The 72,089-nt window shown below is 36.6% G+C and overlaps 5 protein-coding genes across 37 annotated transcripts; 1 reads left to right on the top strand and 4 right to left on the bottom strand.

The window, feature by feature from the left end:
* Positions 1–28,701: 28,701 nt before the first annotated feature.
* Positions 28,702–35,097, bottom strand: LOC114165869 (serine carboxypeptidase-like 12). Its single transcript, XM_028050481.1, has 14 exons — positions 34,860–35,097; positions 34,621–34,769; positions 34,413–34,489; positions 34,063–34,182; positions 33,660–33,762; positions 31,821–31,858; positions 31,558–31,656; positions 30,770–30,856; positions 30,522–30,674; positions 30,365–30,436; positions 30,115–30,230; positions 29,917–30,030; positions 29,033–29,078; positions 28,702–28,890 (listed from the first exon to the last, which is right to left on the bottom strand). The coding sequence occupies exons 1-14, from the start codon at positions 35,006–35,008 to the stop codon at positions 28,807–28,809; spliced, it is 1,407 nt and encodes a 468-aa protein (XP_027906282.1). The 5' UTR covers positions 35,009–35,097; the 3' UTR covers positions 28,702–28,806.
* A 751-nt stretch (positions 35,098–35,848) lies between these two features.
* Positions 35,849–37,516, bottom strand: LOC114165250 (serine/threonine-protein phosphatase 7 long form homolog). The gene is made up of 4 exons (XM_028049908.1): positions 36,681–37,516; positions 36,524–36,611; positions 36,054–36,455; positions 35,849–35,974 (listed from the first exon to the last, which is right to left on the bottom strand). Exons 1-4 carry the CDS (start codon positions 37,514–37,516, stop codon positions 35,849–35,851), a joined length of 1,452 nt encoding a protein of 483 aa, XP_027905709.1.
* Positions 37,517–38,528: 1,012 nt separating this feature from the next.
* LOC114165249 lies at positions 38,529–40,115 on the top strand. Its single transcript, XM_028049907.1, has 2 exons — positions 38,529–39,648; positions 39,718–40,115. The coding sequence occupies exons 1-2, from the start codon at positions 38,529–38,531 to the stop codon at positions 40,113–40,115; spliced, it is 1,518 nt and encodes a 505-aa protein (XP_027905708.1).
* Positions 40,116–41,749: 1,634 nt separating this feature from the next.
* On the bottom strand, positions 41,750–47,546 carry LOC114166702. Of its 33 annotated transcripts, none has more exons than XR_003599988.1 (21): positions 47,384–47,546; positions 46,994–47,199; positions 46,392–46,502; positions 46,252–46,310; positions 46,055–46,129; positions 45,843–45,905; positions 45,685–45,749; positions 45,310–45,534; positions 44,983–45,218; positions 44,700–44,903; positions 44,519–44,611; positions 44,349–44,441; positions 43,783–44,257; positions 43,583–43,709; positions 43,394–43,483; positions 43,257–43,314; positions 43,136–43,180; positions 42,991–43,061; positions 42,631–42,731; positions 42,465–42,525; positions 41,838–42,034 (listed from the first exon to the last, which is right to left on the bottom strand). XR_003599988.1 is itself a non-coding variant. In XM_028051478.1 (19 exons), exons 7-19 carry the CDS (start codon positions 45,452–45,454, stop codon positions 42,515–42,517), a joined length of 1,749 nt encoding a protein of 582 aa, XP_027907279.1. In that variant the 5' UTR covers positions 45,455–45,534; positions 45,685–45,749; positions 45,843–45,905; positions 46,055–46,129; positions 46,252–46,310; positions 46,994–47,199; positions 47,384–47,546; the 3' UTR covers positions 42,464–42,514. The 33 variants fall into 33 exon arrangements, 1 of the variants encoding a protein (XP_027907279.1); XR_003600000.1 differs by having other exon boundaries at positions 46,994–47,109; positions 47,384–47,536; XR_003600001.1 differs by having other exon boundaries at positions 46,994–47,106; positions 47,384–47,536.
* Positions 47,547–54,903: 7,357 nt separating this feature from the next.
* LOC114167612 (hsp70 nucleotide exchange factor FES1-like) lies at positions 54,904–58,383 on the bottom strand. Its single transcript, XM_028052719.1, is given in 7 exon segments — positions 54,904–55,317; positions 55,320–55,675; positions 56,074–56,176; positions 56,270–56,491; positions 57,142–57,192; positions 57,313–57,455; positions 58,104–58,383. Coding segments are annotated over 7 exon segments (1,152 nt in total). The 5' UTR covers positions 58,190–58,383; the 3' UTR covers positions 54,904–55,126.
* Between the last annotated feature and the right edge of the window lie 13,706 nt (positions 58,384–72,089).

Here is a 72,089-nt window from a genome sequence, read left to right as displayed (position 1 = left end):
AAGCGATATATATCAACCGGGAAGAAGCCTACTGAGGAGATGGCGGACCAGAGTAAGGTAATACTTGTGTCTAATATATCTTGTTTGTTCTCTGCAGGAACAAATTTTATTTGCCCAACAACACAAATTCTAAAGAGGGTTATTCACTAAAATTGAACAAGCCCTTTTATTGATTAAAGCAATCAGGACATGTGTGATATAACCATCTTATTGAGTACTTTTTAAAAGAAGGATATAGAAATGATTCTATTTGTTCTTGTATTTACATGAAAAGATCCGAAATGAATTTGTCATAATTATTTTTTATGTAGATGACATAAACATCGTTGAAACTCCCAATAAGCTCACAAAGGCAATTGATTGTTTAAAGAAAGAATTTGAGATGAAGAATCTTGGAAAGACAAATTTTTGCTAGGGATTACAAATTGAGTATTTAAACAAAGGTGTTTTTGTATATCAAGAAGCTTTTACAATGAAGTGCTTAAAAAGTTCTATATGGACAAATCACATTCATTATGCACTCCAGTGGTTGTGAGGTCGTTAGATGTTGATAAAAATCATTTTAGACCTCAAGAAAAAGATGAAGAACTTCTTAGTCCTGAAATACCATTTCTCAGATATAATAGGTGATGCAAATGCATGTTATTTATCAAATTCTCATAATGGTCGATCACAAATAGGATATTTGTTCACATGTTGTAGCACAACGCTTTCATGATGAAAGAGACCATGTCAACAACATCATCAAAATCATGCAATTTTTAGCATTGCATGAGATAAGTCGTGAATATATTTAGTTAAGGTTTATAATTCAACATGTGCGACAAACTTGTGGTCTATCCTTGAGAAGAATGGAATCAACAACCATATATCACTAGTGCATGAGAGAATTTATGCCGCGGTTATGTTGACCCTTTGACCTCTTTTTAAGATCAGAGGCATATATTATCGAGGCAAAAGAGGTTACCTTTTTGCCTCAGTTCACACTTGAGGCATATTCAACAATTACTGCCTTGGTTCTAGAATAACTAAGGCCTAATATAGGCATTAAAAAAATTAAAACACCCACACACCCAAAGCACAAAAGCATTGACCATTTCAAAACCTTTTTTCACCATTATCTCATCTTCATCTTCCCTCAACCAATGTAAAACCCGAGAAATTTAAATAATTATTTAATAAATGCAGATAGTGGGAACCTTTATGGCATTTAATGATGAAGGATTATCTTGTTTTCTTTTAGAGTTATGAATATGGTGAAGTTGTTTAAGAAAGCTTTTTGAAAATTCCCACTGGACATTAAGATAGCAAGCTATCTAGATGTGAAGGTTCATTTCTCAAGCTTATGAAAAGAAGAAGAGAGTTAGATTCAAGTTTAAAACACACATCGAAATAACAACTGTATCACACCTAGCCAATTCAACCAAGTAATAACAATAAATGTCCACCATATCTACACGCGAACTTATTCAGGTAACCGACCTAGGCTAACCTAATCCTAACCGGCCTAAACCGGTAACCTAAGACACTAAAACCAGCCTAGGACCACGTATTAGCAATAGCGGCACAAGCCGCCAAAGAGGTAATCGGCCTATGTCGACCACCCTAGTATAGTTAATGAAAGCAAAGCCCACAACAGTCGAGACTAAGGGTCTGGGCTAAGGCCCTGGCCCACCTATGGCCCAAACCAGGGCCCAGCCCATGGAATGATCAAACATAATTAATAATTTATAAATATACATGGACAAACGAATTAAAGGTACGCATTCATTACTCCATTAATCACCTGATTTGACTTTTTGAGAGCTTTGGCTGACTTAAGCTTCGGAGTCCCTTCTGCAGGTAACCCCTCCCGGGTCCAAGCTGATATATGCCAAATGGGGAGAAGCCAACCGAGGAGATAGTGGATATGGGTAAGATGATACTTGTGTCTAACTGATCTTATTTGTTCTTTGCAAGAACAATTGGCGCCCACCGTGGGGCACGAGATAACACTTTACTACCCGTTTTCTCCGAAGATGGTTTCAACCCGTAGCAGAGCTGGAGGTAACAATCAAGCTGACGCTAGCCTTTCAGGACCCGCTAACAGCACTCCGGATCTGGCCGCCATCCTGGAGGGTCAAGCCAAGATGCAACAGAAGCGGCTGATCTGAAGAAGCGCAGCGTTGATGAGGGTGAGGCACTACGACAAGAAAACCCTCGCCTTAGGCAAAAGATCAAGGCCGATCCCACTCAAAAGGGAAAGGCCAAGGAGGCATCTGAAGTTGCAAGATCCCCAGCCTTCCAGCCCTTAGAAGAAGAAAGCTAGTACAATCCTACCCCACACACCTTCACCACCACCCAACAAACACATATCCCTTCAACCCATCCCACTAACTTCCCCTCCATCCTACCAGGGCACACCGCGGCCCCCACCCCTGCCGCCACCCTCCCCACCACTTAGGTTCCCTACAATATACCCACCACCCTACACACTACTCATATCCCACCCTACAACCCCCACTACCTCCCTATAACCCACACCCTCCTCAAAACTTCACCTCCACCTTTCCCACCCTTATCCACCATCCCATTCCCCCATCCACTCCCACCCCACCAACCCAGACGTCGCTAATACCCCCTTTCCCACCCAGTGGGAACCCTTCACACTAGAGCGTTACACTGGTGAAACCGACCCTAACGAACACCTTAAGGTCTACATCACCCATGTCGCCCTATACACTTCCCAAGCCTTTCCCACCACCCTCAAAGGCCCGCTCTCGAATGGTTCACAACCCTACCACCTTACTTTATCGACCGCTTCGACATCCTATCCCACATGTTCACAACTCATTTTGCTGACAGCCGCCCACATCAAACTACTATCATCTCCCTCCTTGGCATCAGGCAAGAACAGGGTGAACCGCTTCGGGCATTCATCAATCGCTTCAGCAAGGCTGCCTTTCGCACTCCACACCTCAACCAAGAAATGATTCTCCAGTGTGTGGCCCTCACCCTTCAACCCGGCCCCTTTGCCAACAACGTCTACCTTCATCCACCTACCTCTATGCATGAGCTAAAGTTGCGTGCCGCCGACTATGTTCGCATGGAGGAAATGCAGACCCTCCACACCAAATTCTGCAATGACTATGCACCAACCGCCGCCAACCCCACCCCACAACCCTCCCGCCCTGATCCAAGACCACGAGAGCCCCGACAACCCCGCTTTACTATATATGCTCCCCTCAATGTCCCCAGATCCCACCTCCTTAATGAGGCCTTACAAGTAGACCTCATCCCACCACCATGCAAGACGACCACTCCCCCTAATGCTGATATGATCAAATATTACCGCTATCACCGCAACCATGGCCATACTACCGAGGACTACAAAGCATTCCAGGATAAAATTGAAGAATTGGTGCGTGTTGGCCACTTTCGCCGCTTCATCCGCAAAGAGGATCATCCCTCTCGATCCCACCATCCTCCTCGCTCCGACCACAGACGCCCTCCCCATGACTCTCGCCACGATAGACGCCCTAACCAGCCCACCAACCAAGACCCCCTACCGGCTCGCACCGCTGTTACCCCTGCCGACCCTCCCTTACCGGCACTATCAACACCATCTTCGGTGGTTTCGCTAGTGGAGGATCCACCTCTTCTGCTAAAAAGAAACACCTCCGCCATATCCAGTCCATCAACCACATTACTCATTCCCATCACAGACGTCGCATGCCTCCCATCAACTTCACGAACGACGCATGCCTCATCGACCAAGGCAGCTCCGTCGACATCCTTTACTAGGCAACGTATCAGAAACTTCAACTCCCAAATATCGCCATGGTCCCATATGATGAACCAATTTATGGCTTTTCTGGAGAACAAGTTTCCACTTGCGGCTACATTGACCTTCACACCGTCTTCCGTGATGGAGCTCAAACCAAAATTGTTCCCATCCGCTTCCTCATCGTTGACGCACCCACATCTTATAATGTCCTCCTTGGCCGCCCCTCGCTCAACACCCTTGGCGCCATCGTCTCCACCCCTCACCTGGCCATGAAATTTCCCTCTCCTTCTGCCGACATCCTCACCATCCATTGCGACCAATGCTTGGCATGCGAATGCTATGTGGCCAGCCTACGCCCACAACTCCCTATCCAGCAAACCAATCACATCGAGCGGCCACCCGGTTTTGAGATCGCTCTCTCGGGTGACGACCTAGACCCCAAAGTGGGCCGAGATGTTTGTCTCGAATCTGTTGAAGAGACCACCCCCCCCCTGGAACTCCCGAATGGCCACTCCATCAACCTTGGCACCAGATTAGACTCTAACGAGCATGCCATCATCACACCCATTCTAAGTCGATAACACGGACCTTTTTGCTTGGTCAGGCGCTGACTTACCTGGGGTGGACCCTCTGGTAGCATCCCACAAGTTATCCATCTACAAAGAAGCCCGCTATATCTCCCAGAAAAAAAAATGCAAACTCGTCGAGGAGCGACACCTAGCGGCTAAGGCCGAGGCCGATAAGTTACTAAGCGTAGGATTCATTGAAGAAGCTCATTACACCACTTGGCTTTCTAACGTAGTCATGGTGAAGAAGGCCAACGGCAAGTGGTGGATGTGTGTCGATTACACATATCTAAACAAAGCCTGTCCTCGAGATGCCTACCCCTTACCCAACATTGACCGACTTGTTGATGGCGCGGCGGGAAACAAAGTCCTCAGTTTTCTTAACGCATATTCCGGTTACAATCAAATCCCCATGGCTGCATCCGACATGAACAAAACCTCTTTCATCATAGACGACGCCAATTATTTTTAAAAGTCATGCCTTTTGGCCTCAAAAACGCCGGAGAGACCTACCAACGGTTGATGGACAAAGTTTTTAGTCATTTAATGGGCAAATGTGTCAAAGTATACGTCGATGACATGGTTGTCAAATCTCAAAGTCGTCACCAACACGCGCAGGACCTCTCAGCAGTCTTCTCCGTATTACGCCAATACAACCTTCGCCTCAACCCCGACAAGTGCGTATTTGGCGTCGACCGCGGTAAATTCCTCGGATTCATGCTAACCCAGCGCAGCATAGAGGCCAACCCTGAAAAGTGCAAAGCGATCATCGAAATGCGTAGTCCCACCAGCGTCAAAGAAGTCCAACGCCGCATAGGCTGGCTTACAGCCATTTCTCGCTTCCTGCCCAAACTAGCTGAACAAACCCAACCCATCATACAACTCCTCAAAAAATCCGCCAAGTTCACGTGGACTGACGACTATGAACAAATTTTCCAAAAGCTGAAAACCACCCTTACCTCACCACCTATCCTCCACCAACCGAATACTCATCAACCCTTGTTGGTTTATATCACAGTTATCGATCACACCGTCAGCGCCGCGCTGGTTCAGGATGTAGGCGCCACTCAGCATCCTGTTTACTTCATCAGCAGAACGCTGCAAGATCCTGAAACCAGATACCAAATGGTGGAAAAGTTGGCCCTATCTTTGGTACATGCAGCTCGCCAACTGCGTCCATACTTCCAAAACCACAGCATCATCGTCAAAACCGATTACCCAATTCAGAAGATATTGCAAAAACCAAACCTGGCAGATAAAACCGTTGAGTTGTCCAAATTTAACATTCGTTATGAACCTCATGGCCCCATAAAAGCTCAATGCCTCCTAGACTTCGTCAACGACCTCCAACAGACAACCACAGAGGACTAGTGGACACTTCACGTAGATGGTTCTTCAAATCCAAAAGGTGCAGGCGTTGGCATCATATTGGAAGGCCCCAACGATATCCTCATTGAGAAATCCCTCCACTTCGCCTTCAAAACATCCAACAACCAAGCCGAATACGAAGCCATCCTCGCCGACCTATCCCTAGCCTGCGAGGTTGGCGTCAAATCCTTAACATGCAAAACTAATTCCAAGCTTCTTGTGGGTCACCTGAATGACGAGTTCCAGATCAAGAACCCCACCCTTTTACAATATTACCATCTAGTCCGTGCAGTCATTCAATCCGCCTTCGACCAAGTCCGCATCGAACATATTCCTAGGACCGACAACATCAGAGCCGACATCCTATCCAAACTAGCCAGCACCAAATTAAAAAGCCGCCACCGATCCCTATTGCAACAGACACTATCCACCCCTTCCATCACAAATACTTGCCACAATATAACCCATCCCTAAGCTGACAACTTGACCACTCCTTATATCTGATATCTCCAAACTGGTAACCCCCCACCAAATACTGACAAAACTTGGATAGCCAAAGTCGCCAGATATACCATGATAGGCGATAATCTTTACAAACGCGGATATGGCCAACCACTTCTCAAATGTGTCACTGCAGAACAAACCCAGTACATCATTAAGGAATTGCATGAAGGCATTTGCGGATACCATTCCGGCGCACACACCATGGCTACCAGAATCCTTCGTGCCAGTTACTTCTCGCTGACTATAGAAGCAGATTGCCAGGACTTCGTCAAAAAATGCAAACCATGCCAAAAGCATGGCAACCTCATCCACCAGAAACAAGAACAACTTCATTACATACTATCCTCGTGGCCCTTCGCCAAATGGGGGATGGACATCCTCGGCCCTTTCACCCCCGGCAAAGGCCAAGTAAAATTCTTAATAGTAGTCGTCGATTACTTCACCAAGTGGATAGAGGCCAAACCACTAACCACTATCACAGCCCAGCAAGTCCAGCAATTTGTTTGGAAGGATATTATATGCCGATATGGCGTCCCACATACCATCATCACCGACAATGGCCGACAATTTATAGATAAGGAACTCGCCAAATTCTACACCGGTCTAGGCATCAAACACATAATCAGCTCTGTGGAACACCCACAAACCAATAGACAAGCACAGGCGGCAAACAAGGTTATCCTAGTGGAACTACACAAGCGGCTGGATAGCGCCAAAGGCCGATGGCCTGAAGAACTAATAGAAGTGCTATGGACTTACAAGTGCACCCCTCAATCAGCAACAAACGAGTCTCCGTTCAGCCTAGTATACGATGCAAACGCCATGATACCTGTTGAAATTGGCGAATCATCCCTGCGCCGAGAACTATATTACTCAACCCACAATCATCAAAACATGGCCACTCACCTCGACCTCCTACCCGAGCTAAGAGAAAAAGCTCAGATACGAAATTTAGCCGCCAAACAAAGAGATGCTAGGAAATATAACGCCAACCTATGCCTAAGATCGTTCATAAAAGGAGACTTAGTTTGGAGAATGGTCGGCAGTGCAAGAAAGAAGGATGGCAAGTTCTCCGCCAATTGGGACGGCCCATACCGAATACGTGAAGACGCTAGAGGAGGAGCATACCGGCTGAAGCAGTTATCTAGGCAAGAAATACCCAATACATGGAATGTGTCCCATCTCAAATTCTACTTTAGTCAAAAACATGTATTATATCGCACCAAACACTTGTAACCCTGGGTGTACTCTTTTTCCTCACCTGGTCTTTTTTCCCTAAATAGGGTTTTGGCCAGGGAGGTTTTAACGAGGCACCCCAGATTCAATGAATAATACGAAGGGTTCCCAACTTTACGACCATTCTTTACTTCACCTCTCACATTCGTTTAAGTTCCCCACCCTTACCATAAGTAAGCGGCCTGGGTCGAACACCCTTAACTTGTTAATTCGTTTACGTTCCCCAGCCTTACCACAAGTAAGCGGCCTGGGTCCAACACCATTAACTTGTTGTTAATTTGTTCAAGTTCCCCACCCTTACCACAAGTAAGCGGTCTAGGTCGAACATCCTTAACTTGTTGTTAATTTGTTTAAGTTCCCCACCCTTACCACAAGTAAGCGGCCTGGGTCGAACACCCTTAACTTGTTAATTCGTTTAAGCTCCCCACCCTTACCACAAGTAAGCGGCCTTGGTTGAACACCCTTAACTTGTTAATTTGTTTAAGTTCCCCACCATTACCACAAGTAAGCGGCCTGAGTCGAACACCCTTAACTTGTTGTTAATTCGTTTAAGTTCCCCACCCTTACCACAAGTAAGCGGCCTGGGTGGAACACCATTAACTTGTTGTTAATTTGTTTAAGTTCCCCACCCTTACCACAAGTAAGCGGCCTGGGTCGAACACCTTTAACTTGTTGATTCGTTTAAGTTCTCCACCCTTACCACAAGTAAGCGGCCTGGGTCGAACACCCTTAACTTGTTGTTAATTCGTTTAAGTTCCCCACCCTTACCACAAGTAAGCAGCCTGGGTCGAACACCATTAACTTGTTGTTAATTTGTTTAAGTTCCTCACCCTTACCACAAGTAAGCGGCCTGGGTCGAACACCTTTAACTTGTTGATTCGTTTAAGTTCTCCACCATTACCACAAGTAAGCGGCCTGGGTCGAACACCCTTAACTTGTTGTTAATTTGTTTAAATTCCCCACCCTTACCACAAGTAAACAGCCTGGGTCGAACACCCTTAACTTGTTATTAATTCGTTTAAGTTCCCCATGATTACAACAAGTAAATGGTTAGGGTCGAACACCCTCCACAAACAATCGAGTTCGCCAAACATAACATCAGGACTATTGACATCCGGAAAACAAGATAACATACGCAAAGCATTAATCACATTAAAAGAAAAGCAAAGTAGTGTACGGAGTATCACACACATAATGTACCAATTATTACAGAGATAGGATCAATAACCATTTCGAATCATAAAAAATAAAATTCTTGTTCCGCCTTGTCATTGCCATCTTCCACGGTAATCTCCGCTTCCTTCTCCTCCTCGACCGTTTCCTTCTCCACCTCCTCCTCTAGGCTACTCTCAGCCTCGTTAATTAGCTGCCCATCGACAACATCTTTGTTAACATCAAACTTAGAGTCAGCTACATCAACATCCTTTAAAAGAAGGCCGCCTGTCGCAATCCCTTATGGAACCCATTGATGTGCTCTTGGATGATACAGCCCTTCAAATCATCAAGCTCCACTTCAGCACCCTCATATTTTTCCTTCAAATCATCATAGTCCGCCTTCAGGTCCGCTATCCTCTTATTAAGCTTACCCTCTGAATCCAAACATCGAACCTTCCAGGTTCCCAACCTTTTCCTTTCCTCCTCCCAACTTTCCTTCTCTTTCTTCCAGCCCACCCTCTCCTCCGCAAACTTATCAACTTTCCCCTACAACTCCTCCACCTTTTCCCGATTTCCCTCCTTTACTTCCCGACGATACAAAGATCCAACCCGGCAACTTAAAATCAACGCCTTGCTTCCAAATTCCACCATAGTCCTCACAAGATGATTCGGCTCCAAACTGTCGATAGAATTGATGATTGTCTCCGGAAGATTGATATCGATATATTTCCTAACAGACGTTTCCGACAGCGCAATCAAATCGGATTCTGGTCCTTTCGCCCCACTCAATGATCGCGGCCCAAGCAACGCCGCCCTGACCTTCTTCAGATCTTTACCCTTATCGGGTCAAGCCGGTAATTCAACCTTCCTTTTAGTGCTGCCATGAACATGCACCTCAACTAGTGACTCCTGTAAGTTTGGAACATCAGTGTTCCCAACTGTTTTGGCCTTCGTGACCATCTCCTTCCTCAATGCTTGGAAAAGTGCCAAGTTCTTCTTCCCAGATTGAGCCATATGCCTACAAAAACGCACCAAGACCCGGTTAAGTCAACTTAAAAACATTAATACAGTTTAAGTCATAAACAGATACCTTCAATATCAATAATCGGGTGAACCGAATTATAAACCCTAACTAGACCCTTAGTGGGCAACTTATCAGAAAACCTCATCAAGACCTCCACCACCTCCTTATCCACCGCCGACAACTCGTCGATGCCCATGTCCTTGTAACGAGAAGGGCTGCCCGTCCAACTAAACGGGAATTTTGTACTTCCATCCACATTAAGGAAATAGGACTTGCCCTCCTCCTTCACCACAACTTTAAAGTACTCGTCCTTGAAATGCTTTAAGGACTGTGAGAACGCATCCAATCTGCTAATGCTAGGGCGGCTCACCAAAGATAACCAAGTAGTCGGCTGGCGGGCCTAGTGTCATAAAAATACAAAAATGCACGAGGAGAAGGTTGTAGATATAGTGATTGACACAAAACACGAAAATCTTGCATGTAGGCCCAACTGTTCGGATGCAACTGTGTAGGTGCAACATTGAGCTCACGAAGTACCCCCATGGTGAAGTCATCCAACAGTAACCTCACATGTAGCTGGGAGAAATGACACATATAAATATAAAAGAACTTCTTCGCCGCCCCTTCTTGCCCGTGGCATACGCAATCAATGGCGCTCACCCACTCCAAGGAAACGATACCCCAGTTTACACCTTTCGCGATAATAGGGGTACAATTTAACCAAGAATTCAGCAGACGAGACCACCAAAACAAAGACGATTGGTTACGAACATTAGCAGCCACCCACACATAACCGCCCTTGGTCGGCCAGTTACTCTCCGCTATTTCTTCTAGAGGGTCCTCTCGCACCTCAGTCACCGTCTCAATCGGAATTCTGCCCACAATAGCCGTAGGGCTAGTACTCTCCTCCTCAACATGTCTACCTATACTCCTCCTTGACTCCATACTCTCACTATTGGAAGAAGACAACGACACACTATCACTACTACTAAACATACCTTTTTTTTCTGAAAATATGACGGCAGGAACTAGGAACTAGTCGAATAGGTATAACACACGCAAGATCTCTGATTGTGAAATTCTCGCAAATGAACCAAAATCACATAAACCCATCGCGAAATCCACATTTATAAGTGTGAATCACAAACGATAAAACTTCTTCCCGCCAAAATCACAGCCCATACCAATTGACACAATCACCCCAAAGGCCATGAGTATCAGAAACGACGGCGCAAAAACCCCTCTTTGATTAGACCTCTGACACCCCTTCACCTACTACCTACCTTTTCCCAACTTTAGCCTTAACACTGTTCATCACACTTAAAGGCTGGGGGACCAGTGTATCACAACTAGCCGGCCTCGCTGGCATATTCGCACATATCATCCTTCACCGACATACCTATGTTGGCAAAGGCTAAGGGACTGGTGTACCACACCTAGCCAATTCAACCAAGTATTAACAATAAACGTCCACCATATCTACACGCGAAGTTATTCAGGTAACCGGCCTAGGCTGACCTAATCCTAACCAGCCTAAACCAGTAACCTAAGACACTAAAACCAGCCTAGGACCACGTATTAGCAATAGCGGCACGAGCCGCCAAAGAGGTAATCGGCCTATGCTGACCACCCTGGTATACTTAATGAAATCAAAGCCCACAATGGCAAGAAAAGCTTGAAAAAGTGAAGTTTGGCTAAGCCAAGAAGAAGGAATGGGAATCAAAAATTAGACCTTGCGGTTTTCTTTATCTTTATGATAGAAGATAATTTGGGCAAAATATACCTTTAGATATTTAATTTGATATTTTTTAATAATTATATTATTTAATTATATCATAAAATATTAAAAGATAATAACTACCAAATCTTTCTAAATATGACAATATCTTCTTGAACCTTTTTAGTTCCACAACAAACAAATATATCTTAAAGATATTGAATTATTTAGAAGATAATTTAAGAAGATTGCAAAGGGTTGATTTGGAAAATTAATACAAATACTAATTGTTGATAATTTATCATATATCTTTAATTAATTAATTTATGTAATTATATTAGATATTGATATTATAAACCAATTATATTTGTCAAATAATCTATATCTCTCCAAATATTTTTGAATATTTATCTTTATTTTAAAAGATATTTGAGAGATTTTAGCAACAGAAAAGCCTAGTCCAAGTTCTATATAAAGAGACCAAGGGGGGAGCAGAGAGGACAAGCTCGGGACTTCAGAGTTTTGGAACCCTTAGGGGCCTAATTTCATTTCCTTTTTCTCTCTATTCTTCTTTCTATTTTTATTTTACTTTCGCATTCTATGGATTATTAAACTTCTTGGGTTGATTCCATTTTAATTTCATTATGGATCCTGAGGTTAGAATGAAATAATTTCTTTGTTCTTTTTATTATTGTTGAGGTTTTCATTCATCTATGTCTTTTATCTTTAAATCACGTAAGAAGTAATGATTTTAAATCTATATGCATGTTGGTCGTATGAGTGTAAGGGTTTTTAAACTGAATTGAGACTTTGCTTTGATTTTATTTAGAAACTTTCATATGATTAAATGAGTTTTTACCTATAATTGAGACTTTACTTTGGTTAAAGGTATTTACTCTAACTATAATTAATTGAGACTTTACTTTGATTAATTAAGCTTTTTATTTGGTGAGGAGATAAAAGAATAGACATGATTAGGCATAGTAAATTTGATTGAGACTGTACTTTGTGTGAATTTACTGTGGATAATCTAAAAGTTCTCACTTTTAATTGAGATTGTACTTTGGTTAAAAGTGAGAACGCCAACAAATTAATTGAGACTTTAAATTGATTAATTTGTAAATCTATAACAATAATTAATTGAGTAATAATCTTTAGATAACCGATGATGAATCTATTTTGAAAAAGCAATGGAATCAATCTATTTTCTTTACTATTGTTTTTATTTCTTTTTATCTTTTAAATTTTACCTCTATCTTTGTTTATCTTAATCCCCTATACTTTTTTATTTTATTTGACTAACTCATTTGTATAGTTTTATAAGAACTAATTTGTTAAAAATCAATTCCGTGTTCATTGAGAGACGACTTAGGGTTACTTTACCCTTTCTATTTTCCTAACTACTATCTTAGCAATACTGAAGTTATAGAAAAGTAGTACTAATTTGATCGCGTCAACGACAGCGTTATCAGGGTCGAACCTTGGTTAGAGTAAAATCATAATGCTTTATTTATTTTATTTGTGCCTTGGGGACAAATTGGAGTAGATGAAGAGCTGGACATAGGTATTATGAACCTGGAGGAATACAAGAGGGTTAATGAAACTTAATTAGGCATTAAGGACCTATTAAGGGATTGATGGAATTGATTCTCATTTTAATGTAAGTTAATTAGTTTTTAGGGTTGGAAAGAGGAGGGAAAAGGGACAACTTCATGGGGCTCCCTTCTAAGGAAATTAAAACACTAAAGAATTAACTGGGGAGAGTGTGAGACAGTTGGAAGAAGTTTTCAATAGTGGGGTTCAACGTGGGAGCAAAGAAGAAAGATATTGGAACAATTCTAGCTGGATTTGTAGGTAGGGGAAGCTTGATTTGTTTGTTCTTTTCCTTTCCTCTTTCTTTATACTTTGATTGTTTGATGAATGAATCCTTGGAGTGGTTCGTTATTGCTGTCAAATTTGTATGGTGAATGTGTTTGGGTTCTTGATCGTATATGGTGCAACGTTAATACTTGGTGCAGTTGTTTCCACGCATAGGATTCATACCACGACTTGCATTATTCTTTTGTTTTTTTTTTTTTCTTTTACGGTGTTGTCATATCTTTCTGCATTCCTTTTTCTTTCTTGAGTACTTGGAGTGTTGTTTTGGATGTCATTCCTTAGCATGGGTGTGTGGGAATCTTTTGATATTTCTCTTATCTTCATCTCACGTCACTACAACAAAAATCACTTTAGACAACAACATAAAATTATGATATAAATTATAAAAACCGTGGTCTAAAGATTAGACCACAATTTTTTAAGCGTGGTATAGGTGAGTGTAGCTATAGGTAATAGACAACGGTTTTTAGTATAACAATATTTTTAAAACCATTGCCTAAAATTCTCACAATAAACAACAATTTTACATGTTGATTTTATACCTTACCTATGTTTTTAGACCACATTTTTACTAGTTTTGCCCACATAGTTTAAAGCAACAATTATATAATCATGGACTTTCATGATATTTATACATCATTTATAAAAATGTTGTTTATTATATGTTTAGGCTACATTTATTTAACCGTTGTCTATTTTAGTGTGGTCTAAACTATAAATTGTTGTAGTGCGTGTTTAACTATTGGTTTCATTTCACAACATGCACAATTTTCTTTTTTGTTTTCCATTGTTGTGGGGTTTGTTTTCCATTGTTGCGGGGTTGTGGTTTGACATGATGAGGGTTTTCACACATCTATGATGGCTGGTGGGGTGCATGGTGCCACTCTTTAATTCTTGATTTCCTCGGACACAAAACTACGTTTTGGGGTAGTTAGTGGGTTTAAACCTTTTAACTAAATTCTTGTTGAATTAAAATCGGGTTGTAATCATGATTCCTTTGCTGCAGCCACGTACTTTTTCCATAACTTTTTGGCTCTTACTCTTTTTACGTAACAAAGCTTGTTTAAAATGAGAGACCACATACTTTGCTTCCATTCTTTAGTCCTTTGGTGGGACACATGTAAATGTATGTTTTTATTTTGGTGGTGCAGCTTTACGTGCTAAGGTCACATCTTTAGATTAATGTGCTTGAAATTTTGATGGGCCAACGTTATGTAAATGAGCTATGGAAGGTTTATATTTTTTTCCTAGCCATGGGTCACACTTGTTGCTTTAAGATACAATTCTTTTTCATGGGTTTTCACAATTGTTAAGGTGCAGTATATGATTTCATTTACGTAAACTAAGTTCACATTTCCTTTTTTACCACAAATACATTTTACTTTCTTTTAAGCTTTTGGTTTTCTTGCATGGTTCCTTCAATCACTCCTCTTTTCGTGTGGGCCCATGGATGGTAGCATAGCTTATCACGTGTTGGAACTTGTGATGGTTTAGGGATAGCTTTGTTTCCTTTAAGTTCCTATGTTACGTGAGAGTGCAGACCATGGGGCCACATGCATGAGTTACAATTTTGGGTTGCTGGCATGTAAAAGCATGTTTCTTAATTTTTTTTATTCTTAATTGCGGTTCCCATTTGAAGTTTTTTTTTTCTATTGGTTTCCTTTTTTTTTACCACTTTTAAATTAAATGTTAAGCTTGGCTTTCTGGTGGTATCATAAACCCACACATAATATTACTTTTCTCTTTCCTTGAGTTTTGGAGTGGAAACCAAACATAAAGGCCTTGTCCTTTGGGTAGTAATTCTATAGCTTGAAACCACACGTGAATTGAGTTCCATTTTGATGTTTTGTAGCACATATTACATACACGGAAATTATGTTACAAAGTGTGTTTGTGGGTTTTATATATATTATATTAAGATTTATTTTATATAATAAATTAAAGTGCTTTACGTAAATGGCATTTGGCTATAGCAATTTATGTGGATTTGTATATAAATGAATATATGAATATATATATATATATATATATATATATATATATATATATATATATATGTTAACATATATTACTAATATGTTGGTTTTATTTGTTAAAGTAATATATATATATATATATATATATATATATATATATATATATATATATGTAAAGTAAATGGATTACAACTTATAATATATTAAAATTCTGTTTAATATTTATGTAAAGTTGGATGGGAACCAATATAATGTTGATTGGTGCTTGGATTTGTTTCCATGGTTTACATTAAGATATTTGTGTTTTTTTTCTTATTTGGATTACATTATATACATAATTTGGTTGCTTCCTTTTAGATTCCTATAAGCATTGTGTATGTTTGGCCAAACTTAAGTGTTAGCATGATCTCAAATTGTGAATGCATGAGTGTGTATACATTGGTGCATATGAATTGTGGTGAATGTAATTTGAGGCATGTTGAACTATAAAAATATGCAAGTAGGTATTATGGATGTGTGCTTTGATGATTGGTGTGTTAGGATTGATTTTGTTGTACCTAAAACAGTAATTTCACGTTATTGGTGTAGCGCATGGCGGTAAGGGATTAACCGCTAGGCGATAGCTACAAATAGACGGTCTGGAAATAGACAACGCCAAGCGACGCGTGTGATGTGTCAGGTGATTTTGGGTGCAAAGCTGGATCGCATGGAGGATTCTACACAGCTTGGATGGAGGTTGTAAGACCCGTAAAATTGAATTAATTAAATAATTAATTAATTAATTAATACAGGAAGTGAGAGCCTTTATGGAATTAAATGTTGATGAAGATGATGTGGAAAAGTGCTAGCTCAAATGGTTGAGAGTACTTTATTGTGTGAGAGGACTTGGGTTCAAGTCTTATGTATGCCAATTATGTGTTATTTATTTGTTATTATATTTTTATGTATATGTGATCTTCTGTGCTCATTCGTGATCCAACCCTATGAGCATATCCCGCTCAATACTATGGACTCCTCGCCCAATAGTAACCGACGGGAACATATTCCATGGACTTAGTCCTTTAAGCCCAAACATCACACCACATGCATAAACATCCTATACCTAAGATAAATTAGCCAAATCATACACACAAGCACACACAAACATGTTTACCTCTCCTAGACGAGTATCCAACCAAATACACAAGATCACACTTCGAGGACTCGCTTAGGCAAGCCACTTTCGCCTAGGCGAGAGTGTCAATCGCTCAAGACTCCAAACCTCTTGCCTGGGCGAGATATCGCGCTCAAAATGGTACAAATTTCATCGTGATCTCGCTTAGGCGAGCCAATCTCACCTAAGCGAGAACGTGTTTCGCCCAAACCCCACTTTGGTCGTCTGAGCGAACTGCTCGACTCTAAACGCGTAATGGACTCCTGCAACTCTCGCCTAGGCGAGAAGGAGTCACTTGGGCGAAACTTGCAGAGTTTCGCCACTACCCATACACCAAAGACACCAAAACAATGTCAATTTACACTCAATCCCTTTTCATTCGTTCTAAGTCATCAACCAATTCATAAAACACCATGTAAACATGTTGGAATGTCCAAAACACAGGATTTGACCTCACATCAAAATTACAATACCAAAACCCCCATCAGGTTCTTATTTCATACCAACAAGACTTTTCACCCCACAATCTATTCACAATTTCTCAATTTCAGTGCATATCAAACCAATTCACACCACACAGAAATCTAATTTAAGAACAAAATGCAGAAACCAAAGCAATATTGATGTACACGAAATTTCAGCACCCCTAAGCTGGATTATTGGATTAAAGTTGGGAAGAAACTTGATGTTCCTTTGCTCACCACGGTTTTGCTTCAGACCTCTTCCAAATCAGCCTCTCAAACACCCAATTTCCCCTCTCACTCTCTAAAATTTTGTTCTCCTCTCTATAGGCAAAATAACCAAACTGCAGAAACCCTATTCTCTCTTCAATTTCGCCTTTTATAAGTGGCTCAAGGTAGGTTAATGCAAAAAAAAAAACGAATTGGACTTAAGTGTGGGCTTAATAGCTATTCAAGTCACTTAGTGGAAAGATTTTTCAGCACCTAATGGTTGTCCTTCTGCTAGATTTTCTTTACCTTTTCACATTTATACCACAACTAATAGTTAGCAAAAATAAAGCTTATTCTTTGCCCACCAAGGTTTGAACCCGTGACCTCCCACACATAAGGCCAAAGCACAACCACTCTACCAAACCACATTTGGTTATACCCTCCAATCAGAAATAGTTCACATCCTCAATTCTATATTCATACATATTATTAAAATTAATAATAAAACAACAACACATAACTGGCATACTTAGGACTCGAACCCAAGTCCTCTCACACAAATCAAGTACTCTCAACCACTTGAGCTAGAACTTTTCCACGTCACATTAAACAACAATTAATGTCATAAAGGTGCTTTCTACCCGCATTTATTAATTAATTAAATATTTAATTAATTAATCTTCACGAGTCTTACAATTCCCCCACCTTTAAAAGTTTTCGTCCTCGAAAATAGGACTTACCAGCAAAGAGGTGAGGATAAGACTTCCTCATGAGGTCCTCCATCTCCCAAGTCATCTCTTGGGTTGCCTCGTCCCAGAGAACCTTCACCATCTTCAACTTCTTACCTCTCAGTTGCTTGACCTAAGTATCCAATATGCGCATCGGTCCAACTGGCATAGTCAGATCCTCGCGTACTTGCACCTCATCTGACTCCAAAACATGATCTGGACTTGCAATGTATTTCCTCAACTGTGAGACGTGAAACACATTATGCAGGTTGGATAGGTGAGGTGGTAAAGCGATTTCATACGCCGCTGCTCCTATTTTCCGTGTAATCTGATAAGGTCCTATAAACCTCAGAGTCAACTTCCTTGATTTAAGAACCCTTCCGATACCTGTAGTTGGCGTCACCCGGAGAAATACATGGTCTCCTTCATCAAACTCAAGTGGTCGTCTCCTTTTATCTGCATAAGACTTTTGTCTACTCTGAGTTGCTCTCATCCGGTCTTGGATCAACTTGACCTTACTGGTCGTATGTTGCAGAAATTCAGGACCAAGCACAAAGGCCTCACCATCTTGATACTAGCACAGAGGGGTTCTACACCTCATTCCATACAACGCTTCATAGGGCGCCATACCAATACTGGAACGGTAACTATTATTGTAGGTGAACTCCACCAAAGGTAGCACATCATTCCAGTTTCCCATGTGATCCAACACACAAGATCTCAATAAGTCTTCTAGAGATTGGAGGGTCCGCTCAGACTGTCCATCCGTCTGAGGATGATACGCTGAACTCATCCTCAACTGTGTACCCAAGGCCGCCTGCAATGATTGCCAAAACCGTAAGGTGAATCTAGGGTCCCAATCCGATACTATGCTTTTTGGTACCCCATGCAATCTTACCACCTCTCGTACATACAACTCTGTTAACTTGTCCATCGACCACTTCGGATTCATAGGCAGGAAATGTGCACACTTTGTCAGTCTGTCTACTATCACCCAAACTGAATCATGACCCTTCGTCGACCTCAGAAGATGTGTCACAAAATCCATAGAGATACTATCCCACTTCCATTGAGGTACGTCCAGTGGTTGCAGTGTACCTCCCAGCCTTTGGTGTTCAATTTTGGCCTTTTGACATACCAAACACTGAGCAACAAAGTCCGCTACATCTGCCTTTATACCATTCCACCAAAAGGACTCCTTCAAATCCTTATACATCTTGGTCATACCTGGATGTATGCTAAGACGGCTCTGGTGACCCTCCTTCAGTATCTGCCTCCTGAAATGAGGTCCTCCTAGTACAGACACTCTACCTTTAAACCGTAGAATGCCATCCTCTCTCATCTGATAATCCTTCCCTTTTTTTTTGCCTAACCACCCCATAAACTGCTGCAATTCCAAATCGTGTCCCTGAGCCACACGAATTTCATTCAAGAATTCATTAGTAACTCTTAGCAAGCTACACTGTATTGAGTCTTGCCCAAACTGCATCCCAAGATTCATATCTCGGAGTTTCTCAATCAACTCCAACTCCTTTATCATCATGCAAGATACATGTATCTTCTTCCGACTCAGACCATCGGCTACAACAATTGCCTTGCCCGGATGGTAGAGCAATTCAAAGTCATAGTCTTTCAAATACTTCATCCACCTGCGTTGCCTCATATTCAGCTCCTTTTGGTCAAACAAGTATTTCAGACTTTTGTGGTCGCTGAATACTCGGAATTGAGAGCCGTATAGATAATGCCTCCAAGACTTAAGAGCAAACACTATGGCGGCTAGCTCCAAGTCATGAGTCGGGTAATTCTTCTCATGCACCTTCAGTTGACGAGAAGCATATGTCACTGCCCTCTTTTCTTGCATCAATACACACCCCAGACCTTGATATGATGCATCACAGTACACCTCAAACACCTTCTCGGTGTCTGGAATCACTAGCACTGGAGCGGTAGTCAAACACTTCTTCATTTCCTTAAAGCACTCCTCACACTGCTCAGTCCAAGAGAACGGCTGATCTTTTCTTGTCAACTGTGTCAATGGGTTCACCTTCTTTGAGAACCCCTCCACAAACCTCCTGTAGTAACCTGCTAAGCCCAAGAAACTTCGCACCTCCGTCACTGTCTTAGGCCTTTCCCAGTTAAGCACCGTCTCAATCTTAGCCGGGTCTACTGCAATACCCTTAGCTGAGATGACATGTCCAAGAAACTGTACCTCCTCTAGCCAAAATTCACATTTGGACAGCTTCCCATACAACTGGTGGTCTCTGAGTATCCTCAACACTACCCTCAAGTGATAGGCATGTTCCTCCCGTGTCCTCGAGTAGATAAGAATGTCATCAATAAAGACAACAACAAACTTATCCAACCAAGGTCGGAAAATTCTATTCATGTAATCCATGAATACTGTCGGTGCATTCGTCACTCCAAATGGCATAACCACATATTCATAGTGGCTATATCGTGATCTGAAGGCCGTCTTTTGCACATCCTCTAGCCGCACTAGAATCTGGTGGTATCCCGACCTCAAGTCGATTTTGGAGAACACCCATGCGCCCTTCAACTGGTCCAGTAAGTCGTCTATCCTTGGCAATGGATATTTGTTTTTAATAGTCAGCTTATTTAGCTGCCTATAATCCACACATAATCGCGAGCTCTCATCCTTCTTCTTCACTAACAAGACTGGAGCTCCCCAAGGTGACGCGCTCGGTCGAATGAATTGCTTCTCCAATAACTCCTCAATTTGCTTCTTGAGTTCTGCAAGCTCAGCCGGTGCCATTCTGTATGGAGCCATAAACCCTGGGCCTGCACCAGGAATGAGGTCAATGGTGAAATCAATGTCTCGACTCGGCGGCAACCCTGGCACTTCATCTGGAAACACATCTGCATATTCATTAGCCACCGGTATAGATTGGATCACCTCCGCCACACTTTTCTTCTCTGGCTTGGCCACCACCATAAAACACACGGCCCCGTCTTGTAGCGCTTTCGCAGCTTCCCGAGATGATATCAATTCCAATCCTTCATGTTCTGGGAATACCAAACTGCGCCGTCCACAATCAATTATGATGTGATTGTTAGACAACCAGTCCATTCCCAATATCACATCCAGTCCCTCCAAGGGCAAGCACACCAAGTTCACCTTGTATCTGTGACCTGCCACCACCATTGAAGGGTTAAGGGAAACCCTAGATGCATGAGCAACCTAGGGTGGCTGAGAAACAGACCATAAAGGATCAATGAATGATAATAAACATTACCATTAAACCTTAAATTCGTTTTTTGGTAATTATCTAGCTTTAAGGCACCTTTAAAAGACCAATGTGAGGTAAGAAGAAGGGTTTTGGCAAGTTGGGAGTGTACTCAGAAAACAGAGACGAAAATCAGAGTGTAGAGAGTATGGTGAGTGAACTATTGAGGTTGAGTTGAGGAGAATCAAGGGAGACTATTGGAAACAAGGAAGAATCAACAGTTTTAAGCAAAAGGATACAGGTTAGGGGAGTTTTAATCGTTAGATTTATGTCTAAGAAATGATTGCATGAAATGTATATTGAATTGTATGCATATGTTTGGCTTATTCATAAAATTCTGGGTTTCTGGAAAATTTCCAAAAACTGCTTGGCGGGTCGCTCATGGACGACAGGCGGCTCATCTTATCACATTGTATTCTGGGTTTCCAGAGAAGAACCGTCTGGCGGTAAATTCCCGACTGCCAGGCAACGCGTGGTGTTTTATTTAGTTTTTCTGGGTTTCTGTTGAGCTACCTGGCGGTGATGAACAACCGCCAGCTGATGCGAGTCATTTTGGCTCGATTTTGATGTTTGATGTGTTTGGGCAGATTTTGACTCAGGAAATCTGAGGTTCCATGGATTGTTCATTAATTGAGTATGTTATTTTGCTGAAGTACATGAGATTGAAGATTTAAATTGGTGAAATTACTATGAATGCTAGTTTAGGATTGTAAATTGTCGGATTTGATCGTATCATGGAATTAATGGAAGTGGTTTAGTTACGAATTAATAACATATGAAGTGGGATTGAGTGGGAGTGTGTGGTACATTTGTATTGGTGTAGTATTGAGAGAAAGGTGTAGTGCAAGTGTGGGAATTCTGGGAAAATCGCGAGAATCGTATGCACCGCCTGGCGGCACGGGGCTTGCCGCCAGGCGCCTTCTCAGTAAATTGGGAAATTTTTATGTTTACGAGAGCTACAGGGGATCTTGACTTTGGGAAAAGTAGATTTGTGCTACTTTTGGGAGTTGGAAGTAGTAATTGGACGAGAGCCATTAGGTGATGATATGTAAACTAGAGAGTGAATTCAATGATTTAAATGGGAAGAGTGTTATTACAAAACAATAGGAGCTGGAGTGTGAGTAGGGAATAAGTGTTGCATAAATTGTTGTGGTATTAGTCATAATGAGGTGCTATAGCAAAGTGGAGACAGTGAGGTTAATTGAGGCGGGCAATTTGGAAGAATTGTATAAAAATGTGGTTAGGTGCAATTGTTTAGACACATGAAAATTGATGGAAACTAAGTTATTAATTAGGTAAACGGCAGAGCAATGAAAGGTATGAAACTGCAGTGATGTATTGGATCTTGGAAAAGTTGAACCTAAGCAATCAGTTATTGGAAAGTTGGATTGGTAAATCCAAAAAGGGAATGGAATGATATCAAATAGTTGTAGGTTGTAACTGAAGGGAGTTAGTCACTGAGGAGTGATGCACCTAAGTGGTAATAACTTAGCGAGAGTTGGAAGTAGGGGATGAAGGATAAAAGCAGTTCTGATTAATTTTAAACCAGTACAGCGCAGGAACTGGTATGGCGCCTGGCGGCAGAGTTAAATCCGCCAGGCGATAGCTCTGTTCCAGGGGGCTCTGTATGACGCGAAGTGCTTGGCGGTGAAGGATGTCCCGCTAGGCGATACCTGCAGGATCAGTGGTCTTCTAGGGTGCATGCGTTTGGCGATGTGGGTTGTTCCGCCAAGCGGGGGTTGCAGTAATTGATGGTTCAGAGGCGCTTGGCGCCTAGCGGTACGCGTCACCCGCCAGGCGGTCTAGACGCTGATAGCGCTTGGCGGCACGTGTCCCTCCCCAGGTGATTTTGTTGCTGCAACCTTGGGTTGATGATTTTGTAGGCATGATCTATAAGGCTTTTAGTGATGCTTCAAAGGTGGGATTGCTGGTGTTCCTTGAGTTGTGGCTCGGAATGTATCCCTTGAGTTGTGGCTCGGGATAGGGGTTAAAGCACGTGGTATTCCTTAAGTTGTGGCTCGAAATAGGATCTCTTTAGTTATGGCTCGGATTGGCGAGTGTTGCCGGTGTGAGTGTGTTGGTTGTGGCCAGTACGGATGGGTCCAGATAGATTACCCTTCTCAGTAGTTGACTGACGAGTTTGGTAGTCTTGGGACGTTGCGAACTATGTTCGTATCTAGGAACTCGACCTGGCATTACGGTGTATGATCTGTAACATGGTTTTTCGCACGTGCTCTATTGGTTGTGGCCGATAGGTATGACAGCAAGTCATCTTCAAGTAATCACTGGAAGATGTAGAGCACGAATAACCTGGTTGTGGCCAGGTGGTATGAATTAAAAGGATGGAATTCATTTTGGATGTTTGTGTTGTTTATGTTGATATGTTGTCTATGTGTATACAATTTTTATATGTTTTATCTGTTAAGCTCACCATATCTGCTTGTGTTTAGCGATGATCGTGTGCGTGGTACATGTGAGCAGATGATGTTGATGCAGGTGGTGCTGGTGAGACTTATCCACGGAGTGGGGATTGCATGGGGAGCTTTTTATATATTTTATGTTTTTGGAAATCAGTTGTAAACTCTTATGAGATGTTTTTGGATTATTCCACTTTTGTAATTATGGAGTTTGGCTTTATCATTGGAATTTATAAAAGTTTAAATTTCTCGCGCTTTTAGGAAATGAGGTATTATTATTTAAATGCGATGTCTTTATTATTTTATCTATTTTAATTACTTAAATCCGTAATGTCCTGACGGGATGTTACAGAGGTCTTGAGACGATGCTTTGTTAGGGACCCAATTACGAGTGCAACTTGTATTGGGGTAACACGTGGCCACTCGAGATTGTAGCTTGGTGGTTTTGGAAGTCCAGTGGAGTGTGCGAGATCGTGGCTCGGGTGGATGGGTTCCAGAAGATTGCCCTCCTCGGTATTAGCCGACGAGTTTGGTAGTCTTGGGACAAATACGAACTGTGGTTCGTATTGGGGAACTCCACATGGTGTCGCGAATCGTGGTCGTGGCAAATTTATTCCCGCGTGTGGACTATTATGTGTTGTCCTGTAGTCGGAGGGGCGAGTAGACACTCGTGGCAGCAAAGATCGATCAATGTAATCATCAAAGGGTGTAGAATCAAGAGACGTATAGAGGAAGTGACGAAGGCTAGGGTGTGAGACTTGAGCTCATTAGAAGTGTTTGGAATACTGAATTATTATTTATTATTTTGTGTATTGCACTTTTATTCTGTTAAGCTCACCCTATTTGTGTTTGTCTTTGGCAATGATTATGTAATCCGTTACATGAGAGTAGATGATATTACAAGAGATGCTGGTGAGGCTTAGCGTCAGAGTGGGGCAGCTCAGGGATATTTTTATTACTACAATTTTATAATTTTTTTCTGTAATCTGGATTTTTAATTTGGATTTGGAGATGTGAGTATTTGGATTAAATTTTTATGCTTTCAACATTTTGGCGCTTATAATAAAATTTTATTTTCCCTCATTTTGGGAAATGTGTGGAATAAATATTATATTTTTATTTATTTATTATTAATTTAATTTAAATAAGTAATATTTGGCTAGGATGTTACAACCAACACAACTCAACTCCGACCACCATCGTCTCCATTTTCACATCATTCTTAACCATTCAATCTCCAACACCAATCGCGGATAACCAACACAAAATCCTCAAACCCATTTCTCCTTTACACTTCAACTTGCATATAGAAAATACACACAAACACCATATTCACCATCATTCTCACATCATTTCTCAATCACACCATCAACTCCAACCCGCACCTTCCTTCATTCATTCAACCTGCATAAAACAGAAAAAATATAAACACTACAAGGCCAAAGGCTGTGATAGATCCTCGCCATTCTCCATACTCCACTCCATTATTCCTATGCAACATAGATTCCTTCTATTATCACTTTAATCTCGAACATGCACAAAACAGTCAAACAGGTTCATCTACTTCCTTCACGCACTCAAACAAATTCACTTAACCCTTTCAACACCGGTCGATTCCTCCATCACCATGCATACACATCACGTTCTATACAAACACAACATAGATAAGAACAGATACCCAAATGGTACCAATCAAAACAGAGGAAAGAAAAATTGCAAACAATAGTGTCGCCAACGAGTTAGAGTTCGAATAGGTAGAGTAGTGGTGACTTCAATCACGGTTAGGAGCGTGACAGTGGGGCTCGGTGGCATAGCTTCCAGATCTAGTGTGGCTCACGCTAGAAGAAGGATGACGGAGCTGGAGCGACGAGAGGGGAGCGGCGATGCTTCTAGTAGCGACTGACGACGTTGCCGACAACTCTGATGGAGCTGGAGCTAGAGATGGCAAATAAACTCGCCCCTGTGGGTATTGCCCGAACCCGTCCCCGTTTTGACAAGGAATCCCCGCATTGACTGGGTATGGGTATGGGGAATCCCCGACTTTTTCAATTGGGTATGGGGATGGGTATGTGGATGTACATATCCCCGCCAAATCTCTGTTCTCATTTAAATTATTAAAATATTCACAATTAATTAAGTAACCATATATATATATATATATATATATATATATATATATATATATATATATATATATATATATATATATATATATATATATACTTTCTATTTTTTATTTTTTCTAATTATTTGGTTTGTCATGAAACTAATCCGCATCTCCAATATATTTTTCATCTCATCATAACATTTATGTAATTATATTAAAATGATGTATGTTAATTAAAAAAAATTATCCATCACATTTGAATATTTTTATTATTTCTTAATATTTTTATTTATTATATATTTTCCTTTCACATGAGAATGTTTATACTCTCAATTTAAGGTAATATAAAAAAATTATTTACTTATTATTATTAATTTTTGTTTAATTTGAAGAACTCTTTTGTTGCGTTAAAATAATTTTCGTTATTTTTCAACCATTGAATATATATGTGATATTTGAAAAGTTTTCTTAGATCTCTAAGGTATTTTCCATCTTATCATACCCTTAATTATACACTTGATTTCCTTTATGTGATTTCTTTCAATAGTCTCTCAAATTATTTCTAAGACACACATTTGTTAATTTTTTATATTTTTATTTATTGTTTATTTCATCATGTAGAATAATATTTCAATATATTCTATCTAATTATTTTTTATTTTCTAACTCATTTTTAATCATACTATAATTTTTTCACTTTAATTGTATAAATAACTTTTATTTACTACAATATAAAAATTTAATGTAATTGCTATGAATATTTTCTTGTCACTATCCAATATATATTGGAGTTCAAAAGATACAAAATCTATGTCAAAATTTTATTATTATGTTTATTATTTGTTCTTTGTGTCATTTTGATCAAGTGATGTATTATAACTTTTATTAGTGTATAAAAAAGAGATTCATTAGAATTTAAAAAATTGAAGTAAACAAACATTTAAAATATATTTTAATTTGAATATTTGTTTTCCTTTTATATTTTTTTAAATGTTTTTTTAATTTTATCAACTAAGTTTTATTAATGTTTGTAGTTTGCAAATTTAATAAATAGTTTGGTTCTCATGAAATTTTATTTGGTAATCTAATGTAAAATGTAAACAATTATAATTGATTTCAAAGTATTTGATACGGAAGAAACAATCATCCTACTAATACTGAATATTTGATATATGTTTTCTTTACTGTAATTTTTTTTTCTTTTATAAAAAATAATATTGAAGTAGTTAGAACACGGGTACGGGTATGAGTACGAGATTATACTCATTACCCGGTAGGGATGGAGATGAGACAAAAGTTTAATACCCGTTGGGTTTGGGTATGGGGATGGGGATGAATTTTTTTTGCGGGGATGGGTATGGGATAGTAAAACTCGTCCCCGCCCCGCCCCGTTGCCATCCCTAGCTGGAGCGATGAGGGCGAGCATTGACGCGACTGTTGTGGGAGCTAGTGCAGATTGCTTCGTGCGAAGTGAACCAGAAGGCGACGTCCCGACGAGGAGAGAAGCTCTGTCCAGCACAGGTGCCCCGACGAGGAGAGCAATGATGAAGGGTTTCTTCTCCAAGATTGAAGGAATCCATTGAAAGATCTTACCTTTGAGATTGCATGTTGGATCTGAGATGTTGGGGTGAAAGAAAGTTTGAAACTTTAGAGTGGATTGGGTCTGTGTTGGGTATGATTTTTGATAGGGGTTTGTGTTCAAAGAAAATGAGGAAGAAGAACCTCACGACACAGAGAAGAAGACGAAGATTGTTTATGATTTTGGTTTATTTAACCTAACCTTTATGCCTCGGGTGCAAATCAAACCGAAGCAGATAAGAAGTTTATGCCTTGGGTCTTGGACAACCGAGGAAAAACCTTTTTTGTTCAATTGAAAATTTAAAAATAGTAGGAGAGTTGAAAATTCTGACAAGCATTAGGCCTCAAGTCTGTGTGAACCGAGACAGAATGTGGGTTTCTGCCTCAGATATTATAATAACCGAGACATATATAAAAGGATGCAAAAATTTCATAATTGCCACCGTGTGTTTATATGCCTTGTTTGCTCTACAACTGAGGCATAAAGGTTAAGTTAGGGATGGCAATATGGGTCTGGCCCGTCGGGCCAGCCCGCAGGCCCGCAAAAAAAACGCGGGTCGGGCCAAGATGATTAACCCGTAGGCCCGCATTGACCCGGCCTGTAGTGACTCGTGACCCACGCGGGCTGGCCTACGACCCGCGCGGGCTGGCCCGTTGGCCCACATAAGCTATTTTAGTGTAACCCTAACCTAAAAAACCCAGTTATCTTCTCTCTTTCTCTGCTATCTTCACACACCAAACGACTCACGACTCACGACCACCACCACTGCTCTTCCAATTTGTAGCCACCAATCCAGTGTTGATCCACTACCGACCTGCACGTTGTTGGTCCACCGCACTAGAGCGACACAGCTCGCGTCACCACCTCCACCGATTGTTTCTCTTCTCTCGTTGCTGCCTCCATCGTCGCAGGACAGACCCATTTGTTTCTCTTCTCTCCCTGCTGCCTCCATCGCACTGGCGTGACGTTGCTGCCTCCGTACGGACAACATTGCAGCCTTTCCCGTCTCTCGAACTCGAACGCGTTGACGATGACTCATGGACACCCATCACGATTGAAGGCCAGAACGCATCTCTTTCACTAAATCCATCACGATTGACTGTAAATTGAGGGGGGTTTTGCTAGAGCAGGGTTTTTCTTCCCAATTGGGGCTTCCAATTTGTGGCTGACGGGGTTTTGCGAAATTGAGAGTTATGGTAGCAACTTGTTTATTCAATTGCTTCGAAATTGTATCTTGAATTGATTTCCTATTTTCTGAATTTTTAGCTGAATGATTTATTGCTTGTTGTTTCGGTGTTGTACTGGTTTTTATTTGTTTTTTTGATGTTGTTATCTGCTTCCTTGCATCACCACCACCTCTGCAGGGCATTTCTATCCAAAGTATGCGGGCTAACTCGCAGGCCCGCGGGCAAAACTATCTGCGGGGCGGGTCGTGTGTTCCAGCCCGTGAAATGTGTGCGGGGCGGGCTTGTCCGGCCTGCAACATGCGGGCCCCATGCGGGCCGGGCCTAAACGGGCGGAGCCAGCTCGCATTGTCATCCCTAGGCTGAGTTAGAAAGTTAAAAAGAAAGATAAAATAAAGAGACAACACAAGAACTTTAGCAAAAGATATAAATTAATTTGCAAACCATCGGTAACATATTAATTCAAAAATTATTGTAACATATTTTATTGATGATAATTATATTACATTTGGAGACATATATTGTGTTTCAGTTACAAAGGCTTACTAGCTATCCACCTGCTGAACATGGCGTAACCTTCTTCAGGTTTGTACTCAGGAGCTGTGTGTCCTGAACCCTATAACCAATTATGATATCATTAATAATTAATAATAGATAAAATAATAATAATTCCATTCATTTTATTTAAATTTCATAGAATGTTGTAATATACAAGCAAAGAACAGTTAAAATATCTAAATTGAATGCTGATATTTTACCTTCACAGTTGCAAATGTCATTTGATTAGAGTACGTTCTTGTGTATCTGCGTGGAATGCAAATTATTCACAAATTAGTATAATAGTAAATACTTTTTATCATAAAAAAAAAATGCAAAGATGCTTTTTAAGTGCAGACAATATTAATTTCACTAAACTCATCTTCACTCTTGGTATTTTATATTATGATATATCATACTGTTTCCTATTCTATATATTTCTTTTGTTGATAAAAAAAATTATGATATATCAATGATAAATCTCTTTAACATCATTTGCCAAAACAAAATAATAATAATAATAAGTTGTATCAAATTGATGGTGGTTTATTTTCATACCTGACTTAAACAAATAGAGTATAAAATAGGTGAAACTAGGTGAAATATTTTTTACATTAGAAAGTCTATGTGAAAAGATTTTTAGACAACCATTAATAATTTATTCATGATTAAAAGATGATTTCACTAAAAAAGGAAGTGAATGTATCACACTGTCAAGAAATTCACACTTAAAAAAAATTATTAAATTTTAAATTGAAACTCTTGTGTTGAATAAAAGTCAATAAAATGAAAATATATAAATAAATAAAAACTCACGTATCTTTTTTGATTTCTTAAGTTCGGGTGAAAATCGAAACTAATTCATATTCAAAAATTTTTATTAAATTTAATCTTTCTATAAATAAGTGAATTTAATTAATTTAATCAAATTTTACTATATTTTTTTAAGTTAACATTAAAGTTAGAGTCAAAATGTATCATAAACGATTTAGATGTTATTATAAAATACGGTTAAAATATTATATAAATAGAAAAGTTAATTAAAAGAACTAAATTTACTAAATTTGACCAAAATTTTATTTAATATTTAATGATTGATTCTCACCCTGCAACTTGGCCTTTTAGAAGCCATGGCCTCCAATCTTGTAAAATAGAGTAGTTGAGAGCTCTGATCCATGCTTGAGTCGACATGAAAGGAACAACTGCATCATGATCCCCACTGCCAACAAAACACCAAACATCCTTAAACACAAAAACATATGCAAACATAAGTTTTCAAAACAGAACATATAAAACTCTTCACCTATATATTAAAGAACGATATCCTTTCGCACTCAGATTTACATGAAACGGGAAGCTACTACAGATCTCATACTCATAATCACCGGTAAAACAACGTTCCCATTTGCCCTTTGTTCCCTGCAATCAACATACAAAAGATTAAAAGTTTATTTAAGTCACTATCATCAATTTATTTGATTTAACACACACCCCAAAATATATATATATATATATATATATATATATATATATATAATATATTATTGTGAAACCTGTCGAATGTGCAGCGATTTGCGAACACTCTCATCATTGGCCCATTGAGTGGCAAGGAAAAAACCATATATCTGAAACAACGTAAAATGGCGAAATGAAATTGAAAGAATGGTGGACAAAAAGTTTGAGAGTGCATTTAAGGTAGGCAAGAATTACTTGGCATCTTGTGTCTAACTCTGTGAGATGAGAATTAAGAGAAGACTCAAAGTTTTGAGTCAGAGATCTTATCCATGGACCTTCATGTTTCTTAGCAGAATCAGCTTTGCAATAGCGATCCAAAATGTTGAATGTGTTGATTCCTGAAAGCAACTGAACATAAGAAATCATATTTATTATTATGATCAATAAACAAAAATAAAATAAAACAGAACACAGAACACAGAACTAGGATGGTCGTTACTTGCCTCATCATAGTAGTTGAGATCTCTTAAACACAACTCATTTGTAGAATCTACATATGTATATTCTCCTTTGCAATTTATCTTCAGTGACTGTCCATACATGAGTAAGAATCCATGTCATTTCAACAAGTTATTTTTTAATAAGTAGCATACTATTTTTGAATAATCAGCATACACTTTTAAACAAACAACGTATAATTTATGAATAAGCAACTTGTTTTTATCAGTTATGTATTGGTCATTATATAGATTTTTTAAATAATATAAAGATCTACCACGATATCTCTGAAAATAGCATATATAATTTATATTTTTCATAATAATAAATTATTCCTATCATTTATGAGTAATTAATATCATTCTCTTAATTTTTGGTTGATTAGACTTCACTTTGATATGTTGGAAGGGAGGATAGGAGATATTTTGGGCTCTACTCCCCTCACATAATACTAACAAGGTTTAAATATATTTTTTTTAGTATTTGAATTGTTTACTTCGATATATCTCTGTTTTAATATTTTATGGGAAAATGCATTTAACATGTAAAAATATTTTAAGATAATTGGATGAAAATATCATATCCTAAAATCTGAGAACTAAAATATATCAAAATTTCGAATATAAATTAATTTTATTTTCGTTTCAAAATCAGGAATTAAAAACATTCTTAACCCTGACCGCTGATACGTGTCGAGATAAAAAAGAAAAGTCAACACTTCAGCCATTGGGACAAACTTTACTCAAAAGTACAATGCAAGAAGCATTATTAAAGAGAAGAACACTTCTCTTACCTCATAGAGTTCATCAGAAATAAGTCCCATTCCATGAGAAAATGGGATTTGGTCATTTTTTTCTTTCCTTGTTGTTACTGGGTTCCCTAGCAGATATCCCTGAAAATATCTTAAGATCAATTTAGATTCTCAGAGTGGTAACTGAAAAGCTATTGTTTGAATGATTTGGGGTTTTGAAAATTGAACTAAGTTATCAAAAACTCAGTCTCTGGAATTTTATTTTGTGTGTAGTAAAAGCATAAACAGAGAAACTGATAGCAAACCTGGAGATTTATTGGTGGTTGAAGACCAATTTCATTTCCTGTTAATCAAAGAAATCGAACAATAATTGTAAGATTTATTATATATGTGCATGCATGATAAGCTTTTTATATGTTAGTTAAATGTAAAGTGGGATTTAGTTTGCACTACAATCTTGTAAAAAACTCTCCTTAACTTATGAAATAAATGTAACAGTTTTTCTAAAGTTAATATATTTTAGGGGATGTGAAAGAAATCAGATTTTCAAATAAAATTGAAAACTATAAGTTCAAAGTTTAATATGTTAATGACTCCATTAAGTTTAGTGAAAGAAAAGAATCAAAATCTTACCGTTGAAACAAAGAAAGTATTAGTCAGAGAATAGAGATTATCTACGCCAAAATCTGTGAAATATAAATTTTATTTTATAAAAATGATTTTGTGATATTAAGTCAAATTTAAAGATTATTTTCAAGATGTCATCAAAGACTATGATATCAAATCCTTAATGTTATTCGAGTGTATGTTATAAGGGATCCATATTATAAGAGGATCAAGTTATTACAAGAGCAAGAGAAAGAAGAAATAAAGAAGAACGTAGAAGTCAACATTAAAACTATAAGAAATTAGAAGGGAAAATAAAAATGTATTCTCTTAATATTTTCTTAAATATTTTTGTCAATAAAAATGTAGAAAATATATTTTCTATCTTTGAAATAGAGTTTTAAGACACTTGTTAGTCTTTTAGACTTGTTTGGTGTAAGGATAATTTTTAAAAACAAGAACTTGGTTTGGAAAGGTACGTATACCAACCAAATAACGCATAGATTATTTCTATTTCATGACAAGGGCTTTGCTTGGAAAGCTATGTGCACCAACTAAATAATCACTATGCAGTTTTCATTCCATAACTAATTTATTTATATAAGCATGTATTCTCTCATTAGTAATAATGTAACTCATGAATTGAAATAGAAGTTTGAAGATATTTCTTTCCATTATCATGAGTTATATGCACCTAATCTTATCTTAATTTTCCTTTTGCACTTATTTTCACTAAAGAAAGTGATGTTTCTTTCATCTCTTTCAAATTTCATCTATTTTATTTTAGGTTAAAATACATTTTTTTCCCAATTTTCGTCAAGTTCTGTCAAATTAGTCATAATTTTGTTTTTGTACTTAAATAGGTTTTAATTTTCGTCAATTTTGTTCAATTAGGTTCTATTTTTGCTAACATCATTTAAATCATTAATGGTCATGAACAGCGACGGTCACGTATCACTTCGTGATTTTTTAAATTTTTTTAAATTTTTTTAAATGTTCACGTGTCAATCGAGTAGCATATCACATGTCAAAGTCAATGTTTTATATTCAATTTGATCTATATATTCGTAATTTTTGTTCGATTAATATTCACTTCCTCCATTTGTCATGAATAAATTGTGATTTTATCATCTTTTTTCAAGAAATTCTTTCAATTCAACTCATAAGCTATTTTTATCTATTTGTATTTTATTTTTATTGAAAATAACAACAAAAATATTATTGTTTCTTAAATTATTATCATTAATATCAATCCCACCAACACAAATGAAAATAATATTAAAAATATTTTTTATGTAAAATCATGGAGTAATTATAAAGGAATATAAGAGTTAATTAAATAGTTGTTTTGGGTATAAATTTCTTTTTTGTTTTACTCACTTCTCCCTGTGAAATGAAGAGACAATCCAAATCATTATTACTATTACAGTATGAAGAAACCTTTTTAGCACCTTGTCCATATCATTGTGAAGACAATAAGCATTAATGGAGTGACTGAATGAACTTATAGTTAGACTAAAAGATTTGAAATTTCATACCCTTTGAAATTTCTTGAACAATGGCAGGGCCAGGTATGCCAGAATAGGAATCAGCTCCCATGTAAAACTCATTTGAAATAAATTCAGGGTGATCAATCAGCCACTACAAAGATTATTACCATACCAGGATTGCAGTTTAATAAAACAATGATCATTATCATGGTAGCTTGTTTTCAAAATGCTTAAGAAAGGAAATTTAGCGATGAAACTACGCAAATCACAGGATATGACAAAAGTAAATTGCAACTCAAATTTACAAGATGATCTTGTAAAATAAGATTTGTAGTTAATTATATATTATAAAATTATTTTATCTCTAATAACGTGAACTTTCACGACTATCAAACGAATATCAAACGATGAAAGTAGAGAAACTCACAAAACATGATGAGAGTGAATGTACCTTCCTAAGAAATTGATGAGTATGGTGAACTAACTTCCAGTCCCTTCTATTAGCAGTAAGATTTTTGGCATACGAGAAGCCTGTTCCTAAAGGCAAATCCACAAAAATAATGCTACACACCTGTCAAAACAAAACACAACAAAGAATTATTTTAGGTTTAATTAAATTTCAAGTTAAAAATGTAACTGAGTTCTTATTACTCACTTAAAATTTTATTATTTTTCAGTTTAGTTTTCTATTATTATCTTATTAAAAAAAAATTGAATCTTAATAAATTTTAGTTGTATGAAAATGAAATTAACTATGAGATGAAATGAAAGTCAAATGAGGATGCATTACGAAATCTATACCTTCGTCCATGAGTGTGGCCTCAAGATCAAATTTGGCACGCTTCCATCGTACTTCTCTGTCTTGAATCCCAATGGACCTACAAATCCAATTGGTTCAATCTTTTTGGTGAAGTTCATATTTGAATGCATTCACTATCACATCATTTTCAACTATCTAAATGGAAACAATCAAAGAAATCAACTCAGAAAATTTTGATCTCAGAATTACCTATTTGAAAAGCAAGACCAGAAAAGGAAGAACAACCAGGACCTCCAGTTAGCCAAAGCATAAGAGGATCTTTTGTAGGATCATTCTCTGACTTGATAAAGTAGTAAAACACTTGCATATCATCATCTCTTTCTCCCAATCCTACATACCTGTTTTTGCTTTATGTCTATCAAACCCAAAATTCATTGAATCGTTGAAAACAGGGTTCAAATCAGAAAAGGGTAAGCGATGTTGCGTACCCTGTTTCCAGTTCAAATGGAAGAGGCCCTTCAAAACCAGGAAGCTCTTCTACCTTCGAACCAAGCTGCGATGATACGCGTGCGAAAACTGCAAGAACAATCGGAAAAATAATGCCAAAATTGAAACAGATAATAGAAATCGTCTTCATCTTGGAAACTGTAGGTGATAAGTTTAGGAAGCTGGAAAATGTTTGAATATATAAATTCTTTTCGTACAAGGTATCCTATAAATCTCAAATCACTAAAATAAGGGATTCCCGAAATTCCAAAAGAGAGAAATGAGGCTTTTTTGTAAATTAGGGTCCCTTTTTACTTTTATTTGTAAAAAGGGGTCCCTGAAATTTTTTTTTGTGAAACTGGGTTATGTCGTTAGGGGAGGACGACTTTGAGGGTGAAGTCGTCCTCCATGATAACGATTTTTTTTTTTTTTTTAAAAAAACAAAGTCGTCAGGTAGGGTAACGGTTTATGTTTGGCGCGCTGTGAAGTCGTCTTTCGAGATGACGACTTCATTTTGAGTTTTTTTTTTTTTTTGACAATAAATTTAATAAATAAAAATAAAAATAAAAATAAACATTAATATATTTTTAAATTGATTAAAAATTAAAATACAATAATTTAGTTACTAGAAGATAATAAACAGTCATCTATGTCCTCCAGTTCCACATGTTGGTCTTCTTCTCGGTCTGTTGGGACGTGTTTGAGGTTATTGTTGTTGTGGTTCATCATCATCATCATCTTCATCTTGATGACTTTGGACAGTTTGCGGAATTTGTGGTGATTGGGAAGGCATTGGCGGAGGATAAAATGGCATTGATGATGAAGATCCTGGATAATAGGCAGATGGTGGTGTCATGGCTGTGGTGCCAAACATATGTGATGGACCAGCACCATAACTTGACTGATGCGGGAAGAAACCATATGGAGAAGGGACGTGTTGGAATGAGGTGTTTGATGGGTTGCCAAATTGAGGATGTGACTGTCCAAACATTTAACCCTGACCCATAGGCGACTGTCCGAAAAAGGGTTGGGGATGATGTATGAAATCTGGAGAAGACCCAACATGGCCAGTGTAGGGTTGTGAAGCAGGCTGGGAAGGTTGTTGTGACATATCGTACTGTAAAATAAATAACATGGTTATTGTTATGAATAAGTTTGTATGGTAAATAGATGTACAACATTGTAGTATAAATAACCTCATCGTCGGAAGATTCTGTCGATGGAGATATATAGCGGATAGTGTGGTTTATGTACCACTGCATATACGGTGTTTCATCACGCAAATGGCCGTTTCCGCTGAAAGGTGTACCTTGAACGATCCGATTTTCTCGATCATTCCAAATTGTAATCCAGTGGTGATGATGTCCTACCCAATCTCTGTCGTTTCTCCCCCTCAAGTCATCCCTGTGAACTTGATCCAGGTTAACCGGCTCAGGCGGAATGTTTTGTCTTAAACCAAACTGACGCATCACCCTATATGCCTGATGGATTTCTACTGTGGCGAAGCAAATTATTGGGACTGTTGCTCTGGATACCGAAGGTATGTCAACCACAATCAATCGACTAACTTCTTGTCGAATGTAAGGCCTCCACAAGAACTGAAACAAAATTGTAGACATTAGTTTGAAATGTTAAAAAAAGCGGTTTGATTTACCTTAAGTATTACCTGTCTTGTACGTAGTTGATCAAATCTCAACCGAAATTCAGTAACTGAAATTGAAGCTGGATTTATCCGATGCGTTACATTCATCCACCTAAAAAGAGTAGAAATTTCAAGTTAGTTAAATGACAAAAAAATAATAATTTAAAAGTTAGCTTTTTACCTTCTACAGACAGGGAAACCATCCCCATCAGCCACCTCTTGATCACTTAAAGGTTGAAGTTGTGGGGCTATAGTAGTAATCCTCTCCCAAGCCCAACATTGTAACAAGATCATGCATCCACCAATATTTTCTTGGCGTAGGTGAATGCCATGAGCTAGGCAACGATATAGGCAAGCCCTAACTGCAGACCCCCAACTATAATTCCTGACTACATTTAAGTCAGCTAGCCTAAGTAGATACATGACATGTACCCTAGCTGCAGACGTGTCTGGCCTTAAAATGCTTCCAATCAATGTGAGAATGTACGCTCTCGCATATTGAGCAATAACCTCATTGTTTGCATTCGGTGGAAGCTGTTGGAAAGTAGAGTTTAACCAAGAAACTCTAATTGAGTTCCCTCTTATCACAGTCGGTGGTGGGATGACACCTAGGTGTTCATGGAAGGTGGCGAATATGTCCTGAACCGTAGTGGGACCAGTTACCACATCTCCGTCTATCGGTAGGCCAAGCAGGACGGCTACATCTTCTAGTGTCACTGTGGTTTCTCCATGGGGTAAGTGAAATGTATGAGTTTCTGATCTCCATCTTTCTAATAAAGAACTGATGAGGAAGTGGTTGACATCCATGTCTGGGATGTACACGGCATGTCCGAATCCAGCTTGATGCATTAAATTTATGACACGGGGATCAAGTATGTCTTGATTGTTTAGTATCCAAACTCCAGCTCTTCTCGGTCTAAGAACTCGTTCCCGTCCTTCCCATAAGTCGTGAGTGATATGTTCGTGTTGAAGCCGAAGTAGTGACATATCCCGGGGTAGACGTCCATTTTGTGCCATGCTAAATGTGTTTAGAAATTGAAAATAAAAATTAGATAATAATCTGAAAATTAATTGACAACAAAAATATTAAAAGATAGTAGAACCTTGAAAATAAAAGCTTAGAAATGTGTCCTGAAGTGTTGAAAACTCTCCCAATGTGCAGAACCTGAAAGTGCTAATCCAGACTGAATGCACAAATTGATGAATATGTGCAACTTGAGAGTATTTGAACCAATACTCGAGACCTCTTCTCGTGATTTTCCACAATGCACTGTCCATGAATTTAAAGGCTGGTCGTGGCTTGTGTCGTTGTGAGAGCATTCAATGAAAACTGTGAAGGCTGCCACCATTTTGGACGAATGCATGCAAATTTGTAGCTGTGCATGGCTTAGGGAGTAGGAGAATCTCTACCACTCCATTAATTGCACTGATTCCGTGGTGGTGGAGGAGCGCACAGTCAACACACAGTCCTCTCGCAATAATTGCGCGCGCGTGATGGTGTCAGGCCCACTCAAGCGAAAGTCGTCACCCACGCGAACGACATCACATTAAAGTCGTCAGCCACGAGGACGACATCGCATTAAATTCGTCAGCCACGCGGACGACAACGCATTAAAGTCGCTAGGTGGCCTACCGGTTTCCATTTAATGCCTCCAGCGCATTAAAGTCGTCAACCACGCAGACGACATGCAAGGGTGGTTATTTAATGAAGTGGTTGGTCCGTGGTGGTCCGCGTTGACATGTGTTTAATGAAGTTGGGGGTTTAATTAGTGAAGTCCCTTACATTTAAGAGAAAGACGTCGTCATTAAAAGCGACTTCAGGCATAGTAAATGTGTTTGTGGGTAGGAAGCAGCCATAGTAAATGTGCTCGTGGTAGGAAGTAAATGTGCTGGTGGGTAGGAAGCGGGTCTCTTAAGAAGTTAATATTTATAGGAAGCATGTTACTTAAAATTTATACTCATTTCAGTATCATTCAGGAGAGACTCGTTCACTTTGTTTTGTTCCTACCTTATTCAAATTTATACACAAATGGCAGATCAGTTGAATCAATATCCAGATATTTTGTCTGATTTTAGTGAAGATGAGTTGGTTACCGACCAATATACAGTCCATACAACAGATCATAGTGGGTCATCAAGTCAGACCTCACGTCAAGCTTCAAATCCAGTGACTGAAAATTCACTATGTGTTGGCATGTCTTTTGACACAAAAGAGTCCACAGTGTCATGTATCAAGCAATATCATATTGACAATGGTTATAGATTTGCTGTTGTTGAGAGCAAATCTGAAAAATTTATATGTCGATGTGTTGACTACAAAAAAGGCTGCCCGTGGCGTTTACGGGCTGCTTATAGCAAGCGAAGTTTGAATTGGGAAATTAGAAAGATTGACGGATCACACACTTGTTTGTCAACCATGCAACCTGCAGATCATGTCAACCTTGATTCCAACCAAATTGCTTCTATTGTGATGAACTCTGTAAAGCAAAATCCTTCCATACCTATCAAAAGTTTGGTAGCTGAAATTAAAAATCGTTTCGGGTATTCAGTTTCATATGACAAAGCCTGGAATGGTAAGCAAAAAGCGCTTGCTAAGGAGTTCGGAGATTGGGAAGAGTCTTACAATGAACTTCCCAGGTGGTATGAAGTTGTACAACAAAGCAATCCCGACACAATAATTCAATGCACTGGATCTCCTGTACAAGTAAGTGGCCAATCTGACCCTTCTTGCTATATTATGGAACGCGTATTTTGGTCTTTTGGACCATGCATCCAAGGGTTTAACTATTGCAAGCCAGTTGTCCAAGTAGATGGGACATTTCTGACAGGAAGATATCAAGGGACATTGCTAACAGCACTAGCTCAAGATGGGTCACGTAACATATTCCCTTTGGCCTTCGCGATAGTGGAAGGAGAAACAAAGGAGGCCTTGATATGGTTTTTTCAACTGTTAAGGGAGCACGTTACACCACAATCAAACCTCTGCTTGATAACAGACAGGGGGAAAGGCATATTGGCAGCCCTACAATCTGAAGAAGTACAATGGGAAGCAGATGGACTGCAATCAGTATACTGCATACGTCATATTGCTTCAAATTTCAACAAAAAATTCAAGAATCACGAATTGAAGAACCGATTAAAGAATATGGGTAATAATTTTTTTCTTTCATTCACCGCATTCAATAATTAAACTAACTAATATAATTGTATTTTTACAGCTTACGAGGTGAAACAACCCATATTCGATGCTAAATTGGCAGCTTTGAGATCCTATTCACCAGAAGTGGCATCTTGGATTGACAGGATACCACTACAAAAATGGACTCAGGCCTACGATGAAGGTAGTAGATTCGGGCACCTGACAACAAACCTGGCAGAATGTATGAATTCTGTTTTAAAAAGAGCTCGTTCATTACCAATTTGTGCTCTAATCAAGGCAACATTTGAAAGGACCGCAACATGGTTTGTTGAGAGAGGGGTTAAGGCAGACTCCATGTTACGAGCAGGACACCAATATACAGAGGAAATTAATGCTATCATTAGAAAAAATCAACAACAAGCGGGAATGTGTCAAGTTCGTCAATACTCAAGAGAAAATAATGAATTTCAAGTTTAAGAGATGTTTTCTCTACATGATCACCGCCTACCAATGTCTTTTACAGTTAGATTAAATGATTGGTGGTGTGATTGTGGTCATTTTCAAGCTCTACGACTGCCTTGTCATCACGTAATAGTTGTTTGCTCTTTCTCGCATATAGACCTAACCTCATACATCCATCCAGTTTATAGCCTCTACAACATCAATAAAGCATATGAAATACAATTTCATCCGGTTAGGAATAAAGAATATTGGTCACCATACACCGGACCAAATTTCATTCCAGACCCAAACATGCGCCGTAGGGTAAGGGGAAGACCACCAATTAATAGAATCCATAATGAAATGGATGAACCAAATCCAAATAGACGAAGCAAATGTTCATATTGTAGAAATGAAGGACATCATAGAGGCAACTGTCCTTATCGTCAGTAATTTTATTATGTAATTTTTGTTGTGTTGTTTTTATTATGTAATTTTTATTGTATTATTTTTATTATGTAATTTTTAATTTTTTTACTTTTATTATGTAATTTTTATTCTGTTACTTTTATTATATAATTTTTATTGTGTTACTTTTATTATGTTAATTGTGTATTTTTTAACATTACTTTATTTTACCAATAACAAAATGAATTAATAACTACTCTTAATTAAATAAGGTTAAAAAATAAAACTGAAAATTTTTAAAAAATAAAATAAAATGCGATGTTTAAAAAAAAACAGAAACCGGTCTTCTGCCTGACGACTTCAGTGCAGAAGCCGGTCTCCCCCTAACGGCTTTGATTTAAAAAAAAAAAAATGAAACCGGTCCTTTGGAGGACGACTTCTTCTTGAATGTCGTCCTCCCCCCTGACGACATGACCCATATTTGCAAAAAAAATTTCAAATGACCCATATTTACAATTTATCGGTCAAAATGACTCAGATTTACAAAAAAGCCGAGAAATAACGTACCTTATTCTGATTGATTTCTTGTTGGTAGAAGGTGGTGGTCACTACTACATATTTATTCTTTAGTAACATTTAAAAAATGTTACTGTATTGTAAAAAATGTTACAAATATAATTTAGTAACATTATACCACATGTTACGTATACCCTATGTTACTAATAAATATTAGTGACATTTTTACATATTAATTGAGACATTTATAAAAATGTTACTAGATACTTTTAGTAACATTTATTTAATAAAAATGTAACATTATAAAAAATGTTACTAAATTCTTTTAGTTATAATTCTTTTATAAATGAGTGACATTATAAAAATGTTACTAAAAATCATTGGTAACATTTTTTTAAATAAAGAGACATTTTAAAATTGTTACTAAAAAAATTTAGTGATAACTTTTTTTTTTAAGGTAACATTATAAAAATGTCACTAATATAAATAGTCACACCAACATTTCTTTTGACCAATTGATCTCTTGTAGTCTTAAAAAAGTTTGATTTTAATTTTTACAGATCAGTAGGATTAATTACATTTTTAATTTGTAAAATTAAAATTTGTCCTTTTTCTAAATTAATTCCTATATGTATAAAGAGGCAAATATCATCTTCTATAACGAAAAAAATCTTTTACTATATTTCAACATAATAGATAAACAAGAATTAAGAGCAGGTGAAAGAAGTGTTTAAATTTTGTCTGAGTTTTAAGATTCTCAACATCATCATGTTCTGCATTAAAAATAAAAGTAAATACATCAAAGAATATACCTCAACTAAAACATGAAAAATCTCAAGTTTAAAATATGATCTTAATAACCATCAACATAAATTGAACTGTCCTTCTCTTCTTCTGTTACTAATGCATGGATTTTTATTTTGACAGTTCAGAATTTCTTGGAGATATGATACTGGATTAGCTTTAATTTCAGTCTTATTCTTCATCATCTTCCTGATTCAGAATCTTTTGATGTTTCCTACGATCATTACCTGTTAAAGACTTAAAATCAGTAGGCACTGAAAGCAAGACAATTTTGCAGAGAGCACTGAAATCAGTTTTCAATAACTTTTATTATGAACAATATACTTCTGTTTACACATTATGCACCAGAGAACTTTGATGGATATGAAAGAAAAAATCATATTAATTTGAAAGCTTCACACACAAAATAAACAAGTAAAGCAATTTCAGTTATTGCAATTAATATTATTATTTATCCACTAGTTTAATTACTAAAAGTGGGGAATATATTTCAATGAGATAATAAAAGTAATGACAAAAAGACAAGGTTGGCGAGGAAGAGTTGGTTCATTTTTATCCAACACTGTAATTTGTTTCTTCCTATTTCAGATCTAGTAGCTATTTGTAAAAAACAGAATCCTGTGACAATTTATTGTATCCAATAGAAAACATTCACACCTTATTCAAGCCGCTTCTTCAGCTCATTTGCATGTAACAATGTATGTGCATCATTTAGCAACTGTATATAAAGATAATTAAAATTGATAAATTAGTATAACAAATACATAAATGTTTTTAATCAAACTATTACTATCATTTACTAAAAGACTTAGAGGAAACTTACACTTGTGAGATTTCTCTTGTTTCAATTTTTTCAAGTCAGTCCTGTCAAAATGAATTTTAGGTTTCCGCTCTCTTTTTCCTATTTCTTTTCCTTCAACAACACTACTTAGATAAAGTTCATTAACAAACAATCAATATAACAACAAAAATGGAAACAAAAACTACTTATACAGATGGAGGGATGTTAAACTGGTTTGAGCATTTTTCCATTGCTCAGAAGCTAGGAATGATGGGCAGTGGCTATGTATGGATTGCAACAATTACTTTTGGCATGATGTTCAAGAGGATAATAAGAACATCTTATGGCATGATATTCAAGAATGTCAACAACACTAAAGTTATGAAGAAGAAGAAGAAGAACCTTTCCTTTAATGTACTCAAATGTAATTTTCTTTTGAGTTTAGTTGCTGCATTGAAATAAGACTCTAATTCCTGATTCAAATATCATAAATAAGAAGCTCAATTAATATTAAATTTCTTAGGATGAATAAAAGGCTTGGACTTACTTTATTTGTCAGAGAGTTCCATGCCTTAACAGCTTTTTTCTTAACCTATTTTTTAAATGAAATGTTAAATAATAAGTGATTCAAATAATGAAGCTTTATCAATGTATTGAACTTTACATACCCTTTCAAAATTGTCTAAATCAACTTTTGTTTCTTTATAGTTGTTTGCAAATTCTTGCCTGTAATAGTGATCATTTATAAGTCAATAAACCAAAAAGAATAAAATTATAAGCTTATTGTAAGAGAACTAGATCTTACAAGAAAAGCTCAAAGGCATTGGATGGATGTTTGAGAATGCTAAGATCGTTATCAAGTGTGACAATTTCAACATTAAGATCTTCTAATTTCCTGGATAAAAGAAATAGTAAGATATGTTCCAAAATATTATTAACAAAATTAATTGATAGATAATATAAAAGAAAAATAAAGAAAAAATATGATAATAACCTCTTAGTTAACTTGGTGTTAGTTTTCTGCACTTTTTCCTTTTTTCTCCTGGGGCTAGTATGAGTGAATGGAAAGATCAAGGCATGTGCATTTTTCTCTACGAGCTCACTTGTAGGATCTTCAATAACTACCAAAGGAACAATGCAAAGATCAAAACATTTAATACTAAATCAATATTTACTACTATGAAATAAATAAACCTTTATGAGAGATGTTGTCATCATTATCCATCATCTTCAATGTTGGATCATCTTCAATGTCCACCTCCTCTTTATTCAAATTTGAAACCATTACTTCTGGAGCATAACTTGGGATTTGAGTAAAAGCGATTTTGAAGTTGTTTAGAAGCTCAACTTTCATTGCTTCTAGTTGCTCTTTTAGTTTGGTTTCCACTTGCTCCTTCACTTGCTCTTTTAGCTTTATTTCCATTTCCTCTTGCATTCTGTTTTTCATGCTTTGTAGTTCAACCTGAGCATTCCTTTGAACTTCATCAATTAATTTTTGTATTCCAACTCGGGAGTTAGATCCCCATAGATCGGAAGGTGAAACCCCTTTTCCATATGTGCGCACATAACCATGTCGATCTTTTCCAAAGACTTGGGAAAATATATCATCTCGGGTTGAGTTTTTCTCTGGTTCTATTGAATGCGAAGAAATTGCATCCTCAAGTTTTGACTAAAAAAGGAAAGAAAAAAACAAAGTTAAACTTGTTATTAAACAAAACTATTAATTATAAAAATATATATAATGAATGAGATCATCATACAATAATCTCTTTGGTTTCCTCATTTTTAGGCTTATGTGTCATGATGAACATTTCTGCACGAGATGGCTCTCTTCCATCAATATTTTTCATCATCTACACCATACAAAAGAAAAAATATTAGTGTAAAAAAGGTACAACCATTAATACATTAGTTATGTAATTAGTCTAACCTCTTCATATCGTATTTCAGCAAAGGTTTTTGTTCCTGTGGTATGTATAGAAGTAAGTTTTGCTCTGCTTGTTTTGTTCTTCTCACAGCGAACCTTTATAATAAAAATATGAAATGAGAAAAGATATAAGCAACTGAGATATACAAGTACAAATCCACATATAATAACATTTAAATAAGACCTTAGCTATGTCAGATTTCCAAAATTTAATAAGAATTTTCCACTGCTCAAGTGGAACACTTGGGGGTCGATTTTTGAAGTTGTAATCATCTGGCATATTTGGAAAAAAATACTTTGTCTTCAATCGACATTTGTGGTTCCTCCAACTTGAACATATGCTTCCTAAAACCCACTTTTTAGCACGTTCTTCAATATCAAATTTTGACTGCATATCATAATCAATGAATAAGTATTAGAATTTAGGTAATATATAATCAAAGATAAAGGTTAGTGAAATGAATTACCAATACTGTTTTCCACATGTCATCCCAATGTTCTTTCAATCCTTTCCAACTAGTAAAAGTTAGAGGAGCTAAATGTGCATTCCTAGCTAATGTTCCCAAATAATTGCTCAATGTAGCTCGATAAGTGCCAACAGGTTGACCAAGGACATTAAGTTTAACCGGTAAACGCTCATCATATCTCAAACCATGAGTCTTGAGACATTTGGTAGGACCTCTTTTTCTCTTACTAGTAGAACCTGTTAATTAAGTATAAAATTAAGAAATAATATCTTATTACATATATAATAAATTACTACATACTTGAATGAACAAAAAGAAATAACTAACCAATGTGGGGGAGTGTTGGAGTTTGACTAGGTCTTGATGCAATTTCTTCCAACTCATCAAGGATTGCAACCATAGAACCACTTGGAAATGACACTTTAACATTCTTGGCCAGCAAGGATGGTTTTTCTTTCTCACCACTAGCCATAAATCTACTTGACTTTGAAATTCATTCACAGCTATGGCATTATGTCCATACATCAAAGGTGAGCATATTCAGCTCATCAACTTGCAAGCATAACATTTTAATGTACTGTATTAATGCAATGTATAGTCAAGCATGTAAATAAATCATGTTTAACATTTTTGTTTCCCTTAAAAGTTTCGTGCTTCAGCCTTAAAAACAGTGCTAAATAATAACATGTTCTACAAGCTTACAAGCATCCTAACTTCAAGAGCTTGAGGGAAACTAGAGTGAAATAGAGTTATAAAAGGTTGTTGTTCTGTAAACAAAAATAGGTACATTAGTTTAGTTTGATATGGAGAGTATCATGAGAAAGAGAGATAGAAAAAGAAAGAAAATTATGTCCACTGACCATTTGCTATCAGATCATTTATGAGATTGTTTTAATATACAATGTCTTCTCGGTTAACTCCACCTAAAATCAAAGTAGTTTAAACTTAATTGCATTATGGACAAAGTAGACAAAGTTCTACTAGATAAAGTCTTAAGAAATCCCTCAAAATCATGCAAAGTCATGATTCAAGTTGGACCAAAACATAAAAAGAGATTATTATAGTTTCTCACGAGGTAGTATTCTTGGCCAAGAAATGGAGACCTATAGGCATTGAATCCAATATCCTTCATCATAGCCACATCCCGCTGAAAAATAAATCATGGGTAAAAACACAAAATCATAAATCTAGATGAAATAAAATCTCAAAAAACTAAGGAAATTCCTCTTGAACTAGATATCTAAGTTCAAATTAAGAGAAAGAAAGTACCTTGTAGTGGTGGTATAAATCAATGGCAACATCCGCATTACTGTGGTATGCTATTCTATCTGAAAATTAAATAAAAATGTCTCAACATTTTGAGTGTGCTTCATTGTTCAACAAACCAACTTTGTTCTATAAAAAAGTACCTTGTATAAACCAACTTCATAATGAGAAACCCAAAATCAATTTGGTCAAGCACAATACATGATATCCTCTAGGGTGTTTAACACACTGCTAACTCCATAACAATGACACGCCTAAGGAAATCACAAACATAGTTTTGTAAGTGGGGAATGCGTTTTCTGTTACGCATAAAGTGGACCTAATTTAAGGATATACTCAAACTCAAAAGGCTTTTAGACACCATTAGTCCCAAATCCAAATCTTATTGTTCAAACTTTGAAGTTTATTACCACTAGTTCACAATCCAAATCTCACTTATGAGCTATCAAAATTCATCTTACTATTCTCTTGAGAACAAATCTGGGAAGAACCATCATCCCACCCCATCCCCTACAAAAAATTTCCCCTCATTTTCTTCACACTCACAAGCTCCTTCACCCAAATCTCATAACCCGACTCTTGTTTCTGTCAGAGTAGACCCTTGGGTTGGTGAATAACAATCCATCGAGTCAAAAACACATTAAAATCTCCCTCATCAGAAAATACAGTTTGACTTATTGGTTTTCCTACTCTATTAAAACAAACAAACCACAATTATACAAGAGAGAAAAAGATAAAGATGAACCGTGATTCTGAAAGGAAAGCGCACACGCGTTAAACCGAAGCAGTTGCGAACCTCCGAAGTCGCAAACCCCTAAAGCAGCCACGAACCGGCAAAGCAGTTATGAACATATGCAACTGCTGTGAACAAGTCAAGCAAACAAAAATCACCGAAGCAGCTGTTGTGAACCCACAATGCAGAGCAACCGATCTAAACACACAAAACAGGGACTGAACCCGACATAACCGCCGTGAACCCCCAAAGCAAGGTCTCAAATGCACGGTCGACATGAAAGTAAAAGGCATCGCCCGATAACAAATCAAAATCCCACCGATAGTAACAGTGATTTAGAGCATGAGAAATTGGAAGAGTGAAAAGCAATTTCGAAAAATCAAAGAGTGCAAAGCGAATTACCAATTGAAAGCTGTGATTGAGAGCTACAGAAACCAAATAGCGAAAATTTTCTTCTGTGATCGAGAGAGGAAGATTCAAAGGAGATGGATGTTTAGGTTTCGCAATCACGTTTAGGTTTCGCGATGATATACCAAAAATAGAAGAGATAAGATAAAAATAAAGTAGCATTGAAATTTTAACTGGTTTTCCTAAAAAACTTTCCAGGGGTTTAGAAAACCTCCATTATACATATTATTTTCCTAGAGGTTATTAAACCTCTCTTAATAAACCTCCGATAAAATTAAGTTTTTTTGTAGTGATTATACATGAACGATTACATTATAATTATAATATATTTTAATTAAATTTATTTCTTGTAAATATAAATCTTAAAAATCATTCATCAAATGATATGTCAACAAAATATTTATACAATAAAGATTAAAAAATCAATTTTTTAATAATAAAATAATTAAAAACTAAAAGTTAGTTTCTATTTTGATTATTTTTATTAATTAAAATTTAGTTTCTAAAATAAATTTAAAATGACTAGAAAATAATTTTTAATTACTTCTTAACGATGCGATATTATTATTTTATTTTTAATTAATTTCTGATAATACTGATATTATACAATATATTTATTTATTTAGTATATTTATTTATTTACAGTAACATTTTTGAAACATGTTGCAATATTAGGATATATATATATAGTAACATTTTTAGTAGATGTGATTATGCAAATGTTAATAAAAATAGAAAAAAGTGTAATATGTACAGTAACATTTTTAAAAAGTGTTACAATATTAATATTAATATTCTGTATAGTAACAATTCTAAGGAAATGTAACTATATTATATCAATAGTAACATTTTTAATAAATGTAGCTAGGTAAATGTTGCAGTAGCTACTAAATGCTGTAGTGGGTTATCTTGTTCTGTTTGTAGAGAGGCGTCGTTTCTTGGACGAGGAACACGATTTTACTATTAAATTATATTCAGAATACTTTTTTGCCATGTGAAATACTTAATTAGAAAGGGAAAACCTTAACAACTATCAATTATTGGAGACTTTCGTAACTCACTTTAGTCATTGTTCAATTGGTATGAGTAGTGATAGGCGCACACGACAACGTGTACTAACACCGCGTGTACACTACGAGGTATATGTTGAAAATGAAGTGTTATTGCGGAGGAACAACCTTAAAGAATAATTTGCATTGGAGACGAAAGTGGCTTATCACGACATTGAAGTTGATTATACAAGTTATAAGTAGTGAAATTTAAGTTGTAGTTGAAGTGTAGTTTACCATATTATGTTGTAGAAGTTGTAGAGGGTTAATTTTGTAAGTTAACAGACTACATCATCTCTTAAATATGTTTATGCAAGTTTCGGCTCTTAAATATGTTTGTGACCTGTATGAAGTGTTTTATAAATCAGTGGTGAACTTTTTGTATAAATATAAGACAAGACAAAAAACTTGAGCGGAGTGTTTCATTTTTGTGGTGTTGAATGTAGAATTTCGGGTATTGCATACATTTCTTGAATAACTATAATATGAATAAATCGTGAGATGTCACTTGAAAATGAATGACTCTATATAAATCTTTCATTTAAATAATCCTTCTGTTATCACAAGTTTATCCCAATTTCTATGCGGATGATGTCACTAGTACATGATCTTATCAGTAGTGCAATAAGGGCTTTTCGTCCAGTTGTTTTTAATATTTTATCCCGATTTCAGAACCGAGATATATTAGGGCGAGACAAAAACACCATTTTTACCTCGGTTCTTGTCAACCCGAAGTCATATGAGAAACTTTTCTGCTCCGGTTCTGGTTGAACCGAAGCCATACAGTCAAAAAAATCTAACTTAATTAAAAATTCGAAGACCTTTTGGCCTCGTTGTGGTCTGAATCGAGGCCATAGACCCCTTTTTTGCCTTGTTTATGGTAAGAACCAAGGTCTAATGCACGTTTTTTTTTTAAATACGTTTTCTATTTTATGATTATTCCCACATTTAAACTAGCATATAAGGCGAGTTAAAAGGAATAATATGCACTAGTGCATTCATCCATAAAATCTAGTAGATATGTTGACATAAAGAAGATGGACATCTTCCTTCAATAAGGAGTTTTAATGATGATAATGATGACTTATAAAGAAGTATGGAAGACTTAATGATGATGCATGGAAAAATGTTGAAGACTTAAAAAGAATACTTAGATTCAAGAGATACATTGAAGACTTGGGGTTTAGTTGTTTAGATCTTGTAATATGTGTATGTTATTTAAGAGTTAAAAGTATGTCAAAAGTTAAAAAGGCAAAACTCAAGTAGTAGAGCACCAAGAAAATTTTATTTATTTGCAAAACTCATTAGAATAATCGATTATTCTTAATGATAATCGATTATCTCAGTTAACATTGATTTTTGAAAAAAGCCTATGTGATAATCGACTATCACTATTGATAATCGATTATCACCTGCTGATAATCGATTATCACCTACTGATAATAGATTACCCTGGTTGATAATAGATTATCACAGCGAGAAAAATGTTTTCAGAAATGTTTATGTGATAATCGATTATCATTTATGATAATCGAATATATGTGGTAGTTGTGACTTAACTTTTCATATTTTTAACCTAATTTATAAATAGGCTTCTATAAATAAAGTGTTAGGCTTTTCTTTGAAAAATACAGAAGTTAGAGAAGTCTGAGTACTTGAGAACTCTTTGTAGGAAGGCTTTGCAAAGCCTAGTGTGGGTAGAGCGATAACTTTCACCAAATGGGATCTTGAGTGATTGAGTGTTGCTATTGTTGCTAGGAGTAGCCATTCATCCTTTGTGTGATTCAAAGTAGGTGTTCATTCCTTGTGTGATTCAAGGAAGGTGGTTCTTCATCTCTTGTGTGATTCAAGAGAGGTGTTCATCCCTTGTGGATTTCAAGGGAGGTGTTTTCTAAACCTTAAACTTTCTTATATGTAATTGTATTTATGGTTTGTTTTAGTGATTAAGTTAATCTCGCTTTTGAGAGATTAACAACTATACGTAGGGTCTTTTGATTTAATTAGTATAAATACTTTGCGCAATTTTCTCTTCCTTACTCTCTTTATTTTATTTTGTTTATTAAAATAAAGGAAAGAATTTTAATTGAACTTTGATATAAAAAGGGAAAAATTTTAAAAGCATAATTTTTATTAAGAACCCAATTCACCGTTCCTCTTGGTTATTGTCCAAATGCTGATAATTTCGCTGCATGTTTACAACAATTGGTATCAGAGCTTGCTTTAATAGTTTTTGAAAAAAGTTTTGAAAATGGTTGGACAAAATCGAACTTTTGCGGAAGGTGCATCTATTGACAAACCTCCTCTTTTTACTGGCGAAAATTATCCTTTCTGAAAATTTAGGATGTCAATCTTTTTGGAGTCTATTGATAGAGGTATTTTGGATGCTATTTTAAATTGTCCTTTTGTTCCTACTATTATTGTTAATAATTTACAGGAACATAAGCCCTTTTTCGCAATGGACTGCACAAGAAAATAGAAGGGCTCAATATGATGTTAGGGCTAGAAATATAATATCATCTGCACTAACTCTTGATGAATTTTATAGAATTTCAGTTTGTACAAGTGCTCAGAAAATGTGGGAGATTTTACGAGTTACACATGAAGGAACAAATTATGTTAAGCATGCAAGGAAGAACTCATTAATTCAAGAATATGAGATGTTCTGAATGCAACAAGGCGAAACCATTTACGATGTGCAAAAGAGATTCACCCAGATCGTTAATCATCTCTCTGGGTTAGGTAAAAATTTTGATATTGATGAATTAAATATTAAAATTTTGAAATCTTTGAACTGGACATGGCAGCCAAAGGTTACGGCGATCACTGAATCTCAAAATATTGCAACAATGTCCATGGCGGCTCTTTTTGGTAAATTGAGAGAGCATGAACTTGAACTTGGTAGTTTAAATGAAGAAGAGGACCAAGGAAGGAAAAGGAACATAACTTTCAAATCTGAGATCGTAAAAAAGAAAAGTCCCAAAGAAGATAATGATTCAGACGATGAACACTTGAGTCTCATGATTAAAAGTTTCAACAAGTTCATGAAATTCAAAGATAAAGGAAAGTTTATAAGTGACAAAAAGAAGAATAAAGGTTCTTCTTCAAAATTCATGTGCTACGGTTGTGGAGAAATTGGGTATGTCAAATTTGATTGTCCAAATCAAAGTGAAGAAAAGAAAGGCAAGAAATTTATGAAGGAGAAAAATAATAAAGTCTTTTGTGACTCTAGCTCTTCATCAAGCTCTAGTGACTCGGATGAGGAAGCCAATCTTTGTTTACTAGCAGACAATGGATCAAGTTGCAACAAGGTTAGTAATTCTAATTCTTTTAATGAAACAAATGATTATGATGAATTGCTTTATGCCTTTTAAGAGTTGTATGTTAAATATGAAAAATTAAATTCGTTGCATAGAAAATTGAAATCAAAATATAAAACTTTAAAAAAGAAATTTGAGAAATCTTTTGAAGAAGAAGAAATTTTGAAAAATAAAATTTTAATTTTAAAAATAAAGAGATTGAAAATGTTAAATGTGCATCTTGCAAAAGTTATATGTTTGATATTAACATTCTTGAAAAAACAACTTGAAGATGCAATAAATAATAAAAGTTTCGTAAAACCAATGTTTAGGAGAAAGGTTTTTCATAAAAATAAGCTTGCTCCCAAGAAATAAAAATAAAAGAACTCGTAGATTATGGGTAAAGAAAGGAACAACTCATTCTAGGAATATAAATTGTGTTGCATGTTTCTATTGTATGCAAAAAGGACATACTTCTAATAAATGTAGAATCAAACATTTTGATGTTCCTAATGGAAGATGTGCTTGGATTCCTATTATAAAGTAACATGTCTCTCACCTCAAAGGGCCTAAATAAGTTTATTGGAGACCAAAATGTTATTGTTCTCTATCTCGCAGGTTATTTCAAAATCAAGAAAGTCTCTTTAGATGTTCAAGAGCTAGTATATTCATCAAACTTTTGACATCTTGGTAAGTTCTATAATTTTATAAGGGGTTTGGGAATATTAGGTATGTGTAAAAGTGATAAAAATCATTAATTTCAATGTTTCCAAAAAAAAATCGTTATAATAATCAATTATCAGAGGCGATATCGATTATCAGCAAATCTGGAAATTTCCGTTATTTAGTATGAACTAATAATTGATTATCATTAGTTATAATTGATTATCCTACAAAACTGAATATAAAAATTCAAATTTTTGAAAGTTCTGATAAGTTTTTCAAACATTTAGACTATTGAAATTCATAAATGAAAATTAGAATATTAAAGATCATTTTTTTTATGATGTAATCTTCCCTTGTTTAAATAAACTCTTGTTTTCTCTAAACTTTATACTCTATTTGCTTCAGGGAGAGTCTTTGATTAAGGGGAATTATTTGTTCTTGAAATATTTGTGTTTATCAAGAATGGGGAAATATTACATGTAGGAGGAGTTTTATATCTTAAACAATTTTTAAGGGAAACTTAAGTTATCTGATTTAAGGGGAATTATCTAAAGAATTCATTTTTGATTGTGATCAAAAAGGGGCAGATATATTTGTGTTGATATCTTGTGATAATTGATACCTTTAAGGGGAAGATATGTGTTTATTGATTTTTTTGTAATACATTGTGTTTTAAAAAGGGGGAGAAAAGTTATTTTATCTCTATTCTGGATTAACTACTATTTTCTCTTAAGTTGTTCATCAAGAACAAAGTCTTTAACAAATTTTGATCATCATCAAAAAGGGGGAAATTGTTGACAGAAAGAAGATGGACATATTCCTTCAATAAGGAGTTTTGATGATGATGACTTATAAAAAAGTATGGAAGACTTAAAAGAATGTTTGGATTCAAGAGATACACTTACGTGATAATCGATTATCACTTATGATAATCGATTATCTGTGGCAATTGTAACTTAACTTTTCATATTCTTAACCTAATTTCTAAATAGGTTTCTATAAATAAAGTGTTAAGCTTTTATTTGAAAAATACAGAAGTTAGAGAAGTCTGAATACTTGAGAACTCTATGTGGAAAGACTTTGAAAAACCTAGTGTGGGTAAAGCGATGATGATGCATGGAAAATGTTGAAGACTTTTTGGATTCAAGAGATACACTTACGTGATAATCAATTATCACTTATGATCATCGATTATCTGTGACAATTGTAACTTAACTTTTCATATTTTTAACCTAATTTCTAAATAGGTTTCTATAAATAAAGTGTTAGGCTTTTATTTGAAAAATACAGAAGTTAGAGAAGTCTGAATACTTGAGAACTCTATGTGGAAAGACTTTGAAAAACCTAGTGTGGGTAGAGCGATAACTTTCATCAAGTGAGATCTTGTATTTACGATTTATTTTAATCGTTGAGATAATTTCACTTTTGAGAGATTAACAACTGGATGTAACTTCTTTTGATCTGAACTAGTATAAATACTTTGTGCAATTTTTTCTTTCCTACTCTTTTTATTTTATTGTGTTTATTAAAATAAAGGAAATAATTTTAATTAAGTTTTAATATTAAAAGGGAAAAATTTTAAAAGCATAATTTTTATCAAGAATCCAATTCACCGTCCCTCTTCGTTATTTTTCAAATGCTGATCATTCCACTGCATGTTTATAACAAAATAAATTTCAACAAGTTTTGTTAAATCTATTATAGTTTGCGTTCAATGCTCATAATACCTTGCACAAATTTGATTTTAGGTTTCATCTCTTAGTACTGCATTTTTTATTGCAGAATCCCTATGTCTCTAACAAGCCTTCAACTCCATATACAAACATTCAACCAAAAATAAATAAAAATAACTTGTTATATTAATTCATAGTGTTGGTTATATAGGTCACAACATTAGTAAAATTCTAACAAAACATCAAAACTTTTGTATAAAAGTTTCATTTACATAACCCTTCAATAGGTTAGAGGAGGTTTGTATATAATAGCAAGTGTGGTGAGAGGAAAGGTTTTTGTTTTTGGAAATCTAAGAAAGTAAACAGAGTTACGCCTACGTGAAACGATTTTTTTCATCCTTTGTATGAGAGCAAGTTTGTACTGTTTGTGACATATTGGAGAATAATAGGTATATTCAGTGTACGTCTAGGTTTGGTTCTATTCTTTTCTATCCTATCACACGAACGTAACAGTATCAGAGTTTGAAGATCTCTTTTAATCGCGAATCAGAATTGGACCTATAGTATAAACTTGGTCTGAGAGACCTCAAATTTATAATTAATCAATCTCAGCTACGATTAATCGCTTTCCTCAGAAATCTTTTAACTTGCCATTTCTAATTGTTGAGAGTTGATAAGTTGTTGCGAAAATCATAAAACCTAGTGATTTTTTAGGAACAATTATTTATCTGAAGGGCCAGAATTACGAAAACTATTCACAATCCTCAACTATGACTAACTGTCAAATAGCCTTTGAACTAAACATATCAACTACAACAGTATAAACAGGGTTCATCAATGAAATCACGCATTAAGAACCCACAATGAAAGTTACTTATAGTCACATACCATAACATCACATCATAGATACTCAACGGAAGACCAATCCGAGGTGAGAAAGGTAGGACGAAAAAGAAACATAATCTGTTTGAAAAAAATAAATTACTATTGTATGTCATATAAAAAGCATGGGATAAAAATCCATAACAAACATACATTTAAGCTTTCATTTCATCATCTAGCATCTGCTTCTCTATTGGAACTAACTTGATTGTTACTGTCTGCAGATGAAGGACCTGGCCCTAGAAGCAAAGGGGTCTCTCTCTTTTCTTTTTTAGAGTCATTATTGGAAGATGGGTTCACAGATGAAGATCGAAGAGGAGACTCAAAATACTTGCTTGCAACATCTGGAGGGGGGTTGTCTTCCCAGGAAGGACAAGCAGACCTTTCTCTCGAAGAGAAGATGGCTCGTTGAAGCAAGAGCTCCACAGGGAGTCCACAAGCTGTCTCTCTTCCCTCACTACACCAAGGTCTTCAGCTGACATTAAACTGATATTGTTTATTCTTTCTTGAAGAAGTTGCTTCATTTTCTCACTGTCTTCCTCACTGCGAGCTTTTGTATTGTGAGCAAGCTCGAGAAGACTCCTAAGGGCAGCTTCTCTGACATCTGAATCTTCACTTGAGGCAAGGTGCATGAACATTCTAGGAAATCCAAGCTCGTTCACAATGTTGCAGTCTGAATTGTTTTCGTGCAACAGGTAATGGATCAAGTTGAGAGCTTTCCTGAAAGAATAGTTAGAATTCAGCCACAAAAATTAAACTGTAACAGGTGTTTAATAATATAGTTTAAAAGACTAATTAATCAATAAGTAAAGGTAAAAACAAATTAAACAATAAACACCTCCTAAGTTAAAGAGTCAAATATGTTTTTTGTCACCCAAATTAATATAAAAAATTGTATTTTGTCCTTAAAATATAGACTATTTCGTCCTTGAACTTCTCAGAACTTTATCAAAGTCAGGTAAAATATTCTTCCAGACAAGTTTATAATTTAGTTCAGACAGAGACTACACAAATTTTTATAATAGTTTGGGACGAAAATCATATTTAATAGAGTATCAATAATGATGACAAGGGAATGACAAAGCAACAATTGTAAACCTTTCAGAAAATGTTGTTACCTTTGAAATCGCACATTTTCAGAAGTTAGTGCATCTTTCAAGGCTGCGTAACCATTTGCCAAGCGAAAAGCAGTGATACCAGGTTTGTTGTGCCGAATTAGTGCTGTCATGTTGTTGTAAAAACAGAAATATCAGTATCATTCCATTCCATTCCAAGGAAACAAAATATCAGACTCAAAAGTATAATAGCACATACAAGATATTGCACCCAGAGCTTTAGTTCTAACAGTCACATCAGGATCTGAACTGAAATTATGAATAAGAGGTTCAAAGCCATTTGCTTCCATAACAAGTTGTTGACTTCGAGGATTATTCTGGACTATTGTGGTCACCACATCAGCAGCCTTTGCTCGAATATTAGCATGAGAATTCTTTAAGTAACCAAGAAGAGGAACCAAACCACCAATTGAATGGAGATCTGGGAAATAGATAATAGCAGGAAATAGGTAAGACATACAGGTGTTGAATCAAAAAAACACAAAACCACTATCCAACCCATTATCATAAACAGCATAATGCTAACAGGTAAAATGTACATAGATAGTAGAAAAATCATACTGCAACAGTGCCAACTATTTCCATTATAAAATGGTACATTAGAGAATGAACACAATTAGACTAATGAGGGAAGTTATGAATGAAATTCTCAAAAATCATTCCAATTAACAACGTTTTGACCACTGGAAAGCAGAACAAATTCACCTAATACATAACAATTCAAAACAAGTGATTAATATATCAATGAATAAATTACTAAATTTGGGTTCATTTTTAGATTGAGCATTAGCTCTTTGTGAAATGAAAAACTCCTTTTAAAGGGGAAAACACTTGGAGGACATAGTCCTCTACTATCTTATTTCATTGTTCTAGACAACCATTAACAGCTGACCAACCCAAATTTGAGAAACGTCATCATCTAGCAAATATTGCAGACAGAGCTACCAAATCCTGTGAGGAATTGAATCATGATACACAAAAAAAGTGGCGATTCACCTAGGAAACCTAAATAAATAAGCTTTAGTATGAGAACTAAGTACTTTCATAACCATTCAAAACCTTAAAACTTACCATTGGCCATGTCAATCGACTCAACATGCTCTTGCAACTCTTCCAACATCTCTGCAAGAAATCAAGTTAGATACCACTGAGTTGGCATGATAATATCTAAGTCAATCATTAACTAAAAATGAAATACAACTCATTTGTAATTACTCTTGCATTTTGGTAAATGTTGAATACCTTCAAGGTCTGCAACGGTGACTCCTTGGTCTTTCAAGACTTCTTCTGGAGTTTGCATCACAAGTGTGATCTCTTTCATACGTTTTACAACATCAATGGTCTGTGCTTGCATTGCTTCCATAAACCATTTCCGATCCTCCTCACTACAGAATCATAAAAATCACAAAAAGCAAAACCAAGTGACTAATCTTAGCGAAATTCATAAATAAGCATTTAGAAATATCTAACTTTTTCACAAATGGTATGCAACTTTGCAACTAAAAATACAAAGAAAAAAATAAACTCTGTATATTGCTTAGCTACACAATTACAAAATTAACAAAGTCAAATCACAGTCTACAGAATATCATGAACTCTCCTGTCTCTGCAATACACTATTTGATTTCCAATCACATTACAATTTCGCTAATGACTAGATATTTCACTGTCTACAACCCCAAAGAAAAGAAACCATTACTACATAAATAATATATTTACAGAATCAGAACGCAATAACACCAATTCAAATTCAACCACACTAATCAAATATTTCAATAAAATTATGAAACAAATTGGAAAATCACGCCCCTGGGCCACTAATTAGAAACCACACCCTCCTTACTCGTAATTCATTGTTTAAAAACCATATTTTCCGTAAAAAAAATAAATTTTGAAACGTGGGTATGCGTTTTCCAGCAACTAAAAAACTAACAAAGAAAAAAATCCAACAGTTGTATCAACCCGAACCAACATAAAACGGCTAACACAACTTCAACCCAGGAAAAAAGAAGAACTGAAAACTGAATTCGGACCTCAAATTGCTATTGGGGGCAGTTCCGTCGGAGTTAGCAATGCTCCATTTGAGCAACCCTTCCCAGTTGGGTCCTTCTTTAGCCATTCGAACGATTAGAGAGAAACAAGAAACCTTGTAGAATTTTAGTAAGAGGTATAAAGAACACGAAATGTGGGAAGGATTCAGATATATAGTTTCAGTAACGTGCGTGTGTGAAGGATTCGCGAAACGTCTCCACAATTCTGGAAGTTGTGAAGACACATAAAAGGGAAAGAGAAATTGAAATGTCAAAAGTGGGTTCTGTGTTTTCTGCTAGTATTTATTCGCTGTCATCATGGGCCTTGGAACATTGTGTTAACTTTCCAAAGGTTGTTGCTATAACTTTCTATTATTACTAACTACACCCCCATATTAACAGAAAAAAAAAATGAAATACTCTTCCTCAGTGTCACTTTCATCTCGTTCTCTAGTGCACTCTTTGAAGGAAAAAAGAAGAGAGTGCTTATTCTGAAAAAAAAAAAGAGATTCTATCCAGAAGCTATTATTTATGTTGTGAAACGATTGTTCTAATAACTATGTTCTAGAGAACTCGGTTTGAAACATATTTCATCATTTACTTTGAAAATTTCGTTCCAAAAAGTATCATATATTTTTTTTAAATTTTTGCTTCAAAAAATTAGAACTGTCGAAGTGGGTGAGAATCCGTGATACAACCCAAGTCACTACAGGTTTGGATCGGGTTGAGTTAAAATTTTTCTATAAATTTCAGTAAGAGTTAACTTTTTGACCCGACTCACAAAAATCCGGCTCATCCAGTTGAACCTATAATGAGTCGGATTGGCTGACCAACTCACTCACAAATAAAGGGTCACACAATGGTTTTGTATTTGGGTTGGATTAGGCTTCTTTTTTTTTTTTAACTAGACATATTGGGTTGGTAAATGCAAACCTAATCCTTTTGTGATCTTGGTTTTGTATTTGGGGTTGAACATTATTTTGGATTGTATTGAAGTTTATTTAGATTTTAATCACAACTATAATTTAGTTTTATTGGAACTTAAGAAAAAAATTGTATTTTTTTTTAATTAAGTAAGCTAATGAACCAACCTGTATAACTCATTAACCCGTAGTGGACCAAGCCATGTTTTGAATTTTTTTGGCTCATTATAAAATGATTCGGGTTAGGTTAGCTTACTAAGTGGTCAACCTATAATGGGACAGATTGGACCGGGTCAGGTAACCCATTTTGACAGTTCTAATTACTTTTCAAATGTTAAGAAAATAAAAATGTATTTCAAAATTTTACATTTCAAATTGTAAAGGGAACATTTTAAAAACTAGAGTTAAATATGTTTTTGGTCCCTTAACTTTCAGTGAATTTTGAAATTAGTCCATTTTGAAACTTTGGACCAATTTAGTCCTTCATCTTTCGAAATACGTGAATTTAGTCATTTTAATCAAATTTTATTAGGTTTATTTGATGTTTCGTACGCATTTCAAAATTGTATTTGAGCTATTTATACTATTTGACACATTTTTACTTTAATATTAAGTCAAATGCTATTATGAAACGCATTTGAAATGTCAAATAAACTTAACAAAATTTGATTAAAATGACTAAATCCACGTATTTTGAAAGATGAAGGACTAAATTGGTCCAAAGTTTCAAAATGAACTAATTTCAAAATTCACTTAAAGTTAAGGGACCAAAAACATATTTAACCCTAAAAACTATTTCATAAACACTTTTGGATTAATTTTTTGCATTTTATAATGTATCGTTCAGTGTACAGCTTTGTTTTCTTAACATTTTGGAAAATAATTTCTAGAAAATATATTTAAGGAACACTTTTTCATTGTACAGTTTTTACATCAAAATCCATGGTTTTTCATAAACTCTCTTTTAGAATGTTAAGGAACGCAAAATTCGTTTTTGAAAGCATATTCTAAAGAGACATTTTCAACCAAAGCTTCTCGAGAAGAATCGGTTGTAAATGCATTGCCACATGGTTAGGAAGTGAAAACATGAATAAATCTGTAGCATACAATGGAGTACCTTATTGCATAAAAGAGTGTTTTGAGAAGAAGAAAAAAAAAGAGTAAATATATTATTTTAAATAAAATATAATTTAGGTACAGCATAACCCAAATGTCAAATTTTAACAGAAACATTCAATTAAAAGAAATAAAAAAATACAAAAGAGATTATGTAAAACATAGAAGTGCATATAGTAGGAGGATAGCAAATTTCAGTCCTTAGACGAGTATAAAAAGTTGAGGGGCTTTTCACTATACCTCCAAATAGTTTTACTGCACCTCCAAAAAAAATTAAATTTTCTATAATACTTTTCTGAACCTTTTGACTATTCAACGGTAAAAGTTAAAAAAAAAATTTCTTTCTGCCTCTACTATGAAATCATAGGTTCTTTCATATTTTAAAACTCGGTAAAATCTTTAACCGGCTTTCGAAATCCGGTGAATAGTACAAAACGGATTTGAATTTGTGAACCGGCATTTGAAGTCCGGTTAAGTGATTTAACGGAATTCAAAATCCGTTTTCTTTATATACCGACATTCGAAGCCCGTAGGTCTACGTCTAACAGTACCTTGTGTACAAAACAATTCGCTCGTATTTCCTCTTTCTGTCTAAAGATACCAAGTCAACGTGTGAAGGTTCCACATGTTCTAGCCATGACAAAATTTTTTAAAATTAAACAAATAAGAATATAAGAATAACATAAAATTAAAAATAATAATAACTGATATATATATATATATATATATATATATATTACCAAATTGGAATTAAAATAACTTAATATATTAATCAGATTGAAATTAAATCCTATATGTAAAATAAATAAAAATATTAAACTATGGAATTGGAATGTCAGTATACAAATATCAACTTTAAATAAAAAATAGTTTATCAACCGATATATAATTTTATTTAATATAGTTATATATAATATAAACAATCTAAAATTAAATAATTAATATATAAATATAAAAAATTTTGAAATTAAATCTTATAAATAAAATCAAATAAATAAATAAAAACATTAAAAGCTAACAAATAATAATTAAATAAAAACAACTAATTAAATATAATTAATCTAGATATTATAAAGACAAATATTTTAAATAAAAATTTATCATTATTAATTAAAAATTAACAAAGTAAAAGTAACTATAAAATATATAACTGAAAAAGTATATTAAAAATAAAATAATAAATAAAGTAATAAAATGAATAAAAAATAACAAATTAAAAAAAAATAATAAAATAAATACATAAAAAATCAAGTTCAGAATTAAAAAAAAATATTAATAAAATTTATTATAAAAATAATTAAACAGCAACTTAATAATATTAATCAAATTAAAATTAAATTTTATATATAAAAAAAACCAAACTAATGCCAGTATATAAATATGAATTTTAAATAAAAAATAGTTAAAATAATAAATAACTTTAAAATAAAAATTTTAAATAACTTTATGATCGTATGAAGTTATTTTTCTGAAATTGAATTAGAAACTTAGGAAAATTACAATCATTTACATGCTCATATGTTTTCTATCGAAACTCAACTCTTAAATATACATAGATGAATATAGTAAGTTTCAACTTTTCAGAACATTTCGTCAACCCCAAATCAAATAACAACAAATTGTTAGTTTATTTTGGAACAAATAAATAAGAATATAAAGCTAATAATTTATGTTACTTTATTTTTTGGTGTTTTCAAAATAAGAAGCAAACGCTTTCATTATGAAACAGATTAGAAAACAAGTCCATAAACTTGAAAATTAAAATTAAAAAAAAAAGATAATATTTATGTCAAAAGGGGAAAAAAAGGCAGTGTTCTATGTTGTTCCCCTCGTACGGGAAAAGAAATTCAATGTTTGGTTATGTTGTGCAAAAAAGGGTGTAATTAATTCGCACGAAGAATAACATTACCTATTTCAAAATCGATGTTGACATTATACAAAAATGCCGACAAGTAGTTGTATCATTTTATTTTATTTTATTTCCTAAAAAATATAATAACGAGAATATACCACAAAAGCTATTAATTTGACTCTTCGCTTCTCGAAAGGTCAGAGGAAAATTTTCTCATACGCAGGTCACTTGCATTTATTTCAGTGTGACCTAAAAGAATATGTTTACCTAGTAAAATCAACTTATTCTCCTTAAGCCAATAATATACCTTGTTTAATTATACATTTTATATGTAAGATTATAAATTTTGTTTATACTGTCTTTTGATCAGAGTTATTAATGTATATTAATATGTCCAAACCATACTTATAATATTTGTAACGTCCCATTTAATTTATAAGCGCAATTAAAGGAAACGCCACACATAAGATAGCATAACAACGCAGTCCTGGGGTTTCCAACATCACCCCTACAAAACTAGGCACACCACGATGCCAAGAAGTAACATAGCTGAATACGAATACAATTTAGAGTGTAGCGTATAAGTACAGAAAGAGATACATGGGCCATAGCCCTAAATAAAACACAAGGAAAACTCCAGCCCAGATGGCTAAGCAGCGGAATCACCATTCGCTTGTTGACCATGAGAACCTCGCCCATCTGCTCCCATCAACCAAGTCGATGATCATCGCAAGAAAGAACAGCCACATACAACACAACCATGCAACAAAACGGGTAAGCTAGAGCCAATCAACATATTCAACATGCAATCACATATATTCTCATCATCTCATCCACATAGCAACCAAACATGTTATGACTCTTCATTCAATACACTACGACTCGACCCGACTCATCCGGATACGTATAACTCGGTCGGATTCAGCGGATGCTTGCACTTGTGGTGGATATCCCTGCTCGACCCTGAGCTGCTCGATCCTGAGCTATGTGTTACCAGTGTTACGATGAATCAAAATCTCTCCCACCACAAGGTTAGCCCTTAATGAGTTTCAGGCCTCCTGCTACTCCCCCACAAGAGTCAGTCCGCTCTAAGTGAGACTAACTGGCTCCTCGGAGCGTCAGGATGCAACCTTACCTTAAATCCTTACCTAGTTATACAGATGGGGCACCACCATGAACACCCACTAGCAGGGCCATGGAATTAAGTCCCGACCACTGAAGCGCGACCCCGGAGGTCTCACCTAGAGACCCCAAGGAATTACACGCTGACACGGACCAACGTTCATAAATCAACAATAAGAGAATATTGAATTATATTTTTCAATTCCGTATCAACCCTTGAAGTTCAATCCTCATACCAATCACATCTCAAATCCATACCTCTGATCATCACCACCCCGATGAGCCTGGGGCCTAGTCTCATATTTATACCATGATCCTTTGGTTTCAAACCGCGTACTCATTTCACATGCTAAGTCCCCACCACACTCATCATTCATCATTCATGAATCATGTCACACATCTATAGCAACCCATTGGGCATACATTCATACATCGGTACATGCATCTTATCATAGCAGCCATACCCAAACAAGTCCAAGCACAAGAGAACAAATATGCAACCCAACACCACGCTGTCTCGCCCAAACCCCTCGCTCAGGCTGAAGGGTCTCGCTCAGGCGAGACAGGCTCGCTCAGGCGAGACAGGCTCGCTCAGGCGAGCCCCCCTTCGCCTAGGCGAGGGCTCAAGGAAAACCAGGGCCTGGGCAACACGGGATCTCGCTTAAGCGAGATCCCTCTCGCTTGGGCGAGTTGCCTGCTCGCTCAAAAGTTGAGCGAGCCGCCCGGGCGACTTTTCGTGCCAAAAACTTAGGCGAGCTCCCTGTTTCATCTCGCCTAGGCGAGATGGACTCGCTTGGGCGAGATTAACAGATCTCGCCACTGTTCTTCACTGCAACAGCCATGAAAGCGAACCAAACCAGCATATAGAGCATTCTCATACATCAAAGCGAAGGATAAAATCATACAAACAGGAATCCACACCATTACAGACCAAAACTACTGGAAAATAAGAGCTCTAACTTCCCGTACCTGGAAAACCTAGCGAAGACCTCTACTACGTGACCACGAGCACGGCAGCTCCGAGGATGCGCTATAAGGCTGCGGTGAGAGTGGGACAGGACCAGACAGGTGGGTTAGCCAGGGCTCTTACAACAGATCACGAAAAAGTTACGAAAAGGGAACTAGCACGAACTCGAGAGTCACTTACATGGAGTAACGGAACTTCCCGGCAATGGAACCCTAGCAGAAGATGGGTGGCGGCTGCAGCTCAAGGCAAGAGCAACTTTTCTGAAAGTGTAGGGTACCCTAGGTTTAGGGCAGACCTAAGGCTTATATACTATGGGTTGGCCTTTAGGCCCAATACTATAGGGCAGCCCACTAACTTTTGGGGCAGGAAAAATGGGGCCTTACATTCTCCCCAACAAGAAAATTTTCGTCCTCGAAAATTCATCGATGAGATAGGAAGGAGCTATGTTCTCCTTATCTCCTCTGGGAACCACTACTCAAACACGACATATCCAACGACTCCCACACCTATAACCATTGGAAAACTTTGCCTCTGTGCTAAGCGATATGTGTCCAACTATGTAGATTAAATTAGTCACTACTCTCGAAGCACTCCAAATCCTCCAACCTTAAAATCCGAATGCTCCTCCATGCATGCCCCACTAACTTGTATCTAACATACTGACTCACTTTCTATGTGTTCTCCGCTACCTCTTGTAGGTTTTTATCAACTTCTCAGATGACCTTAAGTCTCCAACCAAGGCACGCTCGTTATCACTTCACATCACCTTGTTCACTCCTTTATGCATCACTCCACTGACTTGATCACTCTCGAGTGTTGGCCTACTGCCACACCATCAACACTTTTGACCACTTTTTGTATATTGAGACTCCTACATATTCTTCTCATTTAAACCTTCAACTGCTTTCTTCACCAGATCGCATCGGCATCCTATCTTCATCTTTAATCCCCCCTAACTTATAGGCAACATTCTACAAAACCTCAGAACCATAACTTCCATTGACTTCAAATTTCTAGTCTGGTTCGTACCACACAACTCCACGATACACCTCAAACTAAGATATTCCGATTTGGTTTTTTTTTTTTTTCTCAACCTTGTTGAGAGGTTCACTAGTGCTAATAAGATGACGAGACTAATGAAATCCCTCACACATTCTCTTCCCAACCCAAACACTTATGGTTCTCAACCAACTCTCACTCTTACTTCATCAAATCAAGGATCTTCAATTCCCTTCTCTGGCTAGACATCTACTCTCACTTCCTCACTTCCAAGTTGGCACCCTAACTTGAAATCATGACTCAAACCATCCCCTACTTCTCTTGCACAACTTTCTTTGAGCAACTTCATAATTCCAACTTTAACTGGTAACTGAACATCCTTAACTGATACTCATAAGAACGACACATTTGTTGTTCATAAGTAAGATAGTTCTCTCCACACACCTTTTACCCCTCATAAGTATCACTTGCCACCATCTCGCTGCGCTACTCTGATCACCACAAAAAGTCACTCATCTGTTTACTCGAAATGATGCCCCTTTCATGTCTGCCGTGACAAGGAATCAATCATCACCGAGAAACCTTCTTTCAAACTTCTATGCAACTTGTAAAATCCTTTGGACTCACCTTTTTATAGTCTTAGCATCTCATTTTCGCAACATTGCATCCACCCTTCCTAACTATGCGTCCTGTTAGGCACTTCATCCTTTGTCAATACCCTTTCTTGCACATTTTAAAGACTCTGTTCGCACTTGGATACTCGCCGTTAAACCTTGACGACACAGCTAACATGTTTGAGATTGCCTTACCTCCATCATGTTTTCCACTCTATACGACCATAGGTCCGAAAAGTCAATCCTCCCTTATCTAACGTTTTTCCTTGAACAATCTATTCCACCACTACCTTTCCTCTGATGTTCACCAAATTTGTTGTCATCCTTGTGGTCATACTCAGTATAAGCCACCACTTCTCCGACATCCCCTCCATCTCCGTATTTATTTCAGACTCGCTGTAGAAACCATTCCATTAGGGACTATTGTCTCAAGTTTCCTCTTCAGGCACCAATGCAAAGGGAAATTTTATCACACCAAGGTCAAAACTCTGGTACTTGTCCCACAGTACGTCCATAACTCCTTTTCCACTGAGATCCCTTCGTCCATCATCCACTTTCCCTCGTCAGATGTCTTTGATTCATGTGAAGCTTTGTCCCCACTATTTAGCTTGGTCCATACCTCACACGCCACCATTGAATCATCTCTTTTTAATCCAAGGACACCACCTCGTGGGTTGTCCAGCTCATCAGGATGAGGTTGAGAAAACAACTGATTCACCCGTGAGACTACGTCCCAACATCGCATAATTCAGATCGGATTTAAATTTAAATACTTTGATTACCCCGAAGGCACCATACCCTTGAGCGGGTCTCCACTTGGTCGCAATTTTTGGCGAAACCATCGTCTCAACTTCAGTCCTTTCTTAAAGACAACCATCACTCATCTACCATACCGACGACATTAAGGAGTACACGATCCCAAGAAAATCGGCCCTTAGTCCAAGCATCTCTTCGTAAGGCGCATCTCTGTATGATATTTATTCGCGCTACCCACTTTAGCATCAACCATCATAGACACCATGCCAACCACTCAGAACTTTCCTCTTCATTTCCCCCATCATTGTGTTATGACACCAGTTGGGTTGTCCTTCCATACGAGAATAACCCTTTAAAGGCGTGCCCCTTCTTCTAGTACGTGAAACCTTTAACTTTATACCCAGAGTCAGATGTCCTACTCATGGGAACTACTTTCCCCTTGAAGCATCCCACTCACAAATTTGGAAATACACCTCATTACCTGCTGACTATTAATCCTGGTACGAATCCCTTATGCCATTTCCTCCCTATCCATCAATTGTTCCTTCCCCTACTTAGGAACGTCATCTTTCCGACTGACCAGTAACCCATATCCATCTCAGCCTCTTACTAGAGGTTTGTCATCTTTTGCACTTCCCAGTCTCCTCCTCTCTTACCTTTCTTGTCGCTAAGCGATTTCTCCGCTTTTAGCAACCTCAGATTTGCCAATTGTTCCTCTTACACCACTCCAAGAAGCACTAGATGTGACCATATGACTATATTCAATGACACTCCATCTAACACCGTATGCATTTTCATAACTCGGAACCTCACTATCGTCGGGGTGTAGAATCGGCTTGATTTCCTCAAACGATGTGGCACTTGTGATACCCCTTAGTGTTATTACCCTTTTGATTCAACTCCCTTTAGAAAGCTTGTAGTATCTTTATTTTGGGAACTCTAGCATATTCTCCAGTTTATTAGTCCAAGACGTTAAATCTCAATCCCCTTATCTCCGTAAACACTAGACACGAAGCACAGAGGCGCAGCAAGACAAACTAGATCATACCCAGCAACAATCTATCACTCACATACAACGAACCCCCTTTTGTCTGTCGCCCCTATTTCCCCCGAACCATCAGAATTAAGAAAGGAAAACAACCTTTAATCTAGTCATGAGTGTGCACCCTCATCACTCTATCAAGGCGTTTTCTGTTCCTAAACTTTTGGTTTCACTGACAAACTCGACTAGACATGACTACTTACGCCCATAAAGCACGACAAACCCACAACCTCAGGTCATCCTAAGGACGAACTGCTCTGATACCATAAATGTAACGTCCCATTTAATTTATAAGCGCAATTAAAGGAAACGCCACACATAAGATAGCATAACAACGCAGTCCTGGGGTTTCCAACATCACCCCTACAAAACTAGGCACACCACGATGCCAAGAAGTAACATAGCTGAATACGAATACAATTTAGAGTGTAGCGTAGAAGTACAGAAAAAGATACATGGGCCATAGCCCTAAATAAAACACAAGGAAAACTCCAGCCCAGATGGCTAAGCAGCGGAATCACCATTCGCTTGTTGACCATGAGAACCTCGCCCATCTGCTCCCATCAACCAAGTCGATGATCATCGCAAGAAAGAACAGCCACATACAACACAACCATGCAACAAAACGGGTAAGCTAGAGCCAATCAACATATTCAACATGCAATCACATATATTCTCATCATCTCATCCACATAGCAACCAAACATGTTATGACTCTTCATTCAATACACTACGACTCGACCCGACTCATCCGGATACGTATAACTCGGTCGGATTCAGCGGATGCTTGCACTTGTGGTGGATATCCCTGCTCGACCCTGAGCTGCTCGATCCTGAGCTATGTGTTACCAGTGTTACGATGAATCAAAATCTCTCCCACCACAAGGTTAGCCCTTAATGAGTTTCAGGCCTCCTGCTACTCCCCCCACAAGAGTCAGTCCGCTCTAAGTGAGACTAACTGGCTCCTCGGAGCGTCAGGATGCAACCTTACCTTGAATCCTTACCTAGTTATACAGATGGGGCACCACCATGAACACCCACTAGCAGGGCCATGGAATTAAGTCCCGACCACTGAAGCGCGACCCCGGAGGTCTCACCTAGAGACCCCAAGGAATTACACGCTGACACGGACCAACGTTCATAAATCAACAATAAGAGAATATTGAATTATATTTTTCAATTCCGTATCAACCCTTGAAGTTCAATCCTCATACCAATCACATCTCAAATCCATACCTCTGATCATCACCACCCCGATGAGCCTGGGGCCTAGTCTCATATTTATACCATGATCCTTTGGTTTCAAACCGCGTACTCATTTCACATGCTAAGTCCCCACCACACTCATCATTCATCATTCATGAATCATGTCACACATCTATAGCAACCCATTGGGCATACATTCATACATCGGTACATGCATCTTATCATAGCAGCCATACCCAAACAAGTCCAAGCACAAGAGAACAAATATGCAACCCAACACCACGCTGTCTCGCCCAAACCCCTCGCTCAGGCTGAAGGGTCTCGCTCAGGCGAGACAGGCTCGCTCAGGCGAGACAGGCTCGCTCAGGCGAGCCCCCCTTCGCCTAGGCGAGGGCTCAAGGAAAACCAGGGCCTGGGCAACACGGGATCTCGCTTAAGCGAGATCCCTCTCGCTTGGGCGAGTTGCCTGCTCGCTCAAAAGTTGAGCGAGCCGCCCGGGCGACTTTTCGTGCCAAAAACTTAGGCGAGCTCCCTGTTTCATCTCGCCTAGGCGAGATGGACTCGCTTGGGCGAGATTAACAGATCTCGCCACTGTTCTTCACTGCAACAGCCATGAAAGCGAACCAAACCAGCATATAGAGCATTCTCATACATCAAAGCGAAGGATAAAATCATACAAACAGGAATCCACACCATTACAGACCAAAACTACTGGAAAATAAGAGCTCTAACTTCCCGTACCTGGAAAACCTAGCGAAGACCTCTACTACGTGACCACGAGCACGGCAGCTCCGAGGATGCGCTATAAGGCTGCGGTGAGAGTGGGACAGGACCAGACAGGTGGGTTAGCCAGGGCTCTTACAACAGATCACGAAAAAGTTACGAAAAGGGAACTAGCACGAACTCGAGAGTCACTTACATGGAGTAACGGAACTTCCCGGCAATGGAACCCTAGCAGAAGATGGGTGGCGGCTGCAGCTCAAGGCAAGGGCAACTTTTCTGAAAGTGTAGGGTACCCTAGGTTTAGGGCAGACCTAAGGCTTATATACTATGGGCCGGCCTTTAGGCCCAATACTATAGGGCAGCCCACTAACTTTTGGGGCAGGAAAAATGGGGCCTTACAATATTACTACTTGTTATAGTTAGAAGTAATGTAACATTTAAGTTAAAAGAGTTAAATGTTTTTTTTTGTCTTTTTTTTCTTAACATTTTCAGTTTTCATATGAGATGTAGTTTGATATTTAATCTGACTCATGTTCTTTATAAATTTTTGTACCAATTATTCATTAAAATGATTAATACAAGCATGTTCACAAACATAACATAGTCGATTCATAAATATTTAGTGTAACATCACACATAACTTTCTCAATTGTTATTTCAACGATTTTTCATTGTATTTCTTTGTATTAAGGATGTCACTTAAGTTTTAACAATATTAACTTATTAGCTAAGAACATGATTACAAATATTTTGAAAAGTACTTTACCACTCTCCTTAGGTCATTGAACCATTCCAACTCATATTAGTTCTTAACAAATAGATTACATTGTATCTCATCTTACTCTCACTAGTTAATATTTGAGTTTGCAAGGTGTTTACACAAGGTATGAGATCTTATAAGTCAATAAACTACTCAATGGTTGATACCAAAACATTATAACCAAAGATATTAAGAACTTTGAACTAGAAACATTCAATTATGTTTTTCTCCTCACCTCTTTTGCGGAGGATATTTGGAACTATTTATAGGTCTAAATTGAGTTGATAATGACATTTTTTACATGTAGTTGGCTTTGCGAGTTAAGACATGACCTAAATCAAAATTTTGCTTCCAGCTAACTATATTGAGGAAGATTCCATTAAATTTGGTACAGTTCCTTGTCTATTATTGTTCTTTTTCTTTGGACTCAAACTATCCTAAATAACTTATTATATCTCGCCAAATCCCGATCAGACAAAAGCCAATCTAAATTATTGTTTCATTGTCTGCCTTAATTCAAGTGGTAATTAACTCAAAGTTATGTTAACTCATTATACATTCCTTTTGAAATAATTGTTCCTTAACCCAACTTATTAACTTGTGAAAAAGTTAGACTTATTTTGATTAGTTAAAGAAAGACAAATAATAAATGTCATAGTTGTTTTACTTCCTTACCTCATATAAAAACTTATAAAAAACTTCGAACATGAATTTTGATTATTTATTAGATTGATTGGACTAATCTCTATTTAGTCTTCTCAAACGAAACTCTTCTTGATTTTCAATCTCGATAGAATATATGTAGTGACACTCTAATATTCATGTCAATACTCGAAAAAAAGATTCAACGTTACAAATATGATTTTTGTTTAGAGAATAAGCTAACCTTTTATTGTAAGTGCTTACTATCCTTAAAAGATTAGAGGATGTCAAGTATCTTCTAATCACAATTATAAAATTGTTTTATATATAATGCTACTAATTGTATAATCGAATGGTAATCCTGAGTGTTAACTTATTTGACATGAGATTGTCCTAGAGTAGTTCATACAAAAGAATTATTGATTTATTGAAAGTATCTAAAATAAACTAGGTAAAAAATGTTATCAACGTGTTGGTACACATGATTAAGTAAAAAAGTGGGACTCTTATCCTTGAAAGAGATAGAGTAAGAGGATAACAAAAACGTAAAAAATAAAATAAAATAATTGTTTGAGGTTATAGGGAAAAAAGATGAAATATTTTAATAAAAAAAGAGTACACAAGTGAATATGTAGAAACATTGCCCTCCCTTTTCATAATTGATTATGTAATTATTAATTATTGTTTCAGTTTTAATAATAATAATAATATTATTATTATTATTATTATTATTATTATTATTTTCAATTTCTACTCTACTTTATTTACTATTTTCTTAAAACTAAGCAGCCATTACTTTTTGTAATTTATCTTCTAATTACAAAAGCGGAATTTTACCGAGGAAAAAACAAAGAGACTGAAAATGAAAAAAAAATGTTTTTAGTATTTTCCGTACAATTTTTTTAGCATAGAAAAAACAAATTAAAAGCAAAGTAATATTTTCATAAGTAGAACTTCCCAACTATAATATTTCCAACAGATGCTTAGGCTCAAAGTTGCATGCAAGTGTATTATTATTATTATTATTATTATTATTATGGAGTATAAAAAGGCAACGATATAATCACATGCACATTGAAAGTAAATACGTATTTACATTTATTACGTCTTGTAAGTACTATTAACACTTCTACTGTTTCAAATTTCCTATTACTAAAAAGGAACGTTACATTTCTCTACTAACAATAAATTGATCATTAATATCTTAAATCATATTTTTAAGTGTAGCCATAGTAAACAAACAAATTCTTCTTTTCTAATTTCAGTT

Source organism: Vigna unguiculata, chromosome 10, assembly GCF_004118075.2.
Source record: "Vigna unguiculata cultivar IT97K-499-35 chromosome 10, ASM411807v1, whole genome shotgun sequence".
Taxonomy (NCBI): domain Eukaryota; kingdom Viridiplantae; phylum Streptophyta; class Magnoliopsida; order Fabales; family Fabaceae; genus Vigna; species Vigna unguiculata.
The sequence above is the reverse complement of the archived record's forward strand: the minus strand, read 5'-3'. Positions and strand labels throughout refer to the sequence as shown.

What these genes read in the sequence shown, in the direction of transcription:
- LOC114165250 (XM_028049908.1), bottom strand. Translation starts at nt 37,516, where the DNA reads ATGGCACAAAATGGACGTCTACCCCGGGATATGTCACTACTTCGGCTT. An exon ending in ATCAACTACGTACAAGACAG is followed by an intron (nt 36,456 to 36,523) that starts GTAATACTTAAG and finishes ATTTTGTTTCAG; the next exon opens with TTCTTGTGGAGGCCTTACAT. An exon ending in CAGAATCTTCCGACGATGAG is followed by an intron (nt 35,975 to 36,053) that starts GTTATTTATACT and finishes TTTATTTTACAG; the next exon opens with TACGATATGTCACAACAACC.
- LOC114165249 (XM_028049907.1), top strand. Translation starts at nt 38,529, where the DNA reads ATGGCAGATCAGTTGAATCAATATCCAGATATTTTGTCTGATTTTAGT. An exon ending in GAACCGATTAAAGAATATGG is followed by an intron (nt 39,649 to 39,717) that starts GTAATAATTTTT and finishes GTATTTTTACAG; the next exon opens with CTTACGAGGTGAAACAACCC.
- LOC114166702 (XM_028051478.1), bottom strand. Translation starts at nt 45,454, where the DNA reads ATGGCTAGTGGTGAGAAAGAAAAACCATCCTTGCTGGCCAAGAATGTT. An exon ending in GGAAATCTGACATAGCTAAG is followed by an intron (nt 44,612 to 44,699) that starts GTCTTATTTAAA and finishes TTTATTATAAAG; the next exon opens with GTTCGCTGTGAGAAGAACAA. An exon ending in TTGAGTACATTAAAGGAAAG is followed by an intron (nt 42,732 to 42,990) that starts GTTCTTCTTCTT and finishes TTATCTAAGTAG; the next exon opens with TGTTGTTGAAGGAAAAGAAA.
- LOC114165869 (XM_028050481.1), bottom strand. Translation starts at nt 35,008, where the DNA reads ATGAAGACGATTTCTATTATCTGTTTCAATTTTGGCATTATTTTTCCG. An exon ending in AACCACCAATAAATCTCCAG is followed by an intron (nt 31,657 to 31,820) that starts GTTTGCTATCAG and finishes AGATATTTTCAG; the next exon opens with GGATATCTGCTAGGGAACCC. An exon ending in TATCGTTCTTTAATATATAG is followed by an intron (nt 30,031 to 30,114) that starts GTGAAGAGTTTT and finishes TTTTGTTGGCAG; the next exon opens with TGGGGATCATGATGCAGTTG.